This window comes from Tauraco erythrolophus, chromosome 8 (assembly GCF_009769465.1).
Source record: "Tauraco erythrolophus isolate bTauEry1 chromosome 8, bTauEry1.pri, whole genome shotgun sequence".
Lineage (NCBI taxonomy): Eukaryota > Metazoa > Chordata > Aves > Musophagiformes > Musophagidae > Tauraco > Tauraco erythrolophus.
The window spans coordinates 37,627,169-37,688,027 of NC_141472.1; the positions used below are offsets into that span (position 1 = coordinate 37,627,169).

At 38.4% G+C, this 60,859-nt stretch overlaps 1 protein-coding gene across 3 annotated transcripts; it reads left to right on the forward strand.

Moving 5' to 3' along the window:
• Positions 1 to 1,379: 1,379 nt before the first annotated feature.
• Positions 1,380 to 59,436, forward strand: R3HDM1 (R3H domain containing 1). 3 transcript variants are annotated; one of them, XM_086615486.1, is made up of 27 exons: positions 1,380 to 1,417; positions 2,303 to 2,513; positions 11,319 to 11,360; positions 11,807 to 11,896; positions 17,380 to 17,494; positions 19,976 to 20,054; positions 21,622 to 21,681; positions 21,763 to 21,903; positions 24,410 to 24,518; positions 24,615 to 24,710; positions 26,037 to 26,074; positions 26,157 to 26,207; positions 26,354 to 26,580; positions 29,337 to 29,591; positions 33,466 to 33,620; positions 35,089 to 35,190; positions 39,034 to 39,285; positions 40,142 to 40,262; positions 45,164 to 45,318; positions 45,887 to 46,035; positions 48,297 to 48,400; positions 49,008 to 49,175; positions 54,104 to 54,273; positions 54,492 to 54,642; positions 56,070 to 56,152; positions 56,986 to 57,070; positions 58,022 to 59,436. In XM_086615486.1, exons 2-27 carry the CDS (start codon positions 2,343 to 2,345, stop codon positions 58,384 to 58,386), a joined length of 3,534 nt encoding a protein of 1,177 aa, XP_086471612.1. In that variant the 5' UTR covers positions 1,380 to 1,417; positions 2,303 to 2,342; the 3' UTR covers positions 58,387 to 59,436. The 3 variants fall into 3 exon arrangements, with proteins under 3 accessions (XP_086471612.1, XP_086471613.1, XP_086471614.1); XM_086615487.1 differs by lacking the exons at positions 29,337 to 29,591; positions 35,089 to 35,190; XM_086615488.1 differs by lacking the exons at positions 11,319 to 11,360; positions 11,807 to 11,896; positions 29,337 to 29,591; positions 35,089 to 35,190.
• The last annotated feature ends 1,423 nt before the right edge of the window (positions 59,437 to 60,859 follow it).

Genomic DNA, 60,859 nt, shown 5'->3' on the forward strand with positions numbered 1-60,859 from the left:
TAAAAGTCTGGGCCCTGTCACAGCCTGGCCTTGTAATTTTGGTATTGTGTTCTACTGATCTCATACTGCAGAACGCTTAAATGCTTTCAAATTCTTTCAGCTAAGATGCAACCTGTTGGAGACACTAAGATCTTGCACAATTTGTTTTTCCATCCTTTTTTCTCCTGCATGTAGTGCAATTCTTTGTTTTGAAAGAGAAGAATCCAATGCAGGTTCTTCACCTACATTTATTAAAATCGTGTTTGTGATCATGGTGTAAATGTCAGTTGTTAATCTCACTTCAGACAATTCTGACGTTTTTCACTTGTTTGTTTGTTTTCCTGAAACAATTCTAATGATCATGTTACTCACATGGAAATCAAATAGCTCAACTGAGGTGACAGAAGGTGTTCTTGATGTTTATTATCATTTGTGCTGGTTTTAATAAGCTAGTCATGAGAAAACTGTTTGGGGAAGGCAATACAGAGATCCTTTTCAGCTATTTTATTTTAGTGTATCTTTCACGGATTCGAAAGATAGTTATTTGTATTCTCTGCTTTAGGATATTTTTGCTATGTTCATAGGTTACGTTTCGTTTGCTATCGGATATCTGTTATTGCCTACCGCTTCAAATGAATGCTTCTTTGTGGGTGGTGATATTGCTTACTTCTCAGAAAAGCAAATCTGAAAAATAGGGACGATGGAACCTTGTCAGTTTTGTAGAAATTTGTAAATCCTCATTCAAGGGCAATTTGTTGAATAGAATAAAAGTATCTTCTGTAATTCAAGTTGCCTAAATTATGGATTATGTGTTGTGCTTGTAGATCATTAACTATGACAAAGAGAAAAATGCTGTTATGCTAACAGGGATTTGTGAGCTTTCATGGCCTATTACACCCTCACACCTGCTGGGCTGCTTGTTTTTAAACTGTCTTTTCAGACTTTTCTGGAAGATACTCTTTCTATAAACAAGCAGGTTGTACTAGGAATGCCAGCGAAATGTTTATTATGACTACTTGTTGACTTTTTAATACAGAAGTATCTTGGAAGTATAATGAACAACACTATTACTGTTACATAAAGCAAGTAGAATGAATAGATGTGACACGCTGTTTTCTTCTGTGCTTTTTTTTCTTGGAATGACTATTTAAGTTTTTGGATGTCGTCATATTCCCTCTCCCCTCCTACCCCAAATAAAAGTATCATGTATTTCCTGTGTTGATTTTTAGGCATTCAAAAGGGATGTTCTTGCTGATTCAAGACAACGTAGTTCTGTCCAGAACTCTACACTGGGGATAAGGACATGGGACTCCTCCTGCCGGCTTCCAGATGGTTCATTACAACTGACATCTTGGTTGACAACTGTGAAAAGGAACTTTGGATTATTTTATTTTATTTTTGTGGGAGACCACAATCCCCAAACTGTAGGACATATCAGGTACTAAATCAGATACTTGCTTAGACTTTCCCATAATGTTATTTGATTATTATTTGTTTTCTGTTAAGGACTTTAGGCATGCAGATCTTATTCTTTGTTTCTTTTAAGAGATGGAAAATTTTGGGATTTACATCTTGCACTGCGGCTGAGTAATGACAAGAAGCTGTATTTCTTAGTGAAAATTGAGGTGGCTCTGTTATAGCATTAATCATTAGAGTTATCTTTATATACTATTTTAAATTATTATTATTAATTATAGTTACCAATAATGGTTTTTATTATCCTAATTACCAAAGCTGTCTCTTTCTTTTTTATTGCTTTTGAGAGTGCTTAATTTTATTAAGACTAGTTTTGCTACATTTAGTAGGTAAGATAGTTCTTGCGTTCAGAACTTGTCCAGTTGTTACCTGACAACTAGGAAACTTAAGAGTTTTAATGAAATTTATGAATGTTTGCAAACTTGGTACATTATGATTGATCTACTTACTTTCAACCCTTTTAAAATAAATCTGCATGTAATTCTCATTTCCTTTCGAATGAGAAAAGCTTCCCTTGCTTCTGTTGGAAGCTAATTTGACTTGGAGTACCTGAATGCTCAGGTGTTCACTTTAAAATACAGAAGGGAAAATCTGCAAGTGTTATCCTATAGTGTAGCTCTTAGTTCTTGTTTGTATAGGTGTCTGTTATTATAAGCCTCTTGATGAAAGTGGTTAAAAAGAAAATGATCACTCTCTCCCTCTGATATAAGACAGGGAAAAAAAGTCGTAACAGGAGAGAGAATCCTTTTTGCAGTAAAATCATGTTTGTTTTGAGTAGCTGTTTAGGTATATAATTTTTAAAAAATAATTTAAAATTACTCAGTGATCCACTTTTTCTGTCCTAAAGGTTCCATATTTCTTGTAGAATTTTAAAATAACCTTTTCTGATGAGGATGTCTGATATTCTTACTGTAAAAGATGAAGCTGATACAATGAAGGGTTCAGAAGCTGAATTTAAAGATACAGACCCGGTTGAAAACTTTATAAAATCAGGAAGTCAGGAGCAAATTCAAGCAGAAAAGGATGAAAACTGTCCTGATAGCAAAAACAGTATGCCGGTAAGAAGCTTTTAACTTTATTTTCACCAGTATGTCATGATAAATTAATCTGTCTTGTTCTTCTCCCTTCCTCATGATCCTCTTACACATTTCTTTGGTACAGATCAGGAAAACTTGATGGGTGTTAGGGAAGCAAGTAGGATGGTTATTGCTTCCTCTCTCCTCCTTTAACCCACTTCTCTGTTTATAGTCATTAAGTATGTGAGTCAGTAATTTTTAATCGCTTGAAGTAGATGAGCGATTTTCATAGGAACCAGACAATTGGTCCATATTTGTGTTTTCCTGAGTGCACATGTGAAGCTGAATCTTTTCCTGGTAGCAGAACAAGGGAAAAACTGGACACTCAAGCTGTCTTTTGCTGTTGCTGAATCCTGACTAAGTTTCAGAGACTGGGCTGTGTTAAGAATACATTATACAGTAATCGTGTGGTCTGATCACAACACTGCAATGTTGAGTGCTGCTTGTGTGAACAAAGCACTGCAGCACAGCTCAGCGTGTCTGCCTTGAGTAGAGGCGACCAATATAGGGCTCTTGCGTTATGCACGGCTCACAGGTGGCTCAGGTGTAACTTTTACAGCAGAGCTGTACAGCATAAGGCCAAAGTAATCGGATGGAGGTAATCCAAATCCCCAGATGTCAGAGGAATCAAGTCAGCAGAGCTCCTGAGGCCAGTAGGTCTGGGTCTTGCCCTTGCCACCAGCAGAAGGTCCAGCTTCTTTGTCCCTACATCAGCGGTGGAGTGAACTGGTGAGCTGTCATCCCATCCTGGCTGCTAGCCAGTACTGCCCGTGCCTTCCCTTTTCCTCCATTCTTCACTGTTTGACAGTTTTGATACGTGGTTTATTAGGTAGGAAAGCTTAGGCAGTCCTCATGCATATGCTGAAGAGCTGATGCCTATAAATGAATGGCCTTGGCAAGGTGGGAGATGTACCTATCAAGAGATTGTGGCATCAAATTTCAAGTGAGAAAGAGAGAAGGGAAATAGCATGAAAATATCTTTTGTTAAAGGAGAACACACCAATAAGGATGGGTTAAGAATTTATGGCAGCAGATTTAATACCTCTGAGGTTTAGTGCAGTTAGTGTCAATGCTCAAGAGTCCTCAAAGATGGGTCTCTCTCACATGGGACAAACTAGCTAACTCCTGGCTGAGGCTGCCGACTTGGTCACTGAAGACTGTGTCCTAGATGAGGTGAGGAGTCAAGGAAAGCAACTGAAATTTTCTGGCACAACCTAGAAAAGCAGGGCAAATTTCGAAGAGAAAACACAGGATCTTGTGTTTGGCAAACACTAGTTTTCTATAGGAATTTTGTGTCTGTGGGTTAGTAATAAACAATTTTCTGATAAAAATCGTGATTGCGATGTGGGATATGGCAGTATTCTCTTGTGGGTTGCAAAAACAGGACAGTAGCTTATTAGATTCATGTTATTGAGAATGGAGTAAAAGATTCTTTGGGGAGTAGTTTTGTTCAAGACTAACAATTCAGTATTCCACTGAGTGAAGTAAACTGTCTGCCATGTTAGATTGCTTCCAAATAAATCTTGTAGACCACTATAATAACAATACAGTTTTACACTTCAGTATCTGCTGGCTTTATTAAGGCTGGCATCAGTGAAAATAGATAATTTTATTGGAAAAATAAATCCTTAAAATGAAATACTTCTCCATAATATATGAGAAATAACTGCTACTGAAAAGCTGGTAGATGTTATAGCTGAGTGGTTTTTTTCTTTACTCAATGGAATATCCTGGTAGTAAGCCTTAAAAACTAATTCAAGGTTTGTTTATTTTCATACAGTTCAGTAACTTGGAAAAATCTCATTCACATGTTCTCATTCAACAAATCTCATTGAATAAATTGTAGTGTGGAAACTTGTGAGACTCGAGTGGTAAATCTGCCTTCCTGCAGCGGGTGTTGCTGTGTAGTCAGACCTAGTCGAGAGAAATGAATCTGTTGGTGCTGTCAGTGGCTGTGGGATTTGGCAGGGGTTGGTTGCTTAGTTTTGCTCTTACACAGGAGTAATAGCTGGTGGCTGAAATAATTATCCAGCACACGCACGATGACCTGAATAGCTGTGTCATGGAGGCTGTTTGATGGAGACAGCTTTACTGTTGTCTTCATTTGGTGTTGATGTGAGTGTTATGTCCAGGAGTCTCCCTCAGAATCAGAACATTTTACATGAGTGGTGTGACTAAAAACTGAGTTTGTAGGCTGAGGATGTTGTTTTCCAGAGTGGTAGGAAGGTGATTGATTACAAAGTGGAACCTTGATAACATAATCCCTTTGCAACAGTTGAAGTCAGGAAAGGTGAATGTCATTTGTACTGTGGTAGCTGCTAGTGCAAATATACATTGTATATTTGAGGGTTTTTCATTGAAAGCATGTCTTATGCTAAAATACGAAACAAGAATTTTGACCTTTCCATAGCAAACAAAACTTCTGGGAATGGTGGAGTAGTCAGCAAGCTTTTAATGAATGGATGATTAAATAGTTTGACCGGTGAAATTTCACCAGATGTACTACTTTTCATTAAGTGCAGATTGAATGTTACTGCAGTGGTACAAAAAAAAGAGCAAAGGATTTGCTGAGAAATGCTAGATAAGATTATCAGAAGTTTATTGGAATTTGTTGTGTTCTTTTGTTTACTAATTGAGTAATCAGAGGATGGGTTGAGGAGTGGGAGTTGTATAGGGTTTGGTTTTGGCTTTCCTAGCTAGTAGGGGTTTTGGCTTTCCTAGCTAGTAGCTAATTGCTTAAAAGATTTCACACCAAATGGCAAACTGAGCACAGTTATCACTTGATTCTAAGTTGCTGTTTAACTTCTTTACAGCCAAGTGAGGAATAGGCTATGATCTTTCGTCTCTCTAAACCTATCGTGGTTGAATTCAGGTGTGTTTCTGGATCTTGACAGTTCCAGAAACTGGTGATTATATTTTGAAATGTAACTTTGGCTCTAAATTCCAGATGATTTTGAGATATTGTGCATTAGTAACCTATTTGCTGTTGTGTGCATTGTTAGAGATATGATGTGAATGAGAAAACTGTCTTATTAGAGTACATGGCTAGCACTCCCAATTTCTTTAAGCAGTGCAAGAGTAGTATAATTGATATAGAGATTATTAGGGAAGATTTTTGAATTGTTGTATTTTGAAGTGACCATCATGCAACACTTAATTGGAACTGGAAATAAGAGGCACTCATGTGAAAAGTACTTTTACAGAAGAAATGTCAGTACTGTGCTAGTTCTTGTGATCAAAAAGATTTTAGTTCACCAGCCATTGCTGTCTCTGTCCTGTTAATCTTATCCAGATCAGGTGACAACATACTAATTCTGAATTAGCTAGAAAACGGGATCTGAAGTTTGCCTTTGTCACTGGGTGGTGGGACAGGCAATACTTCATCCACTATAAGCACTATTACAGAGTTAATGTGTTAGGAAATATTGACTAAAAACTAAATAAACAGCCTAGATTTGTCTTATAGGATAGTGCATTTTATTCACAATTAGGAAGATTTTTATTTTTCTAAAAAAAAATACCAACAGAAAAAACACAAAACCCACATTTGAAGTCTTCATAACAATTTACTTTGGTTTATGTATAATCCAGAAAAGGAGGTTTGTTCTTACTCTCCAATCCATGCATTATGGGGATTGAGAGGAAGAAAGTTAGTCTTACTGTCATCTCTGCACTGCAAAATAACCATTAATAAATAGACATAAGATCCTTGATGGGATGATGATTGCCAAGGCAGTAAAAGACTGAGAGAAAACAAGCTGCATGTCACTATGTATCAGGAAAAGCACTTGCAAGCTGTGGAGAGTAAAACTGAAATACCACCAACAAAAGAAACCTTGTGAAAGGATGGAGGCTGGTGCACAAATGCAGGAGTTGTATGCACCCACCATACGATATGGGCAAGGCAAATGTTGTATTAACTGAGTATCATTCTGTTTTGGATTTATGCTTATTAAGCAGATATTGCTGTCCATGGGAGGAATTAGATTAATTGTTTTACTTAGCAACTAGACATATCTCTTTCTACAAGTCTCTTCCCTCCTTACAAGCACAAACCTTTGTGTTCTCTCTGTTCCACAACTTGAGTTCTTTGAAGCCTTTCTTTCCCTCCTTCCCAGCTGTTCTGGTCTTGTCAGGATTTACCTGTCATTGTTTCCAAAATATGTGACTTAATACTATTTAATGGATAAATGATCAGGCAGATTCTGTTTGGTTACTTGTGAACTGTTGAAAATGTCTCTGTGTCCAATGGTGAACCTATTTTTCCATTGGTCATCCTCTACTGTGTCATGGAAAATTGATGTCACTACTCATGAATACAGGACAGCAAGTAACCATAGACCATACTGTTCTTTGTTTCAGAGCTATCTGTGATTGTTAGGACTAGCCCTTAAATGGATTTAAAACTGAGTCCTAATTTAGAAGAAAGGTGAAAAACTATGTCCTTAGAACTCTCTCTGTTCAGGTCTGTCATGTCATGCCTGTCCTCTGAAATGTCCAAATGGTGCTTCAGAAATACATATTGTACCTTCCCACAAAACTTTTCACACTTCCAAGTTTGCCATCTTGTGCCCGACCTGTTTTTATCCAACTCGTTTAGACAGAATAGTGATGATAGAGGAAGGCGTCTAACAGCTCCAGATCTTTACTGTGTATTTTATATACGTGATCTGTGGAGTTAATTAGGAAAAAACTAAAATAAACAAATACTCATACTGAAAGCCTGGATATATATGATCATTATATGTGTTTGGTAAATTCTATCTTAATTCCCTTTTTATTTGGTAGTTGGAAATGAAGCGTGCTATAGTTGGTCTTAAAAGTTGTATGTTTTGTGTTGGTTGTTTTTTTTAAAGACAAAACCCTAATTGTTATTTTCATTATGCAGTTGTTTGGAATACTTGCTTCTAAATGCTGTCTTGAAATCATGCCCGTAATGACTTTAAATGGGGTATACATTTATTTTTAATCTTGCTTTCATTAACACAGTGTTTTCTCAAGTCAGTAAAAGTCTTTGAGAGCTGCAAATATCAAGAAATTGCTCAATTTTCACTCACTAAGGATTACATATTCTAAAGTAGCTATAAATTGTTTTTCACAAATGGGAAACATAGAGATGCTCTGTAGGAGTGGAACTTTAGTAAATGCAGAGAAATTAGAACAGAAATGAAACTCACAGACCTGAAAAGAGAGAAAAAAGTGCATTAACAGCTACAACATGCATTGACTACCTATTGTCCTGGAATTCAGTGGAGATGTACTTATCCACAGTCGGTGTGCTTTTGCCTGAGGAAGGAATGGTGCCCAATTATCTTCAAGTTTTGTGCTTGCGGTTACTGTTGGTATCACAGGACTTTGACTTTTGTATTTCCAGGTGCAGACCTTACATCATGGGTCTCTTCTCACATTACTTGTCTCTGCAGTCCAGCCATACCAGTTTTATTCCAGTGCTGCTTACCTGTCAAATGTGTGGTGGTTTTTCCTCACAGTTACAGCTGGATGTGTGGGCTTATTTTTCAGGTTTTGACATCCTTGAAGTTATGCAGGAAAGCACACTTATCAAAGGATTGGTTTACAAGGCAGTTGTTTTTAGATAACAAGTCTTAATATGATGGGTGGGATGATACTTGTCTTGTGTAACTTGGAGGTTTGAGTCATTTCAGACGAGAGAATCTCCTTCCTACAGTGGCCCCCCAGCTCTCCCCAATGGTATTGGTATTGGTTTGATCCCTAAAAATTGTCAGGTGTTCATGAAACTGGGCACCATGATATTCAAATATCTTGGTTTAATACCCTGAATATCCTATATTGCTTTGATAGACTTATTCCTTCTAGGTTGCAAACACCTGTCTTTAAAAACCCAAATCTTTAAATGCAGTGGTGGTGTTTAATCCCGGCCGGCAGCTAAGCACCACGCAGCCACTCAGTCCCTCCTCGAGGGCAGGGGGGAGAGAATCAGATGAGTAAAAGTGAGAAAACTCATGGGGTGAGGTAAAGACAGGTTAACAGGTAAAGCAAAAGCTGCACACGCAAGCAAAGCAAATCAAGGAGTTCATTCACCACTTCCCATCGGCACGCACGTGTTCAGCCATCTCCAGGAAAGCAGGGCTCCATCAGGCGTAATGGTTACTTGGGAAATGTCCGAGTGTCCCCCCCTTCCTCCTCCTTCCCCAGCTTTATATGCTTAGCATGACCTCGTATGCTATGGAATATCCCTTAGGTCAGTTGGGATCAGCTGTCTTGGCTATGCTCCTTCTCATCTTCTTTTGCACCTGGTAGAGCATGGGAAGCTGAAAGTCCTAGACTGCTTAGTAACAACTGAAAACATTGGGGTAGTATCAGTATTTTTCTCATACTAAATCCAAAAACATAGCACTGTACCAGCTACTGTGAAGAAAATTGACTCTATCCCAGCCAAAACCAGCACATGCAGCATAACTGACAGTGTCAGTTGCGTTGGCTTTCCAACCTGGAAACACAAGTGTAATTCTGCAAGCAAAATGGAAGATGAGATACAACACACACAAAACACTTAAAGGAATGTACCGCCAAACTTGTCCTATTGTGATTGACATCCAAAAACCACATTAATTTTAAACATTCTTACAAAGAATTCAGGTTTGATACTAGATCATTTCAATATCACAAATTTTGAGGCATTTGTTTCACTTTATCTAGCATGAACAAACATACGTAAGTTTTGATTGCAATGAGTTCCTGAGACTTTACTGAGGTAAGGTGAGGAGAAAATACGTGCTTCGTACGGATCTTAATTAAATTTGATTATGATATGGTTCCTGCTTCCCAGCAACAAGCTCTTCTTTGTTGTTTTTTTCTTTTTTTAAATCACTCTTAAAAATAATTGAAATATGTATGTCTTAACTAATTAGTGAGCAGTAACTTGTGTAAAGATTTGGTTAACAGTATTAGAAATTGTTTGGCTAGTTTAAAATGTCTTAAGTCCTGTGTAACTAAGTTGATCATCTCTCTCCCTGCCACCTTCTCCCACCCCTCTCAGCCCCCAGTGGTGGGTCTGGAGCGTTTGCTTCCATATACTCTCTTCAATTATACTGGCTTCAAAGCTTCCAAAGTTCTGCAAAAGGTAAACAATTGCCCAAGTGTAGATTCTTTGCCTCTTGTTTTGGCAGTGAACTCGGTACTCCACTGGTAGTGCTGATTTGATTTTAAGTCTACACTACTTGATTTGAATCCACCTAAGATAGTTGATGCTGAAGTAATTGATAGGAGGCTGGGAATACATCCAGTTCTTGGAAGTTCAGTAGCTTGGTATAATAGAAACTTTGCCAGGGATATGCAGAGTACTAGCTTTTGATATGCAATGTATGCTGTCAGCATAGCTGATTGAAAGAAGAAAATATTTTGCAGGTAACAGCAAAACTGGAAGTCTGTATTGTGCTAGGTATGAGAACATTTGAACTGTCTTTGCTGCTCAAAATCTCAGCAAGCTTCCTTTAAAAAACTGATCATGTTAGTTTTCAGTGCTGCTATTTAAAATACTGTTATATAGTGAAATGAGCTTAAATGAGTTCCCCTTCTGCTCCTGTTCAGCTATACTGGAACAACATTCAAAAAAGACATTTGGGACTTGAGGAGAATGAGAGAAATAATGGTAGGACCCTTTAGTGTAGATTAGGTGTTCTTTTTAGCAACATGTATGTCCTGCTAAGGACATGAAGGCACTGGGTAGGTATCTGCTTCTATGAGCCTAGGGCGAGGAGGGTTGTCTTCATGTAGTTTTCAAATGGAGTTTTTGTTTAGTTTCCTTCTGATAGAGGGCATTTTTCACAAAGGAGGAAATGTTGTCCGTTAAACAACATTTGAAATTATATTACCCATGTTACTTTTTCCTTAGAAATATTAGGCCTGTGCCCAGTAAAACTGTTTCTCTTAAAGGCTTGTCTATTCATCAGTTTTAGTTCTGCAGTGAAACCAATACTTACATTACGTTACACCACTGTAGGTGCATCTATTTCTGTGTAACTGTCACAGAGGGTTTGGTTAGTCTTAACTATGCAGCTAAAAAATTGTTCAACACTTGTGTTGATTCAAATGTACCTTTCAGTTATGCATGCTGTTGTAAAATTCTGGTAATGCTTTGTTTTAAAAATAAATAGTGGTAATAGAAGAAGGGATTTGGGAGGAGAAAGAGCAAATTAATGCACCATAAGTTACTAAAATGGCTCTGGGAAGAGAAAGAGCATATTAATGCATAGTAAGTTACTAAATTAAAGAAAAAAAAAAAATTGACCAGTAGCCCCTTTTAAAGTCTGCTTTCATAGGTCCTAAGATGAAAGAAAAAACCCATATATTTTAACCTGCTTATGATAGGTCATTGTCTGTTCCCCTGGTAGAGGCAATGCTTCCCTCGCTCCCCATACCATTTTTCCAGGTAGATTTCAGGAATAGGAAGAAAATTTATAAAAACTGTGTCATGTTGCCAAGGAAATTAGGACAGTATAATTCAAAATGTAGGAGCTGGCTGAGAGAGGAAAATGCTTGGATCTCACTGAACAAAAATAATACTTGCTTCCTGTTAAATTCCTGTAATATCTATTGTTAATAAATGAAGAAGAGAAATCAAGGACAAACATGATGAAATTGGGAGAGCATATAATGCTTCAGCCAAAAGCACCTGCTGTTCCTTTCACAGATTTTACCATCGTGTCAGTAATAACTGTTAAAGCTTTCTCTTGTATAGAATTTTGCTTTAATAAAATTGTACTACTGAGTTTAATATAAACCTTTTCTGTTGTGCCTGTCATTCAGCGGCCAGTGCAGTCTTTTGGACAGACAGCAAAAAGGTCGAAGGTACGGTAGACTTGTGTGCTGGCATGCTAAGGAAGCCCCTCGTGCTTGATGAAGCTTTGTTACTTTGTGAACAGTGCCTTTAGTTTTATTTTTTGGCATCGAAGCTTTGTTTTATTCTGTTGGATTTTTGTCTTGCCTAGTTGTCTGCTTTTGTGGTTTGCCTTTATATTTTTGGTGGCTTTTTATTGTTGTGGAGAGAAACACTTTCCCAAAGATTTTATTTACTTTTCATTAGATGTGCTCTATTGTGCTGACAGTGCCTTCAAAAGCTGCAATTGCTTGGGTATTTTCTTCCTAAAGGAAATTATTTATTCTATTGAAAATACTAAAAATGCAGTTTTCAGCCATTTTGTTTTACATAAAATGAATGGGAAAATAACGGCTTATGGTATATTTATATAATTTTTTTATAAGCCATAGTTTTAATTTTACATACTTTCCTTTAGTCAAACACAAAGTTAAAGTTAGTTCGGAGCCTTGCTGTATGTGAAGAATATCCGCCACCTCCCACAGCTGAAATATCACAGGACCTCCAGGTAAAAATCACATTACTGAAGTTTCTGAAACGTTTTGAAGTAACTTATTGTCCAAAAGAAAATCTTTGAGTGTTCTTTCAATATGCAGACACCATATGATTTGAGTTTTTTTTTAATACATCTTTAATAGAGGTGGTAATATCAGATGAAGAATTTGCTGCTTTGTTTTTCTGAACTTAATGATTGATATCTGGGGAACAGGAAGAGGGGTTTTGTTCGTTGTTTTAACTTTCCAGTGTTACAGTGCACTTGAGGCAGTCTTAAACTCTGATATGTATGATCAGTAAGACAGAAAAATGATTAATATGTAGCATGATTTCTTGGCTTTTTATATTTAGAAAATTTAAACAGTTGTAAGTTCTGGTGTTTTAACTGAATTCCTGCACATTCGTCATAATTGCTGGTAGTTCTGTTAACACATGCCTGAGGTATGTCTGAAGGCTTATCTATTGAGATGACATAACATGCTTAAAGAAGTTCCTAAATGCTGGACAAAATATGTAAAAATATGTAGAGGATTTAAACCCAAATCTAACTTTTCTGACTTTAACTTCATACCAGTCTGTATTTTTAAAGCAAAACACTATTACTGGTTTTAGGTCTATGCATGAATGAGGGGCATCAAAATTCTTTTCTTGCTGCTCTTTTTTCAGTTCTGACAAAACTGTAATGATCCTTAGTGACTAACTCATAGAGCATGTTGATTTATTTTGCTGTTACCCGAAAAGCTTCTAAACTGTCTTTATGTGAAAAGTCTCACTTTTCTTAAAAAAGCAGAAGAACCAGTAGAATAGCATGGTGTGAGGGGGTGTTGCTGGGGGAGTGGTAATTCAGTTTGGGGGAGGGAAGGGGGTCGAGAACTCATGTTGGTATTTGTCAAGCTAATTAAAATTATGTAAGATTGAACCACAAAGTATTTAAATCGTTTGGGTTTTTTCTTGGGAAAATGAGAAAATAGTATTTTTCGTAGTCCTTCACTACAATACTGGTATTTGAAGAGTTAACTAGAAAAATTTTGAAACTGGGCCTGCTAATTTGATGAAAATCTAAGTCTTAGATTGGTATAGGCTTCAGGGTAAGAGATGAAAAGATAACAGAAAAGTTAATGCTTTTCACAATTATTTACAACCCTGTTGTGATGTTTTTACATAAGGTTAACAAAATTGACTGTGAGATCTAGTTCAGGCTTAACTGTTTAGTGTGAAGCAGCAGAGTTTAACTTTTTCAGTTATACAACACCACGTATTTAAAGGTTTAAAATCAAACATGCGTAGTAAGCATTCTCTGCAGGTGGCATTTGTTGCCGTGTCCCCTAGGGATTTATCTTTAGCTGTCTACTGCAAGGTTCTTCTCGAAAGGAATTATTGCAGTAGTAGAAGAGATGTAAAGGCCAGTTCTATGGAATTAATTTAATTGTGTGATAATCTAGGCTTGTACAAAAGGAACACCATAAACCAGATTGTATATTAAGAAACAAAATTAGATCTAGCTGTGAGTGTTCTTTAGAAATAGTCATCTAGAAAAAATGGCTTATGAATCCCAATAACTGTGCAAATGATTGAGAGAACAAATTTTAATCCTTCCCTGTAGAGTGGAGAAATGCATGTTGAAGAGAAGAGTTAGAAGTAGGAATTTGTTTCAAGTTCTGATGCTGGAGTGCACGTCCTATGAGGCACAGGTCTTCCGTGACCCTCTGTAATAACTCGTACAGGCAATTTCTTCACCCATTTTGCATTCTTTCCTGAAGAGTCTTTGGGAATGGCATGGAAGAGTTCTTCTCTAGGCACCAGTCAGCTGCTGGCTGCCTCAAGCCCTACACTTTGAAGCATGATGTCTGTGCATTAATTGTTATTGGGACATGTGGGACGTGCAGTGGCTAGGTGGAGTGAGAGACTGTCTTGCACAGCCCTCTCTGGCAGCACAAGGATAACCTCCGTGATTGCTTCCCCGCGCGGAAAGTCGCTGCTCTGTTGTGTCGGTGATTGCAACTGAAAAATGCCTTCGAGTTTTATGGTCGTATTTAAAATAGATTTGAAGAGTTAAGAAGAATAAAACTCAGGATAATGTTGCTGATAATACTTGAAGAATCCCAATTTTTAATTATTAGAAAGTGTTAGCCTTGACAGGCTGAAAAATATACTTACTCAACTAGGAACTGGTGTGAGTTTTGGGATAACTCCGTAGTCTTGCCCATGACTGTGCATCAGTCCCACATTCCGCACCAGTGCGTACAGCAGCTCTCAGCAAGGCAGAACTCCTAGGCACATGCAGGCGTAGGAGCCACTTAGCAAGTCACTGCTGGCTACTTCTCCTCAGAAGACTATAGTGAAAGATGCTGACAGACCAGAGGAATTGCCTCAAGCAGTTCCATTTATTCTCCGATGTACCTCTTTATATTTTCTTGAGCAATTGCAGTGAGAAAAAAGACGCTGTTCCTTACTGAGAAGCCTGGGTAAGACCTCACGAATTTTTAAGCCTTCCTTGTTAAAAAGCACTAGTAGCCCTTTACTAAATGGTGCTGTGCAAGTACAAGCTTATTGATTTGTTGCAGGAAGAACAACCCAACTGATTTATTTGTCTTTTATCTTTGTAAATACACTCACTCTTTATTCTCTTGCTGTCCTTTGCCTAAATATTAGGTACTGGGGTTGTTCTGATTCTGTATGCTCTAATACAAAGTAGGAACACTAGCAAAGGATGATCCGTTTCAACTCTTTTTAAGGAAGAGCTATTTTCATATGAATGACAGTTGTTATTATGTTTAATGAATGAATAAATCTTCAAAAGATTGAACTTTTTCTTCTTTAGGGAAATAAAACAACCCGAAGGAGGGGGAGTTGAGGAAAAAGACAGGAGTCTATGATGTTAGTTTATACTTGTGTAAATTCAGGTGGTTGTTTGTTTTAGAGATAGCTGGTAAAAAGCCAAGACCCCAGGACTTGTGCCTTTGAGTAGTGTTCTGTAATATTTCCTGACTCTTACCTTTTTTCTTAAGTATGTTAAGCTGGAGGAATTTATCGATTTTGATGTTTTTGAGGGGTTTGGCTTTTCGTTTGGCTTTTTCTTGTTTAATCAGGATTTGGTGACCATTTCTTCTGCTACAATGAGGACCTCAGATAGGTGACCTGAGTTACGGCAAGGAGTCTGTTAAATCAGTATGCCAGCAGAGAACCACTACAAACAGAGTGGGATTAAAAGAATTTTAGGGTAATAGAAGTTAAAAGATTTTTCTGCAGCTTTCCAGGCAAGTAGGTCATATTTAATTAGATGCTACATTTTTTTTTAGCATGAAATCACAAGAAAGTGCCCTTTAGTACACAGTTCTGTTGTATCACACTTTGAAGTGGAATTGATGGTGGTAGAAGAACTGGCTGTTCAGATGGCTGTTCCATTTTTAGCTCTCGTTGGGGAAAGAAGTATGAAAATGATTACTTGCTGAAATCCTTTGACTAAATTATTGTATGCTTTTACTTTGGATGAGTTTAGAATGTGTAGTCAATCAATTTTCTAGTGAAGGAAAAATCAGACTATGAAAGTTTCCTTAATTTACTGATAGTTTACATTGTAGAGTATTATTGTAAAATGGGGAATAACGTACTGGTGGATCCAAGTCAGAAATCATTTCAGTGAGGCATATATCATGTTTCTTTCTTCTTCAAATAACTGTAATGCAGCTACTAGGTGAACAGTAGGTGTAATGCACTTTGCAGTGACAGCTAAATTGTTCATTTGAATTATATTCAGGTTTATGAGGTGAGGAATGCAAAGATTTGTTTTGGACTCTTTAAAGTTTTTAGCTAAGTTCTAAGACTAGGAAAGGCTAAGGAAAGTTTGAAGACTAGGAAAGTTCTCAAGACTAGGAAAAAATTATACAAAGGAGTTCATAATCAGTGATTGGTAATGGTTTTTATCAGACTTGGTGTAGATAATCTCATAAAAGCTGAGAAGTCTTAACACTTGTAATGCTGTTTTGCAGGGTATATATGAATTAATAAGTTTAATTAGAACATTTGATGTTAAATTTAAATTTAATTATAATGAAAAAGAGAGCTGGCAAAACTACCAGCTTTTTTCTCATTTGAAAAAGTTGTTACTGCAAAAATGCATCTTGAAACTAGTTTTCAACCATAAGCTCATTAGTACAGGGTTCCCATTGCCCAGCTCTGAAGAGAGAGATCAGTTTGGTGTGCTGGGGCAGGGAGGAGCATTACTGCAGGTTGTGCCAGGATGTGTTTGCATGTGAAACAGCCTTTAGCCTGGGTGAATCCTGACTATATTTAACTCTCGCCAGCTTACGTGGGTGAGATGAAGACTGTGGAGTGACACATCGAGAAGGTTAGAGCAGGTGCCTGGATATGGGTAAGAATGGGTTTAAAGGAAGAGTGAGGACTTGCATGGGAAAGGATTAGGTGCAGAACAGAAGAGTGATAGGCAAGAATGTTGATGGGGCAGGTCCTTTGAGTTGGGAAGGATCAGATGTTCTCAGGTGGGGGTGGTGACAGCATCAACTCAGTTGGTATCTGAGGGAGTAAAATTGACATTTGAGGGAGTTAAAGATGAAAGGTAAAGAGGGAGCCTTGCTCTTACAGGACTTCGCCACCCCTCGTCTTGGAGTCATTCAGACACGTGGTATCTCCATTTCCCCCTACCTCCTCTGTTTTTGCTGTCTGACATATATTAGTCCTTCACTGCTAATCTTGTGAAAGAGTAGAGAGGCATGAAAAACAAATTACAGTTTTCCACTATTTAGGGGACCATTGTGTCACTATAATAGCAAAGGGAAACTCTTATTTTGCTGTATTTGGGAAACAAGTTTTGTGATAGTTCACCTGCTTGTATAAAACCACAGATTTTGAGACTGTTAAGCACAAAGCTACTGTATCAAAATACATGGGAAGTTAAGAATCTAAGCCTTGTGGACTGTAAGGCTTGCAGTTTCTACGTTGATATATCATACTGTAAATATTTCCCTTTTTTGTGCATCTGGGAATGCTGGTCTGTCTTAGATTGAAACATTTGTTTCATTTTTTTTAATCTTCTTTGTATAAACCAAATCGAAAGTTGAAACAAGCTTTTATAGTCAAGAACTGTGAAGAATAGGGGGTAAAAAAAAGCATCGTGAATGATGCATTACTTAAAAATTTAGAAGCTCTATAAAATCTATACATCTGGAAAAAAGGAATATTTTCTTATGTGTATCAAATAAGATACTTTGGATTCATTTTGAAATAGCATTCAGGGCCTGGAAGTGTGCATAAATTCTAAAATGCATATGGTACCATCTAAGTCTTCTCTACGGTTTTTGATTTGCTGATAAATAATTTTTTTGTGGTCACATAAAGTACATGTGGGATCAGAAAGAATATGAAGGCAATTATTTTCCTTGTTACGTCTTTATTTCGCAGGTAATATAGTATGAAACAGTTCTCCTGCAAGTGTTGTTTGAAATAACTTCCATGATGACTGATTTTTACTTTTGACAGGAGAAAATTCAGATCCAGTTGTCACAGTCCTTTGAAAAAGAAGAAAAGCCTGCAAAAGATGAAACAGAAAAGGAAAAATCCAGTGATAAACTGTCCAGAAAAATGTTATCAAGAGGTTTGCTATCTGTTGTTGTGCTTTTAAATGTACTGTGTAGATAGATAAAGAATGTTTAAAGAAAATGCTATTTGCTTCCAGGACATCATTGCATACACATTTACACTTTTTTTTTCTCTTTTTTTTTTTTTTTTTAGCAAATAGGCCAGACATCTTTGAGCTAGAGAAGGAATTGGTCCCAGAGGATATAGTGCTTTTGAGGCTTCTTCAAACACATGTACTCTAGCAAATGCTTTTCCTTTCTCACCTGCCTAGCTATGCAGATGAGCATAAGAGTAATTGTGTTGCCTCAGTTGTGCCCAAGTGTTCTTTGGAAAACTGACTTTACTCGTCAGTGGAAGCTGTTGTCTTTTTCTTACTTTGTTACAGGTTTTGTGAAACTTCAGTGAGGATGACAACTACCTTTGTACTTTTTCTGATCTTTATTCAACAGAAGTCAATGTTCTTTTTTTTTTTTTATTTTTTACTTTTGATAATATCTAGAATGTTTTTTATAAAGTTTTGGGGCAAGGGTGGAACTATGCAAGTGAAAAATGACAAGTCTTATGTTTTCACTTTAATACTCATTAAATGCATTTAATAATGCATTTTGAAGAGCTGTTCTATCTGCTGAAAATCTTTGGTTTTTATCCTGGAGTAGAACTGCAAAATTAATCATGTAAGCCTATTTCTGTCCATGTTTCCTAATGCTTCCCAAAGGTAGAAGGCTTTCTGCATTGAATTTGGCAAACCATTCTACAGCTCTTGCTTTAAATAAAGGGTCCATAATGTTTGCTGAAACATCTTAGATCAATCAGTGTGTAGGAAACATCTTTAAATCTAGGATTCTTTGAGACAGGAAGCACTTCTCCACCTTGTGTCCCTCAATTCCATAAGGCCTTCCTCATGTGGCATATCAGTGCATCCTGTCCCAGCTGGCAGCCTAGTATTTGTGAAATAAAAAGCATTGAGATGGAGAACTTAACTACATTTATAATTCTCAGTCTTTGAAATGATCCCTTTAAAAAAACTAGTTCTTTCAGACCTAACTTGCTTAACTGTTAAATTACATGCCCATCTTCTAAAATGAAAAATAAACCCTACAAACCCAAACCACTCCCTCAAAACATAAAAAAACAACCAAATGGTGGAAAAAAAAAAAAAAAACAACACACCAAAACCCCAAACAACAAAACCCAACATGTTAGGTAATGATGAGGAGTTGAGAGCAAAGTGACAAAATGCCTGAGGTAGAGGTAGCTGTTTTAAATTCACCCAGTATCTCCCCTGGAGGTTAATTTCTTCCCAGTTTAGAATGTGCCAAAATAGAAAATGATGGAATTTAAGCACCAGTCTTCCAGTAATTAAAACTAAATTAGTGCTCACTTGCGGATCAAGAAAATCAAAGTAAGTAAAAAAAAAATTCTTATAGTTGTTTTACCAGGCTTACCCTTTTTTTTTTTTCCACTTCCCCTCCTTGGATTCAAAAGTAATCCCAAACCAGGAATGCTCAGAGTTCCTTGGTTTCGTTTATGCTCTCTTAATAATATATGGGCACAACTGATAGCATAATGAGCACTGCTATAAAGGAACTCCACTGTCATTATTCTTTAGGGAACTAGAGGTTCCTTGCCCTCAGGTGGACTTGGATTCTCCCCATGAAAATCTTAGGTCTCATTTTTGACCACAAAACCACCTGGAACAACTAGGACAGAGGCATAAGTTTGAGCTATACCTAACTTGAGACTAGGTTGACACAGAAGTAGTTCTTGGAAGAAATGTAGTTTCAAAAACATTGTTGAAACACCTCTACCTTTTACTTCTAAGACCTGGAACTCTGGAAGGTGCTCATGTAAGGAAAGATTTGGTGTTCAATCATTTGTTTTAGGGACAGACTTTAAAGAACAAAATGTGACTTTTAATAATTGTTTCACTGAAACCAGAGAAAGGAGACAGAAAAGTTTCTTTTTGAAAACTTCCAAATATTATCTTGTGAAAACAAAGTCCAACAGAACAAGGATTTTTAATAATACAAAATAACATTTGTGAAGGTCAAACTGTTACATTCTGAAGGACAGTATTTCTTGTGGCAACATCCAGTAATTCTGTAGGTCAGGGGCTGGTCCACAGAAGCATATACAACAGTGCAGCTTAGTGTATTCGGAAATCAGGTGACTCAAAGTGATACACCGCTTCAAAATATATAGGAATTGGTTAACAGATTGTCAATAACTGGTTACTGAAGCTTTTGCTTCTGTGTTACACTTGAGTTAGGGGGATGGGGGAGGCGATGTTGGGTTTTCTGGTTGGTTTGTTTGTTTTTTTCCACTTGTGAGCCTTTTACCTGGAAACAGGAAGTGTTTAATTTTGGGGAATAACATGCCTGATGGTTATATAGTATTGATCCATAAATACCATGTTCAGCAATAACTGTTAAAAAAAAAAAAAAATAAAGATTGTTTTTTTCAAAGTGTAATTTTGCTTTCTTCCTCCCACCCTTAGATTCCAGTCAAGAATACACAGATTCCACTGGTATAGATCTTCATGAATTTTTAGTAAATACATTAAAAAACAATCCCAGGTAAGCATCAGCAATCTCAACTTTCTGTTTTTCTTTCTTGTCATTACCTGAGGTGTAACACCACCTGTTTTTTGGTTATGTCCTTCCCCCTTATGTGTCTAACGCTATATGTCAGTTATTTAGGATCAGATTTTGCTGCACAGGCTATCTGAAGCACCAGTTCACTGTAATTTGTGTGTTCTATAAGCAGGCACTCAGGACACAGAAATGGTTTAAAAGCTTTTAAAGATTAATAAGCAAATAATGAGTTCTGCCTGTGTGCATTTCTATCCCTGAAGGGACTCTCATACTATGTCTCTAAAACTTGTACTCTTTTAGCATCTGCTTGTTAGAGACTAAACTGCCTTCTCTTGCTTTAATCTGCCTTGCACTGAATTTTTAGACAAAGGAACTTCCGTTTAAGCTGTACCATATAGGCATAGCTACAGATAATACACAGCTTGACTCCACGCATCAGGAAACAGACCTGATCTAATTCAAGTCCATCGTTTGTTAGCAGCACAGTTGACGTGGTTTTCTTGCTTTGAGGTTTGCACTATGTTGCTGTCTGGTTTGTTCTTTTCCTCAGTGGGGTTTCGTACTAGGTCTGTGGCTCTAGGTTCAAGGCAAGAAACTAACTCAGTGGAATTGTGCTGCTGTCGCAAAAGCTATTCCACTACTGTCTCTTATTCATTAATATTATAGTTATGATTTCCAGTGTGATAATGTATTTGGATTCCCTTTTATGGGCAAAAATTGTAAAATGAGCTATAATAAAGCTCCAACACTGTTTTGTCCTATAAAGTAAAATTAGAAAGCACAGGCCTCTGCTAGACTCTTACTTTGTTCCTAACTGAAGTCATAAAGCATCTCAATGAAAATAAGAAATAGTAGGTGAAAGTCTGCTGTGGGTTTACATGCACAATAACTGGGAAGCTTAGTTATCTAATGTGCACAAATTATGAAAATTTCTTTACATGTTAATGATTTTTGGGAACTGGCATAAGCGTTTTTAAGACTTCTGGTTTATAGTGTTTCAGCTGATGTTCATTTCTATCACCTTGAGTTTTCCCTTTTTTGTCTTCTCTTAATGTCTTGTCACATTGCAATGCGTGCCAGCTTTTAACCACTGGGTTGTTGGTATGTTGTAGTAGTGCCTCCTGTTACCAGTACTCTGTCACTCTGTGTCTCAGTGATCCCAGGATGTGCTTCACAATCCAAGGGCCAGTTCAGGCCCCTGCAAATCTTACTACCCATACTAACCAACAAGAAACAACCCAGTCACTGCTTTTCCTTCTTCTGGAGACTGTACTTTCTGTTGAGCCTACTGGGCAGAGATTACTTGGAGGATCTCTGTATTCTGATTTCTGAGATGAGAACAACATGTTTCACTAGGCAGGTTCAATAAAATATACCTTAGTGAAAAATGAATGCTTTGTCCTAAAAATACTTCATTTGACACCTCGTGGTCCTATTTACAGTCTGCCATCATCCCTTGATCACAGATCTTATCTGTGTATTCTTAAGATGAATACAGCTGCAGTTACTGGAGTGTCTCATATATGAGTTGCTGTGTTTTTATTTTCAGGGACAGAATGATGCTGCTGAAATTAGAACAGGAAATTTTAGATTTCATTGGTAATAATGAGTAAGTACTGTACGCTTATAGGAAAAAAGAATTCAAGAGTGTTCCTGTTTATTTAATAAAGCTACTATTGCTTTCTTCCAGACTTCCAAGAAAAAAATTTCCCCCTATGACATCTTACCATAGAATGCTGTTGCACAGGGTAGCTGCTTACTTTGGATTAGAGCACAACGTGGACCAGAGTGGGAAGGCAGTCATAGTAAATAAAACTAGCAATACAAGAATGTAAGTGTAAAAGTCTCAAAAAAACTTTTTGATACATAGATTTAACACCTGGGATACATTATGCAATGATACTGCAGCTGTAGCAGCAGAGGTCTGCCTACTCATTGGGAACCATGCCTCAAGGAGAAGTAGTTGCAAGGTCTTTACTGCTTGTGTTCCAGTGGTGTATAATAACGTGATCTGTTTTATGTTTGAACTTTTTGGGGAAAAAAAGGATGTTTTCTGTAAATCAAGATTTTTTTGTTGCTTTTCTCACAAAGATGTATTGCTAACTTCGTTTCCATGAAATGCAAATTGTTATCAACTATTTACCTGTTAAAAGACTTATACAAAGTACATTCTTTGTTTCTTTTGGAAGGCAGAAGTAGCCCTTAACTTAGAACAGAGTGGTTTCTGATTTGCCGAAGGGAGGAGACAAGGCTTGCACAACTTTGGCTTTTGTACTGTAAAAATCTACTGGGAAAGTTCTGTCATTGAAATCTTTTATTGGAATAACGTTGCTTACAGATCTCCCGTGGCCTTACAAAATAAATATGGCAGGGAAGACAGAGTCCTCGTGAGCGGAAGTGTTAACCAGGTTAACGAGTCATGACATGCTACTTTACTGTGAGGGCTGGGAGTTCTTGAAGAAACCACTGGGCAAATCCATATTACAAAAAAGTAGTGTTAGGGCCACAGCAGCTCCAAAACCCACGTGCAGTTAACCTTTTCATCCAAAGGACCTGGCTGTTCTTTCTGTCCTCTGCACTTGCTCTGTCTCTTCATTCTCTCTCAGAAAGACAAAGGACTAATGTGTTGGTATGTTTATGCCACCTAGTTTTTAGTTTTAACCTAAAGCATTTGCCTGACACCATTTTTTTATTAAGTAGTCCATGATTTGAACATGAAAACAGGATTTTACAGCTCCCGCATCCTAATCCCAGTCTCTATGTACATTCACCATAGCTTTGGGAGAAAAAAAATCTAATTTTTCACGCTAATTTTAGAGTCAGTAGAACTGAAATAATATACTAAACTGAAATGTCACTTAAGCAAACCGTTTGCTCCTCACAAGTTTCTAGAAAAATATGTAGAGCCTAAATCTATGTTAAATAACTTTTGTATTCATGTATGTTTTTGCTTTGGCTATACATTCTCTATCCAAATTGACTTATAAATCTGTTGCCTTTGCTTCTACTAGCATCTCTAGACTGAAGCTTCTGTCTAGCACTTCAGGTGTGGAATATGAACTGTTAAAGGATGATTTCTTCATTTTTATTTATTATTTTTTTCTAGACCGTATTTAAATAGCTTATGGCCTCTGGAAGCCCCCTGTAGGTGTAGTTACTAATTAGCAGGCATTTCATCTAACCTGCAGACGTTAAGATTCTTAATGTTTTCAGTATTCTTATTTTAAATCACTTGGGATATAAAATAAGAATTTAGACAGAAAACCTTGGAGATCTGCTCCATGTTGAATAAAACCAAACTTACCTTTTCCTCATAGGCAGATTCCCGGCTCCATCGCTGATCAATGATGTTACTGACATCAACAACCCAGTGCATACTGGGACGTCTCAGTGGAGTGGGAAGTTGGTGATTGCAGGGCAGTAAATTCAGGGACCTTTAAAAGAAAGAGGTAAGACAGTCTAAAGGTTCTCTGAAATGCCTGCTAATTATGTTTGGGCATCCAGTAACTAATAGTTAGGCTTGGCTGTTCTATAGAAAAAGATCTCCTGACTTTATACATGTGTCCTGGGTGATGAATAGAGAATCAGAAATAGAGAACAGTATACATGTGTTTTGTCTGTTGTTAGGCAGATTTCTGCTGATTGTCTGAGAACTTCTCTTATGACAGTAGTAGTTTTATTGTCTAGGTATTCGATATCTACTTTTAATAACAAGACTTTGCAAAATATCTCCTTTTCTTTCCCAAAATAGATAAAATACCAAAACAATATATATAATCTGTTGCTTCATCCTCTTGCTATGATCTCGTGAAGCTCTTGCTTGCCTGCATTGTACTGTTCTTATCTTGCTTATTTCTACTTAATTTTGTTTTAGAAGTTTGTAAATTTCAATGCTTTCTCCTCTATCTTCTTATCTTCTGGTTTGCCTCAAAATGAATTCTGAGGTATTACAGCTCTAGCAGAAAGCACCTACCTCCACATCCATGCATGCCCAATATCCATTGCATGGCACCAGTCTGGATTCAAGAGCACTTCTGATTCCCCAAGGGCATGTGGTTTGCTTGCCACCTTAATTGGAAATTGAAGTAAAAGCTTTAAAGGAGGAAGAGACTTTAAAAGCAGGTTTGTTATGCCTCAGGAACAGGACTTGTCAGGGGTACACATCATCTTATGTTTTTGGTACCTTTTCCATTGCCTGGACAACCAAAATGTATTACTTCAGTTAGAATATTAAGTGTATTTAACATTCATCTTGAGTGTATTTCAGTTTGTTCCACTGTTTACATGTTCCAATGTTTACAAAACCATAAATCTTTTCTTTCTAATGACTTTAATAGACCTGACCAAAAGTTTTCTGAGCATATAAAGGATGAGAAGAGTGATGATTTCCAGAAGCGGTACATCCTTAAAAGAGATAACTCTAGTTTAGACAAAGATGACAACCAGGTAAAGAAATACAGGTTACTTCCTTCCACTTGCTGTGTTTGACTGTGTATATATACTATTTTCCTGTAGAAGTTGACACTGTATCACTTAATTTAGATGAGAATACGATTAAAAGATGACAGAAGAAGTAAATCCATAGAAGAACGTGAAGAAGAATATCAGAGAGCTAGAGAAAGAATATTTGCACAAGATGTATGTATCAAAGAAAATCTTACGGTGTTTTCTATGAATACTTCACACACGTACCTCCACGTGTGGTTTTTGTTAAAAGATACTTCTTTCCAGGAAACTTTCTGTATCTGAGAGGGACTGAACAGCTAAATCATTAGTGTGGCCTGAGTGAGTTTTAAGTTATATTGAAGTTACCAAGAAATTTTCCGTTTTCTCTAAACGCTACTGTATGAAACTCAAGCAACCTTCAAGAATTATTTTTGGTGCATTATCTAGAGTTAACTATTTCAATGCATTATTTTGCCCCTTGATGAAATTTAAGGTATACCCAAAACCAAAAGGTTGGGATTTTCTCACTTGTGTCTATATCAAACACATCTAATTACTAGTCACAGTAAAATGATTTGAATTCCCATACGTGAAATTTCAGTCAGAAATCTAGAAGTCTCGTCTCTTTTAACTGGAGTTGTCAAGCAGGACAGCATTGTGAACTGTAGTTCAATCACAAGTAGTGATTATATTTAATTATATTGAGTGAAACAGAACAAATATGCCTTCAAAAAGATGCCTTACTTCTAATAATCCTATTTTTCTGACATGTATCTGTAGCTCTTATGCATCCAAAACCAGATTCTTGTTCTGAAGAAAGAGTAATGAGCTCTGAGAGGCTCGTTTGCTATATCCAAATATTTTCCAAAAGCCTTCTTTTGTTTATCTTAGTTAAAAACAAAAAGAATGGACTTTTAGATATAAAACTACCTTTTCCTTCGGTGTACTCATTTACTGTGTATTGTACCTTTAGAAGCTTTGTACCAAGTGTTAGAAGTCACAGTCAAGGACAACATAAGTTAATAGTAGCCTTTTTGATTGTATATTCTGTCTGCTTTTTAGCATATGTGTACTTGTACCCAAGGAAGTTATTACAATCATTGCAGTAGCCAGTGTCATCACCTACTTCACACTTTGAAGCAGAAGACAAGGCAACTCAAGTGGTGTTAACAGACTTGGGAAGTCACACATCCGCTGGAAGCTACATAAGGCAGCAAGGCCCGATGGAAGAATTGTCATTTCAGAAAAATACTGATATAAACAAAATAGTCAACATTGTAACTGTTCTAATGCTAACTTCTCTTTCCTCAGATGGGCCTTTTTATATTGTCTTTTTTTGCCGTAACGTGGAAATTGTCCACCGCAGAGGTTTTGTTTTCAGGCAGTTTAATGTAAGAGGATGCTGTAAAAGTCCATGTGTAGCACAAAAGACTCAAATTACAGCATGTTTTGTTACTGCGCTGTAGTAGGGGTTCTAGATGCCATTCATATTAATTTCTACACTTCTTTGCCCCTCAGTCCCTGTGTTCCCAAGAGAATTATTTCACTGATAAAAGGTAAGAAACTTTGCAGTTTAATTCTGTTTCATTTTGCTATTTTCTTAATAAATATTAAGCTATCTTATTAAAATGTCAACAGAATCCAGGAGGAAGAAACTAATAGTACACAACAAAGACGACAGATACTTAGGTATTTGATGCTTTCTTTAAAAAAAAAAAAAAAAATCCCAAAGTATTCTGCATGCATTTCACCTTTTCTTTCTTTTTTTTTCTTTTTTTCTTTTCCCTTATTTTGTGATTGATGCTTATGCTAAAAGTTTAGTTTATAACTTACAGAATCAATAAGGAAACATCAGGGAGATCAGCCAACAGCCACCAGAGCAGTACTGAGAATGAGCTGAAGTATTGTGAACCCCGTCCCTGGAGCAGCACCGACTCTGATAGCTCCATCCGCAATCTGAAGCCAGCTGTAACGAAAGCCAGCAGCTTCAGTGGGATATCGGTTCTGACAAGAGGAGATAGCTCTGGAAGCAGCAAAAGCACAGGCAGGCTGTCTAAGACAGGTATAATACAATCTGTGTACATACATAGTTACATAGCAGTGATGTACCTGGTGGTTTGATACTTGATGCGTATTGCAGATGTGTACATATGTAGAGGCCTCAGCCTCGTAGGTGCTCCGTGCATGCAACTCCCTCTGGATGCAGTGGATGCTGCATACATGGGATGACCACAGACCTAGCCCTGGAGAGCATAACTGCCCTGGAGAGCTAGAATTCAGGTCACAAATGAAATAAGACTTTTGACTTTGGAACTAGAATTTTAAAGTGCATTATAGATGGCTTTAAGCTAAATGCATTTCACCTCATACAAGAGATTTGGAAACATTTATCAACATGAGTACTTTATTCAAAACAAAAATTTAGAGTTCAACTCTTTAGCTTTAGTATGGCAAAACTGCATTGTGCAGTGTTAGGAAACTGTGTGCTGCTATCCTACTCGCTAGGAAAAATTATGAGTTGTTAGTTAATGTTTGTTGTTTTATCTTTCAGTGCCATCCTTAACTTTAAATTAATATGACCAAAAAGCTTACTGAATTTTTAGATTTTTCAACAATCAGATCAGTGGAACAAAGTGTACTGTTTAATTTTAAGATTCAGAAATGCTGAGGGAAAACACTCATTTTATAGAATTCTGGGTTTCAAATGTGTGTTAACTTGTAATTAATGTCAAAATCTCAGAAAATATGGTTATAAATCTTCTGTGGGTCAAAAATGAAATTTAGTAAATATTCCAAATGCCAACGTAACTTGATCCAATATATATTATTGGTGGTGGAGAATGTTGAGGTTTGTAATACATGGGTGGGTTACAGATGCACGACTTCCTGATTTGAAGCAGAACTGTAAAAAAGGAGAGTATTATTGCTTGCCTGTATTATGCTTGGCTTTGATTTCATTTATAAAACTTGTTCCTAATAAGGATCTGTTTAAATTTTTTGCTTTCCCTTAAACCACCACTACCTTATAGGTATATCCCCACACTTCTATATCTTAATGCAGTAAAACGGTTAGAAATTTTGTGTACATTGTATACTTGTATAAAGAAATACATTCCAAGGTGCTTCTGCATGTACTGTAAAATTGTGCCATCACATGGAGTTATTTCATTTAGCAATGCAGTAATACTATTTGGCACAGTTTGGAAGGAAACTACAACCTGATATATAAAATACATTCTTAGAAATCTTTGTATTCTAAATTGCAAGAACATAAATAGATTCTTAAAATTTCACTGGGAACTTTATTTTGACATTTGGAGAGTTGGTAACTTTCAAATTTCAGAATGCCGATCTTGATGGTCGTTGCTTCACTGCAGTTACGGGTTGTGGTGATTTTGCATGTGTTGAGATTGTTTCTGTTTGTTCATATTGATCAAGGATGCAACTGGCTTTAATTACGATGGCTTCAGCCTAACCTCTCTACATAATCTAGAAGTGGATACACTTTTAAACAAGTCTAATCAAGGTAACTCTGGTCAGCTGAAGATGGTTTTACAGAGCTGGGATGTGCTATTTTGCCCAGTTTACAATTAATAGCTTATGTATTTCACTTCATCCGACACTAGAAAAAAGGCAAAGTCAGCATCAGCAAATGCTTCAAGCTATACTATCTTTTCAGACACACAAGTAAAAGGGTTACAATTAGAAATTTTTATGAAGGACTGCACAGTAACTTCAAACAGTAGAGAAATTTTGTCACAGCCCTTTTTGAGTCTTGCTTCCTCTTCTAGATTGTATAGAGGCTGCTAATAAAGAGTTCTTAAATTGAAAAAGCTATATACTGTCTCAAAGTACTGTAAGTATCATAGCAAAGACTTAATAAAAAATATGATAAACTGTATGTATACCTAGATCTCTAGGTATACAGTGATCTAGGAACAGTGTGGTTTCTACAGACCTCTCCCTATTGGACTTCTGGAATGTTGCTTTTAGCTGCATGCATTGGCTTTCAGAAAGCTCAGGGTCTGATTCTCCACTGCTTTGCAATGTTTAGTCATTCATATCTGTAAAACAATTATTGCTTTCAACCAGCTACTTCATACTCTTTTTGAACTTTGAATTGTTGTGTAAAACTAGGCTAAAGTTACCATATTACCACAATTTTTTCAGTCTGAATTCTTGGTTTCGGTCTGAAAATTGTCAGAGGAGGAAAAAATAGTTTTGAGGTTTTTTTAGTATTCTACAATTTAGTGTTCTACAATTTGTCCAGCATGTTTACTACTAGATGTCAGATCTTCTCTGACATCTAGTAGTAAACACGGTTGTTGCTTGCGTGCAGGCTGTGTCTGCAGGGCATGTGAATTTAGCGTATCCGCAGGGACGCGGGGCCCACTGCATCTGTTTCGCCACGGTCTGTACGGTGGTAGGCTGCGCGTTCATCACCTCGTGTACCCCGTCGATACGTGGGCACGTGTCCTTTTGGGCTAAGTGGGCGATCACTTAAACGAGTTGTGAATGAACCGAATGAACGTCAGCACATGTGCATGTGTACAGGCACATATTTTCTGTCCAGAAAAGCAGAGCTAGATATGAAAACCTCACTTTACAGTGCAAAGCAGTGCTGAATTGACCCTTGGTTCACAAAGGGAATCTTGTAATGGTATGCTAGGGAAAACGAAGGGGGAGTTCATTGAAAAGGCCGCTAATAATGTACTTAAATGCTGAACTTTAAGGGTGAGCATTTACAAGTATATATTTTAAGTGAGCATGATGTTTCTGTCTCTAGGTAAAAACAATTTCTCGTTACTCCTTTCCTAGGTTCAGAGTCTTCTAGTAGTGTAGGGTCATCCACGGGTTCTCTTTCTCACACCCAGCAGCCTCTTCCAGTGCCAGCTCTAAGCCAGCCTTCTCATGGCACACCTGCCGTCTATCCAACTGTCAGCACTAGTAACTCTCTTACCTTTGATGGTGGCATAAGCGGGCAAGTGGCACCTACTAGCACTAGCTTCTTTTTGCTTCCTTTGGAAGCGGCAGGCATACCGCCTGGCAGTGTTCTGATCAACCCTCAAACAGGTTGGTACACGCTTGTGGATGTGTTTGTGGAGAAAAATGCACGAGTGTTTACATAAGACTGAATGTCAGTATTGTCCTTTCTTTGTCTCTTTATTTTTTTTTGTGGTTGTGTTTGTTCAGTGCAATTAATTTAAAAACAAAGCATGACTCTAAGTTAAAAGGCATATGTAAACTCACTTGATTCTCTCTAGTAGAGTTTTAACTTAAATTTTTAATGAGTAAATTATATGTAAAATTTTAATGAATAATAATGAAAAATATTAAAATCCTGTGATATATTATCCAGAATGCAGAATAACTTAAATTGTGTTTGCTTTTTTGGGGAGAGGGAAAAGTCTTTCCCATTGCTACTATAAAGCAGTTTCAGTGAGGGGAGAGAGCCTGAAGAAGTATTCATATTGACTTGAAAGAATTTACCATCCTTCATTTGGCTTGTCGCAACATATTCTTGTCTTTCTGTACTCATGACACTGACTTAATACAAGTGGAAGAAAGAAGCATGAGATTACATGCCATTTCTAAACTCCTGTTTGTCAGTTTAAAACAGGATTAAATCAATGCTGGCGTAATTGGCCCATACTGATATTTTATTAAATAGTAGAAAATTAATACTTCATAGTGTAGATGCAAGGAGATGTGTAACTACTTGTCTGGATTAAATGACTCGTTAGCATTCTCTGGACAAACTTTTACTTTATTGTAGAAGTTAAGAATTCTTGAAAAATTTAATTTACCTTTTATGCAACACATCATAATCTTTGAAAAATTAGTATCTTTTTAGCTTTAAATATTTGATTTCCTTGTAGAAAAGGAAATACTTCAGGATATATTTCCCATCATTCTGTAGATGGACTTTATTTCAGCAACCCCAATCAGAATAAATTTAGTTTAAAACATCATGTGCAGTTATATTCAAACACAATAATCAGTTATAAAATTATTTATCTTCTATATCTAGAAGATTTAACACAAATAGAATCATAGAATAGTTAAGGTTGGAAGGGACCTTAAAGATCATAGAGTTCCAACCCCCCTGCCATGGGCAGGGACACCCTCCACTACACCAGGTTGCCCAAAGCTTCATCCAACCTGGCCTTGAACACTTCCAGGGATGGGGCATCCACAACTTCTCTGGGCAACCTGTTCCACTGCCTCACCACCCTCTGAGTGAAAAATATCTTCCTTATATCCAATCTAAATCTCCCCTCTTTCAGTTTAAATCCATTGCCCCTTGTCCTATCACTACATGCCCTTGTAAAAAGTCCCTCTCCAGCTTTCCTGTAGGCCCCCTTTAAGTACTGGAAGGCTGCAATAAGATCACCCCGGAGCCTTCTCTTCCCCAGGCTGAACAGCCCCAACTCTCTCAGCCTGTCTTCATAGCAGAGGTGCTCCAGCCCTCGGATCATCTTGGTGGCCCTGATAAATAGATAAAATTTCTCCTTTGCCTTAATATAAATCAATTGCTGTTGTATACAAAATGTGAGATTTTTTTTAAATTAATGATTCTGCATGTTGATAGGCTGCCTAAGGCTCTCTGAAATGCCTTACTGTATAAACAAATAGTTTAAGCCAACCTTGCCAAAAATTGGTTACAACCAATTTTTGTTGTAAATTTTTGCTGTAGTATCTAATTTTCATAGATAGCCATCGGATGTGGAGGAGGATGTATTTGCCACCTTACATCCAGGTTCTGGACAATAGCACTATTGGCTTAGTTTTTCTAGTTCTAATGTGATAGCTGTACATCTTAATCATGGATTTTCCATTGGGTGTGTTGACCATCTGAAGAGAAATATGATGGTTAGTGAACGAGGTTTGCTAGAAAAATAAGTGGGCTTAGTGTTTGTATGCACAAGAGTACTTTGTACTCTACATTAAATATGAAGAATAGTGGCTGTCATTTTTTGCATTGCAAGTTTACAATAAGCATGACCATGCTAAAATCTTTAGGGTTACTGTACAGCAAAACAGATTTTGCAGGTGCTGAAACGATACTATCAGCTTGGAAGTGATTTCATGTAAAACATGATACAGTTTTTTTCATTTGAAAAAGAGCGAGTTTTGAGTCATCTTCATTTCAGTTCTGTGCTTGTCCATGTTTTGCATGTGATTAGTTTCACTTTCTTCCTCCTGTACTGTTGATCATTTTCCCTGTTACATTGATGGGACTTCCACATAGCAACAGGGAAGGGCAGAGAAACGAATGTGATTGTGACAGTTTTTCATCTGAAAGCATCTTGTACTCGCACCCTCCTCAGAAAAGGCAGCAGAATTGTAGACGTGACGCTGATATTCATTAAAATTAGCTTGATTTTCAAATTATGATTCTTCCTATGTCTTATCTGATTTTTAATGTATTTAAACCAGTCATTAATAGTGTTTCATAATAGAAGATGATGTTAATATCTAAAGAGTGTCTTATGGAAGATAAAGTACACTTCCAGAACAAGGAATATCTAGGTTCAGATAAACTTTCGACTTACAGTGTACTCAAATCATCGTATTTTGTAATTGTTCATCTGGCTTTATTGTTCCAAATGACAGTCAGAGTTCAAAACCCATAGATTAGTTTCTCAAAATTTCTGACAGAGGATCTCGTGACCTTAGGTCAACAGAGTTGTCATTCTCAGTAGTTAAAGACAGTAATTAGCTCTTACTAAGCCAGTACAGGAAACAAGTTAAGCTCCAGTGATTACCAGAAAGTAGTAGAAGGAAATAAGAAAATCTGGCTCCCTATTTATGTGAACATTCCCAATTCTTGAGCATTAAAGAGAAATCCATTAAGCTAAATTGAATACAGCAAGTCTGTTCATGGTTCCTGACTGTCTCTTGCACTGATTGCCTCAGTCCTCTCTTCAGTAACTTGTATGCTTTTGTGGTGGCCAGTTGCATTTAAACATGATGGAATGAAGGTGTCGGAAGTAGCACTAGTCTACTTTGGCAGGGCCCTGGCCAGGGCGCCACGGCTTTAGTCTCAGTTTATTCCTTTCTGGAAAGAATCTCAGACAAGAAAGTATTTATGTTGGAGGAGAGAGAAATATCTGTCGGTATTGAGACCTTCAGCATGAAAACAAGCCAAGACATGACACATGTCATTAAGCAGCTAGACGCAGGTCCTTGCTAGCTGATATGTTCTTCCTCTCATTTGTTTTGGTTTTGCCAACCAGGCACCAAAATAAGCCACTGTTTGTTTATGATTTACTTTTAGGTAGTTCATTTTTTAATGCTTTTCATTAGTCCACTGCTGTAATTGCAAATTATTAAATAGGAGAATAATGCTACAAGATTTCATTTGAAAGCTAAAAGCCAATTCATCTATGAGTAGGGGAAGAGTCCTTTAACAGTAATCTCGTTAGCAGTTATGGGAGTACCATCGCAGCTACTGCTTTATATAGATTTTTTTAAATATTGGCCTTTAAGCTTCCCTGTGTTCTGACTGGTATTCAAAGTGATTAATTGAGATTCATTTAATTGCCTTTTAATATGTCCTTAAAATACTATTTTTAGTATGGTTTTCCTTTATTACTCCTGCCTTTTTCAATCCACTTAATTAAAAATGAGCTTTCAGACAAGTAGGATACAGCAAAAAATTTATCTGTGTTCACTAAGTAAAGACTGGGGTTATCTTTGCCGTAAATGTTTTGGTTTTTAACTGCATGTAGTTTGTCAGATGAGGCTGTTTAGTCGTTGCTGTTCTAAATGTAGTTGTGGGGATTTGGGTCTGCTGTAGAAAACAGTGTGACTTCACTTGTTTTAAAATTTTATCGTTTTATTCATTTTGTCTACTGTAAATACATTTATCTTTATTTTCTCCAAACAGAGATGATGCAGCTGGCTGTCATTTGGTTGTGTTTGTTCTCTTTCAACTTTTCAGGTCAGCCATTCCTTAATCCAGACGGCACTCCAGTTGTGTACAATCCTCCTATGCCTCAGCAACCTGTTAGGACCCAAGTGCCTGGACCTCCGCAACAGCCACCTCTTCCTGCACCACCTCAGCAACAGCCAGCAGCTAATCACATCCTCTCACAGGTGCACATGTCAAACACATGACGCTCGTAGTGATGGCTGATAATGTCAAACTGGTTTCTGATAACGAGGGATCAGTAGGTTTGTTCTGTTGAAGCATATGTTCAGAAGTAATAGCTACACAGGTGTGGGTAACTGGACTCTCCCCGTCCCCCAGTCCTCGGAACTGTCAGTTCTACTAAAAATTGAACATGGTAGGCAGCCTCTTCTTAAAAATACAGAAAATAATTTGGTTTTGAAATTTTACAGTATCAAGAATATACCAAGCCTAGATTGCTCTGGAAAAGAGGTTCTGGCTTCATCAGTAGTCGCACTGTGTGGTTACCCCGGCATTACCAGTGATATAGTCAGCAATCTGTGAGAGAGCTAATCCAACTGAAATCTTTTGTTTCCTTGTCTTAAGGTTGTTTTTCAGCCAGATGAGTTCTTGGGCTGTACCAAGTGCCACAAGTGGTACTGGTGGCACAAAAGAGAGAGCTTAGGACTGGTAGAGTACGAACACCTCTTCAGTAGCACTTTGGCTTACCCTGCTCACAAAACTGCATGCTGGAGAACAGGGTATACTTTACCCATCTCATCTTGTGTAAAAGGAATTTAGTAAAATAGGCCAGACTAAAGATTACCTCAGCCCTTGAAGAAGAAAAGAAAAGCAAAGAGTGTGTATGAGCAGGAGAAAGGAGGGTTCTACCTCTTTTTACAGCAGCTGTTTCAGGCACCAAGATACTGGCTATAGTCTTCTGTGATATTTTCAAATTGTTCTCAAATTTGATCAAAAAGTTATTTATAGAACTTCATGAAAACCTTTTTCCTGGTTCATTTTCCCTGGCTTAAATCTTCTGTTTAGGACACCTGCGTTAGCCACAGTAGAAACGGTCTGTTTTGAAAAAGGCTCATATTGTATTCTTTCTCCCTATCTAGTTTATGGAAGTGGGTAGGTGGTATTTGCAGTTTTCCTCACAAGTTCTTTACTGCTTCTGTGATTGCCTTCTCAATGAATACGGGAGTTGAACCTGCCTGATATTATCAGCAATGACACCTCTCTGATGTTCAAATAACCACAATCTAAAGAAAACACTTTATATTGTTGAATAAGTGAAAGTAATAGGTTTTAATCTGTGGTTAGTAGTGAACTCGTTCTGTCTTTAGATGCTTTGAAGCAACTTATATTTAGAATGCATGTGTAGTTTTTATTTTGTAATTTAAAAAAAATATCTCTAAGAGAAACAGTAAATGTTAAATGGAAGCAATTTGCTGACTTATAGCCAATGTAATGTATAACAAATAAAGCAAATATCTTTCTGCTGGTAGACTGAGATATTGAAAATTTACTTTTGTTGTAATTCTAGCCAGTCTTTAGCTTAAAAAAAGTATCCATTCTCTTTCTGATAATGGAGCCTCATTGCTTTTTGACTGTGTTTTCACTTCCTCTAGTCTGATGTTAACCATGTTTATAAACCTGTTATTTCTTCAGCCTATGCGGCCTCTGCAGCCTTCCTCCCAGCCTGTTCAGTACTCTGCAGTCTCTTATCCACCCCCGCTCCTGCCCGCCTCCTCTACACAGCAATATTCTGTGGTATTATATCTTCTGTTCATCTCCTCTCTGCATGGGTTAATCTGTGGTGGATACTGACCTTTGCTTGGTCGTTTAAGTGGTGTGTGATAGCAGCGTGATGACTGGCTAGGTGTTCAGTCGCAGTAAAATATTACCTGAGTGGGGGAAAATGGTTCCTGAGATTTTTATGGGTTTATTTCAAGTTCAGCAGAAATGTATACCGTTAAGGCTGTACCTATATATCTCTATATTTAGATATACAATATTTCCCTTTGTAAAGGAACAGCTTTTCAATCCTATTGTGTTGTTAGCCAGTCAGTACTTTGTTATGTCTCTGGATTAACCTCTTTCCATCCTTTCTTGTTGTTTCTTTCTGTCTGCTGAACCCTAGTACCTTTTGAGGGATCAGCTGTGCTGGTTTTTTGAGGTTACCTTTTTCTAGCCTCTTTGCCAGAACTCTTAACAGTCCTACTTCACTAGCATCCCTTGTTCAATAAAGAAGTGGGAAATGAAATATCCTAGTCCTTTGTGTTAAAAAGCAAAACAAACAAAGAAAACACCCCTGCAAATTGAAACTAAAACCTAGTAAAAGAGAAGATTAATCCACGGCAGAGTTTGAACTAGAGTCCAGGTGAAAAGTTGAGGTTTCCAAACTCCCCATACTGCTCTGATACTCCAATGAATATCTGTTTGTGTTGGGTTTGTGTGGCCTCATGTTGGACAGAGCCAATGTCAGGCAGCTCCAAGACTGACCCTGCACCAAGATCAGGAGGAGGAAAGGGAGGAGGTGCTCCAGGTGCTGGTGCAGAGATTCCCCTACAACCCATGTAGAAGACCATTGTGAAGCAGGTTCTCCCCCTGCAGCCCATGGAGGACCATGGTGGAGCAGATACCCACCCTGCAGCCCGTGTAGGATCCCACACCAGAGCAGGTGGAGATGCCCTGAAGGAAGCTGCTGCCCATGGAGGGCAGGAGCAGGCTCTTGGCAGCAGTTGTGGCCCAGGGAGAGGGGCCCATGCAAGAGCGGGTTTTCTGGCAGGACCTGTGACCCCATGGGGGACCCACACTGGAGCAGTCCATTCCTGGAGGACTGCAGCTTGTGGAAAGGGCCCATGCTGGAGCAGTTTATGAAGAACTGCAACCTGTGGGAAGGAGCCATGTTGGAGAGGTTTGTGAAGAACTGTATCCTGTGGGTGAGACTCCACGCTGGAGCAGTGGAAGAGTGTGAGGAGAAAGGAGTGACAGAGACGAAGCGCTATGAATCGATCACAACCCCATTCCACTATGACACAGGGGAGGAGGTAGAAGAGTTGGGAGTGAAGTTGAGCCTGGGAGTAAGCAGGGGGGTTGGGGGAAGCTGCTTATAGTTTTGGTTTTATTTCTCACTATCCTGCTCTGTTATTAATTGGCAATAAATTAAATTCATCTTCCCCAAGTCAGGTCTGTTTTACCTGTAGTGGTAACTGGTTGAGCGATCTCCCTGTCCTTTTCTTGACCCATGAGATTTTCGTCTTATTTTCTCCCCCCATATTGCTAAGGATGAGAGTGTGATAGAGCAGCTTGGTGGGCACCTGCCAGCCAGGCAAGGTTAACCCACCACAGTGTTGTACAATAGCTATTCTAGTTTTATATTGTTATTATTTTAGTATTATTTTTGATACTGTTTTCAACATTAATCAGAAATGTCTTCTAATAATAGATACAGATTTATCCAAATTCAATAGTCTGCATGTAATTAAAACTATATTGTAACCATTATCTGACTAAATTATCTAATTATTATTAATAAAATTCAATACAATTATGCCAAAGTGCAATGTGCACTGCATAGAAATAAAGGATGAATTTTGCTCTGACCTTTTTATTTCCTCATGAAGAAAGACCTGATAATAGTAATTCTTCTCAAGAGAAAAGATAAAGGTCATCACAAGCAAGTTCAACCGTGGATATGCACACAATAATTATAATGAAGAATAAAAGAAATTACAGGGAGATCCACTACTTTCAGAAACTCATTCTTCTCCCATTTTCATATTCACAGAAACTGTGTTTACAATTAAGGTCACTATTTCAGTGACTTTTCAAAAATCCAAAAGGAATTGCACTTCATGGAGGGTGTGTGGTGGGTTTTTTAGCAATATTGTTTCTCATGTTATTTTAGAGTTTGAATACAGGTGAACTGCAGTCAGTATAACTTACCTCCTTAATAATGAAATGAGAATGGTTAATTAGCAGATGTGAGCTTCCTCTGTGTTTAGCATATGCCTAAATTGCTGCCAGTAGCAGCCAGTTCAGGTGTGTCTGTGCCATGACTCACGATCACTGTCGGGCATGTGGTTGTTAAAGCAGAGAAAGAAACGCCTTCCAGGTTTAGAATAGTTTCAAAGCGTTTCGCATTCAGGAAACGGGTTCCAGTACTAAGTGCGCGGGCAGTTTCAGACATCTAGTCCAGCTGATGGTAACTTTGGTCACGTAGGGAAAAGGACTGATGGCCTTGGTTCATAATCTAAATGCAACACCTCTCTAGCTGGTACCAGGAAAGTTTCTTTATCCGTTTATTGGTAATACCGTGTTTCAGCCGTTAGTCGTGCTTGTACTGTACGTATCATTGTAGGACAAACTGACCAGATTGGAATTTACTGATAGTGTAACAGAAATAAATGTGTATTGCTTGAGTTTATCCTTTGGACATTTTTAGAGGCAATATTAATTCGTAATTAAATATCAGTATCTCCTCTCTAAGCTAGGTATTACGAAAAACAGAATGTAAAATCCAGTGTAGAAAAGCATCATAGTTGTGTTAACAGGCATCATTAAAGAATGAAACACCAAAGGTAAATTTAGCTTGTTGATCTAATGAAAATAGGGCTTTTTAAGCTGTAAAAGCATTCTAAATGAAGTTTTATGTGCAAATTCATATTTCCAGTGACATTAGTTCCCAGGCTAAAGATATTCTTATAAAATTTCATCGTTAAATGTGAATGTAGCTAACGGGTAAAAGACAGAGATTGCACTTAGTCTTTCTTGAGTAGCTCTTATCTTCTTTAGGATGATCTAAGAGAAGATCAGGTTGTCTTAATATATTTTTAATGTTCCTCCATGTTTGGAGAATCCACTTTTGAAGCATGAATGAAATCTTCTGTTTAGCAAAAAAAATACAATACTGCTGATCACTTCTGATTTCCAGGATGTTGATAATTTGATGCTTGTGAAGAAAAGGAGCTTTGGGTTACAGTAACAGAAGTTTCAAATTTCACAGGGTTCCTGTAGTGCTCAGTGCAATCAATATCATCGTTTCAGATGTTAATAAAACACAGATAGTAGGTAACCACTAGAGTATGTTTCTTGCAGCTGTACTTAATTTCAGGCTAAAAAAGATTAATCCTTGCATGTAGTATAATAGCAAGTTAGAGGAATTTACCTTGTTATTCAGGATTAGAGCCTTGTTAACTTAAGCTCTTAAAACCAGAAATTACTTTAGCAATACTAATACCTTCTGCCATTTTAACTGGGGTTAGAAGTTTTCAGTCAAGCTTTGGAGTCCAATCAGAAAATGTTAATGACGCAAATTCTGACTTTATTTTTGACAATTGAATTCTTAAAATAAGTAGATAGAGGCAGATGTAATCCAAAAATCGAATATTTGCAGTGAAACGAGTGAAGTTCTCTCCTCCTGTCTGCCCTGAAGATAATTTACCCCTGTGTTCCATCTTGTTCTTTCCTGTTGTTCTTTGGCTGATGTTGCTAATGCACAGTAATTTGAGACATGCATACCTGAAACTTACTGAGGTGTTTGGCTATTCTTTTTTTCTTGAATGTGCGTTTATAAATTTTTTTTTTTTTCCCCTTTTTGAACTATTACAGCAAGACAACCTAGGATCACAGTTTAGCCATATGAGTCTTGCCCGCCAGCCACCTGCTGATCCAGCTGAACCTCATACTGCTATGTTCCAGTCCACAGTAGTCCTCCAGCCCCCACAGCAGCCCGGTTATATCATCGCAGCTGCTCCACCATCTGGCCAACCGGTTTCTGCTCCAGGCTACTCGACATCTAGCCACCCTGTCAACCAGCAAGTACTCCAGCAGCAGGGATATATGCAGCAACCTGTGCCACAGGTACCATGGCTCTGTTTTCATCCTCCTGAAAACAGTATTTAAAAACTGATCATGCTGGTAGATTAATGAGCCTTTTATATGATGTGGAGCTCCCTGTTCCAGTTACAGCTGTGTGCATTTATTCTGGGGTTGGGGTTTCCTGGCTTATGTGTTTTGAAATAAATGACTGCAGTTGACCTCAGGAGGAATAATTGTTCAGGTTTTCCTATTTACCTGTAGCTGGTAAAACTCATGTTCTCCATAGTCTTCTAGTGTCTCAGGCGTTTCTTTGTGGAAATTGGGAATTGTTACTTCTGCAGTGAAAGTAGAAGAAAGCGGATGTTAAAGAGGGAATAAAGAGAGAAAAGGAGGCTCAGGGGAGACCGTATCGCTCTCTACAACTACCTGAAACGAGGTGGTTCGTCTCTTCTCCCAAGTGACAAGTGATAGGACAAGAGGAAACAGCCTCAAGTTGTGCCAGGGGAGGTTTAGATTGGATATTAGGAAAAATGTCTTCCCCGAAAGGGTTGTCAAGCACTGGAACAGGAATGGCAGCAGTTGAGTAATCATCCCTGGAGATATTTAAAAGACGTGTAGATGTGACACTTGGGGACATGGTTTAGTGGTGAGCTTGGCAGTGCTAGGATAATGGTTGGACTTGATCTTAAAAGTCTTTTCCAACCCAACTGATTCTATGATTCTATGATTTTATGAATTTATGTAGCCTAAGTATTTTTTTAATTGCTAAACCATTTAACATTACTTGCACTTTTAATAAGCTTTGCATCCTTCTTTTATCGTGTGATTCTTTTTGCATTTAGAGGTCTGCCTTCTATAAACCTGCAGATAGTGAATCTCTTTAACTGTTCATTTCTAGATGCCAGCTTGTTATTGCACCCCCAGTCAGTATCCGCACTCCAGTCAACAATATCGGCCTGTTTCTGTCCATTACAACACACAGCAAAACCAACCATTGGCACAGCCTGGACAGCAGACAGGTTGGTTGAACTTCTTCAGTGTTTCATTAGAACACCTTGTGTGCCTTTTCTCCTGGTTTTGCTTTTTAAACTTGCTTTGCTGTATCATTTCAAGTAAAGTAGTTCACATAGGGATACAAAGTGAAACTAACCTATGGTGGAAACATTTGAGTTAATTGTTCATGAAACTTGAGATTTGAGCCGCTACTATGAGTGACTCATGCTGCATTTTTGATTATAGGGTAATATATATTTTTTTTTTTAAGTCAGGAACTGAAGAATTTAAAAAAACTTGTAGCTTAGCTTAGTTACTAACTTTTTAGTAACTTGTGAAGTAAGATGAATTACTACCTTAGAATGATGTAACATTGCAGAGATGTACCTTAACTGAAAGTTCTAAACAAAAGATACTAATTTTAGATGTTGTGGCATGAAAAGACTGCTATGCAGAAGATAATCATAGGACAGAAAGACAAATTAAAACAGTATCACCATTAAAGTATCCAGGTATTGAATAGAATATATAATGAGACTTAAGTGGTTAGAATAAGTTTTCTGCTCCTCCTATTTTTAGTGAAGACTTTTTCTACTCTTTCAGTTACCTCTCTTATCAACATTATCAAGCTGTATTTCTGTCTCCGTTCTTTCTTAGTCTTTTTTTTCCTTAAAAATTTTAACTGTAACTACTATTGTTCTGATAATCTGTACTTAAAAATATTGTTATGACTTCTTCAGTAATATTTGGATTCCTGAACAAATTTACTTCTGGTTAATATCTTGACTCACAGTCAAAACTTTAAGAAGTAACCAGTGACGTTTGGAGGCAGAGATGCTTTAAAATCAGGCTTTTATACAACGTCTTAGTTGAATACGTTGGATGTGGTGTCCTTTTGAGCTTCCTTCAGGAAGAAGGAAAAAAATTCCTCCCCTTGCCCCCAACTATGTGTTGCTCTACAGCAATAGGATGAAAGATCAGCTTTTACAAATATTAACCGGCCTTCTTTGTAGCTGTTCTGTGAAGTAGCCTGTAAGAGGGATGACTCCTCCTCCTGCACTTCTAGGAAGTGGTCCAGCAGCAACACTTGAAGTTGTTATTCAGAGTTCAGTCCACAAATTTAGGCGGGATTATTTCATTGCAGAATCATCAAGCTGTAATGCCCATTTCTGGTAGGGCTGTCAGATGATTTTGTGATACTGTTAGTACCTGCTTACTGCAAAATACATCACCATTTTTCACTCTTCAGAAGTGAAAGTATGTTGACTTTTTTCAAAGGAAAACAAATCACTCGTTTTTGCAGCTTGTTTGATCCATGGGTGTTGAAGATGTGTTATCCAACTGTATTACACAACCTGCTTTCCTTCCTCAGAATTTTCAATGCCTACACTACTTAAAAGCAAAAAGTCTGAGGCTCAGCTGGGGTTGCTTCCCCATTTACGGGGGCACCCTATATGAACAGCACACACTCTAAATTGGAGAGAGCCCAGTGGGTGTGTGTAGCTAAACAAAACAATCTGAATTTGAAAGCATGAGGTGACGGTGCATCAGCACCAAGATGCAAAGGGAGGAATCTGTTGCTATTAGGTAAGTAAGTTTCTCTTGTATGTTTTTAGCTCTTTACTTTTTAACTGAATTCCACTGCCTATAATGTGGACAGGGCGAAAAGCATCAGCAGCTAAAATTTCCCTCTGTGTCCTAGAAGAAATAAAACAAGAAAGCTGTGCGGACAGCTGCTTTACTACTCTGAGAACATCCATTGTACCTGTAACCTTGACATCAAAAGATGGTATTTAAGTAGTGAAGGGGTGGTCTAGCCAATAATTCCACTCAATCCTGTTTGGTTACTTGCTCTTCACTAGCACTAATGGTAGAGAGAAGTATTTTACCAGCAACTGCATCATCAGTGTTTAACTCCAAATCTCCAAATTGCTACCTAGCTATTGCTGGCTCTCAGGACAAATTTGAATCAGCAGTGTAGAGATGGAAGGTTCCACATCATGTGGATGTTCTGTAAACCATGTTCTGTAAACTGCTCATGAGATGGTGTATTTTGAAATTATCTCCTGTAGATTTATATTTAAACCTTAAATATTTGTATCAGGTTGACACAAAGCTACATCCAAAATGGTTGATGCTTATTAGCAGTGGCTGTTTTTGAGACAAAAGGCAGTATGTTACTTGGCTGATATAGCATGTGTCTGGTCTAAAATGAGAATTAACAAATCTTGTATTGAATGAAAGCTGTGGGTTTTATTCACTTTAGAAAGTGGTTACTAACTAGGAAATAACTTTCCAAACACAAATTTAGGTAAAAAATGACAGCTTCTGAGTGCGTGGCAACTGAAGCCACTTTTGGTTTAACGTTACGGCGTGGCCTGACTTTATTTATGAGCTGTTGGATTCGGGGCCGTAACACTGTCTGAGAGGTTTATATTTCTCACAGTGAACCGGTCTCTTTTTCAGCTGCTTCCTGGCTTCCTTTTTGAAGGGGTTTCAGGGTGAAATATTTGGGGGTTCACTTTAATAAAAATGCTTTGGTTGCCCGAAAGATGTTGGGAGAAGAAAACTGTCTTTAAGAAAAAGGCATTTCCAATTGCTATGATAACGAGGGCCCAGTTACCACAAAACCTAACTACAGGTTGATTAAAAATCTTATCTGAACTACAGTTACTGTAGGAACATCGGTTAAAGTTGAACTAGCTTCTGCTGCACAATGGCCAGCGATAAAACTATTAAAGTTGTAATAATCGCTGTAGTCGTAATCAAGCTGTGCTCCTAGTTCGTTACCAAGTGATTGTACTTGTCTTTCTGTTCTCGCGTGAAGGCTGCCTCTCGCTCCTCATGTGTTAGTCAGAAAATGTATTTCTGTATTCTGTAAGTTAACTTTTCTTACATTAACAGTGATTCTTTTTCATTATGTAAATATCAAGAAACGTGCTTTTTTTTATCTACTGTTTCAGAGTATTTCTGTGTAATGAGACAATCTGCTGTGGCAGGTGGGGTTTTCTGCTGAGAGCTGCGTTTCTGTCAGCCCACTCTCTATGCAGAGGTGAAACTGTGCAGCTAAAAATAGAGCATTCTTTGGAACGCTGTGGGGAACCTTCTTGGCAGTCAATTTATATTGTTCCAGTTCTCTCTGCTTGCACAATTATGTCTGTCTCTGGAAATGCCAGAAAAAGCTGAAAAATATTCATGGCTACACTGAAATTTCTGGGAAGTGAGGGGTTTGGATTGCAGATGTATTGGTCATATCTGTCACATACTGCAGCTTTGCATTCTACTGCTTTTTAAGTGCCATAGATCATTCTGTAATGAAGTACATTTAAGCATTTTGTTTATTACAGATATGGGATAGGTTTTTTGTGTACAGTTCAAATTTAAGAGTTACTGAAAATTCTAATTACTAATCCTGATTCAAGCATGCATGGTGCTGAAGTTTTGTATAGTACTTTGGAAATGTTTAGTGTGTTGTGTTTCTAATGAATAGCTCTCTTGGTTTTAACAAACTGAATCTTCTTCCCTTTAATTTTCTGAAGTAATATTTGACTGTATTAACAGTCTTTTTTTTAGTCTTCATTGTTTCAATTTCTATAGAGACAGTCAGCTGAGACTGTTAACTCTCAATGTTCATTGTACCCTGTATGTATGTGGTCAATGAACATCGGTGGGTTTTACAAAGAGTTTTGGGTTAACTGAATAATTATTTTCAAAATAGACCATGCAACTTTTTAAACACATTTTGAAAGATATCCAAGTGAGATTTTGCAGCTATATTTGCTTTATGATAGTTCCATACCAAGGTAGGGAGCATGGGGAATGTCAAGGTCAGTGGAATGCGAACGTGTCTAAGTTAAATACAGACTCTTCTTGCCGTCAGTGCGTCTTGACAAGCCCAGTTTTGTTGTTCGGGAGTGATAACTGGCTTTGTCTCAAACACTGGTAGTTACGTTTTTTTGCTGATGTGGTAAGTAGCACATACCTGTACAACAGAATACGACAAGAACAACTTTACTTGTGTTCTGCATGTGTGTTGATCATGGTAGCAGTCACCTATTATATGCTTCTAAAAAGGAAAAAAAACCTCAGGAGTTAAGGTTGGACCTAATAAATGCACAGACTTCCTGTTTGGCACTCATGCTTGGTTCTTTTGGGGTTTTGGGTTTTTAGCATTTAGGAGGTGTTTAGGCCATTTTTGAAAGATAGCAGAGGATACCAGTTTAAGCAGCAAGAGTTGTAGAGGCACTGTAGAGGGGTGAATATGAACATCTTTCTTTTTTTTCCCCCCAAGATAACTTTGAATATAAAATGTCTTCCACTGTGTATGAACATGACTTTTACTTGGAAGATTTTTCTCCATTTCCAGTTGGTTTTACCATTATAGATTTCAGTAGAAATTGCCATTTTTAAAAAGCTTTGCACACATGCCTTAGACAGATTTTTCTTGAAGTATGGTTCAGTTTTGAATCATAATCAAGACACTCTCATCCGTAGGGCACCTGAGGTGCTAGTAGAATTTAGCATAGCTAGAATTTCAAAAGTAAAGTACCTAGAATGGCCTTGTTCATAATAATAGGCAATTAATTGGTTTTGGTATTATCTAGCATGCTTTGTTCAAATGCTTTCAGCTTTCACCTGTCAGGTCAAGGTGTTCATGCATGTAACTCACTAGAGTGTGAATAAATATTGCAAGCATGCGAGAACAGCATTGCAAACAGTATGTATGGTATTTCATGCTAGATCCAAGTGAATAAATCTGTTAATTTTAATTGTGGCTTCTTTTTATACGCATGATAAGTTAACTCTTTTATGAAGTTGCCAGATTTAAAAAGCCATTGGAAAATGCTACACATAGATTTTTAACATAGGCAACTGTGTATAAAATGTGTTCATTATTTTAAAATCAGATTTAAATGTATAATTTCAGGTTACCAGGTTTTGCCTAACCAGCAGCAAAACTACCAGGGTTTAGTTGGAGTTCAGCAGTCTCAGAATCAAAATCTAGTCAGTGGCCAACACAACAACGTTGGGAATCAAATTCAAGGTGTGATTGTTCCATATCCTTCAGTGCCATCTTATCAGGTGAGTAATTTGTTCATAACTTGCCAATAATTCTGTGTGTGGAGGAGGATGATGATTATTATTGTTAATAATAAAGTGCATTGCTTCGTAAATGGTAGAAAGCTGCAAGCAGGTGTCAAAGGTGACTTTTGGGACAGAAGTTTAAAAACAAACGAACAAAAAAAACCCTGCAATTGAAGTGAGAAGAAAATCTGTCACAAGTGCACAAGTCCTAGTCCTGTGGAATGCCAAGTACTGTGTTAATTACAACTCAGAGAGTGGGGAAGAAGGAGCTCGTAAGATTTCCCTCCTCACTGCCCAGCTTTCTGCTGTAGGGAAAATCGCCTTTTGTAATTTATGGAGTCCCTTGGAACCAACATTTCTGTTTTGGGGAAACAAGATAAAAAGGGTTTTTAATAAAGCTCTATTATTTCAACTACTGTTATCACTAGTTTTCTGGATTTAGACAACTTCAGCAGATCTTTCAGTTTCTGTTTATTAAAAAAATTCTTATATAAACTAGGTGATGGTCAAGAGGCAGAAAGAAACATTGTCTGCAGGAGAAAGTCTTACTGTGTCTCAATTTTAGGTTTCGGTGCCTCAAGGTTCCCAAGCAGTGCCCCAGCAGACATATCAGCAGCCTGTTATAATTCCCAGTCAGTCAAATCAAGGATTGCCTGCAACAGGAATGCCCGTTTACTACAGTGTCATTCCATCAGGTCAACAGAATAATTTAAGGTGAGTTTAACTCAGTTATTTGATTTCTCAGCAGCTAGGCTTAATGGCCTTGTAGTAACTGACAGGATCTGCTGTAGTACTGCACATATTAAGATGTATTTTAAAGGCAGACTTACAGATGCGTTATTATCTTACGTTATTTTTGCTCTTATGCAAGTAACGATAACGACAAGTACTGCTTTAATCGTGACATGCTTGTTAGACTGGAAAACATTGTTTCCGTATCACTTTCAGCAATACTTTACCACAGTTCCACCTCTTAGGTTTTCTGTATTCCTTTTCCTATACATGAAACACCAGTGTGTTCAGTAGCAATGCCTTCCCGCAGTAATATTTAGGATTACTATCCATATTCACTGGTTTTGTCAAAGGTATTACTTTAATAAGGTTAGAGAAAAGAGATTTGAATCCCAGAAAAAGACTGACTTTGTTTTTCGGAGCTCTGTCTGGAAGGAACTTAGCTTACTTTTGTGTTGCTAACGAGGCCTGCTTGCACAAAACTGGCTATGAAATCGAGTATAGGAACTTTTTCCTATGCTTGGCTTTCGATGAATGACTTTTTTTTAACCTGCCTTGGTAACAGCAAATTGGTCTGTCCTGTACAGACCTCCCTGTGAAAACATCTGTGTTCCCAACACTGTTTGAGTGTTTGTGAGCGAACAGGTAAGCAGACACCTAAAAGAATTCATTAGGATTAATGCTTGTAACAAATTTTTCTTTCCCTGTTTTTTTTTGAGCTTACAAACATGCCTCATTTAAAAATACCTTGCTTGCAGCTTTTAAAGAAGCAGCAACAGTGTGAAGCTTGCTTCATCCTTTTGTGACTGCAGAGACTTAAATAGTATCTGTGTCATCATTGCATGGCTTCATCTACTTAAATCTGAATTCTTGTTCTTTGTGTCTGAAGGTTCATTTTATCCCTTTCTTCTGTAGCTGTATTTGAGGTTCAGTGAAGTCATAGATAGACATAATCCCAGACTTTTTTTGAAGTAAGCTTTGTTGTTTGATCTTTTGCATCATTTAGAATGCCCCTCCCTTTTGAACAGGGAACATTTGTTAGGAATTCAGAGCAGACTAGCAACTAATGATAGCATCTTGCTTTTATCAAAATAGTTATGTTGCAGCACTTTGACAAAGAAAGCAGAATACTGTTCTGCAGGAACTGGACAGTCCGAAGCCTGCAGGTCACTACTGAAAGCTATAATTGGTGGACAGATGAGAAGCTGTGTGAGAGCACACATCCCATGCAGATATAAAACCCTGTTTTCGCTGAGTTTTGTCTGCTTTAAAAGAAGGAAATCTTTTAATTAAAAATTATGTATTTGAACTGTGGGACAAAGGATGGAACAAACTTCTTGTGACAACATAGGTAAAAACGGTAAATCCGACAGGATTACACCTACTTTTTCCACAATTTGAAGTAATTTTTTTTTTTTGGCATTCCCTCAGAACACTTACTTTATCAGTACAGAAATGAAGTACAAGATTCTATAGGCACCGTTCTGACTACGGCCCACAGACCTGATATTCTGGCGCTGCCGGCATGATCAGTCAGTGGTGTGACAGAATTTGCCGATGTCTGTTTTTCTCCTGAATGCTCTGAAAAATTCCTGGCGTAAATCAACTTTTAAAGTTATCCTTTTCCTACGTTTTACAAACTAATGAAAGGTTGTTTATCTCCTTGAGTCATCTTCCATGACTAGCTATTTTTCCTTTTCCCCACACCGTTTGGTAAAGCCATGGAGAGGCCATCATCTCTCTAAGCTCTGTTGCTTTACGCTGCAGCAGATGTGTGCTCGGTTGGTGTGCTGTGAGGTGTCCCTCACCCTTCCAGCTGAGGGACCGGATCTGAGATCCTCATCACGGGTTCTGTGGTGATCGTTTAACTGAAACCTAATTCTGGGTAACTGAGCAAGACAACAAATTGTCTCTTTATTATTATTCCACGTGTCTTTATTTAGCACTATTGACACAAAAAAGCGTATCAAAATAGGTGAGTTAGTACAGCTTCTTAATGTATGCTGGGCAGCTTCTTAAGGTGTGCAGGGCATAAATTTTTGCCAAGGAAGAGATGCGAAACTTCAGTCATTCTGAAGAATGAGTAGATTCCAGGGTAGGTGGGAATATTATTGATTTTAAAATTAACAAAATCTCAGTGATTTGCAGTATGCATAGGCAGCAAATGCAGCAGCCATGATTAAATAAATGAGTGTAGCATGAATGCCTGTTAGTCATGTTTTTTATTATTATTCCTGTTGCAGTTCATCTGTAGGATATTTGCCGCCTCCTGGATCAGAGCAGCTACAGTTTCCTAGAACATCATCACCATGCAACTCTCAGCAGCTTCAAGGACAGCAGTGTGCAGGTTGGGGGAATAAAGTTTTTACTGAAAGACTTCAAAAATGTCTGGCTATTATTATGCTGATTGGATATTTGCTATTAAGGGTTGGATTTAGAATTAACTACTGTATTGCATTTTCTTCTGTATTCCATTTTGAAGTTACATTGGAGGCTGATTAACTTGATCTCTGAATTTGTTTATCATTGAAAGCTCTCAAGTTACTGTCTTAGAATTCAGTGACAAACATCATAATGCCATCACATCTGCTTGTGAGTTGAGACAGACATGGGAACTGTATGTTCTCAGCAGAATTACTTTTGTCCTTTCCTGAATAGCTACATGGATCTGAAAAATTTGAGAATTGGGTTTACATTGGACAGAACACGAGTAAGGTACATTTTGGAAGCAGTATACTTGGCTCTTCTAATCAAAAAGCATTCCAGGTTTCACTGAATGGAGTAGTGATTTCCTTAAGTTCCTGAGAAGAGGGAGAAAACTGTGAGGCATTCTGGGTTTGAATAGAGAGAAGTAGCAGCTTTTTGACCTGCTGAAAAGCTAAATTAAATACTCTGAAGCTGTGTGTGGTGTTTTGGTTTTATGGTAGCCTTATTTACTGCTTTTACTTTCATAGTTTATAGCAACCATTCAAGTCAGAAGCTCTCACCTCCTACATTATTGCCACCTTCATCAAAGTCAAAGCCACAACAGGCTCCTTCCATTGTGCACTACAGCATAGTGTCTCCACCCTCATCATGTAAAAGCTCGCCCACTGGTCTTTCCATCATGCAGCCAATAAAAGGTATATTTTATTGGGATTTTCATCTAAGCCATTCTGTCTAGAAATCTGTTGTAAATTATCGGATTGATTTCATGGCTAACTGCTAGAACAACTGCAACTTGAGTTCAACCTCTGCAAATACTTTTTTTTGTAATTTTTCATCTGAATTGCTATTATTGTAACTTTTACAATGACAACTTTGAACTGAAGTGAAACAATAGCCAACTTCTTGGGGGCAGCTTGGAGGCAGCAGATAAGAGTGCCAGCAGAAGCACTTCAGTCAGGTTCAGGATGTTTTGAGCTACAAAATATTTAGGTAATTTTTAAAAGGTATATAAGTAGCAGCCTTAATGGCGTGTGAAAACAGAAGTGACATAAAGCTTGTCATATCCATGAAATGTTTATAAATTTTAATATTCAAACACTTCAAAACTCTGAATTTTGAACCGTAAAATTGATGGACTGGTCAGGAAGATCAGAGCACCGGGGTTAGCCTCTGAACAAGAGGTTTTAGAACAGTCCTCTGATCGCAGCAGTACTGCCCTTATTTTACCAGTAGGGAATTTGATACATTAGAGGTTTAGCTGGCCAAAAAGGGGTAATCTCAAATATTGATATTTCACTATTTTGTAAGCAAGCAATAGATTAAACAACCCTAGGTCAATGACCTAGATTCCACTGTAGATGTGGAGTTTTTCCCAAACATTTATCTGTTAAGATCATTTTAGAGCCAGTTTATTAGTAAATAGATAACATGCAGTTATGTGGCAGGATAGCTGAATTAGTAGTGGATTTCAGTCCGTGTGCAGGTTTGGTTTTGTTTCCGTTTTGCTTCTAGTTTGTTTGGCTTTAGTTCTGGAAGACTGTCATTTCAGGATGTCTAAAATCGATCTTGCACTGGTTTGTTCTTCCACTCTCCTAATCTATCCTGGTAGTGCTGGTTTTATGCAGTTCTGAAGGCCTGATTGATTTAAACAAGTTTGGAGAAGGGGGAAGCCCTCTATGACGTAGGCAGAACAAATTTTGAGAGAATAAAGAAAAGCATGCTTTTCAGTAAGTGATACTGGGATGATGAATCAAGGCGACTGAGGTAAGCGCAATGAGGACATATGCAGACAAGCTGCAAGTCTGAGTTTCTTTTCATTCGAAAAAGTTAGAGGACCAGACTGCAAATCTGGGAGCCTTTCAAGGATTTCTTATGAGTTTCCCTTCTCATGGGTTTTGACAGGTGATAAAGCGTCTGCAAACAGACGTACACATTCTATGACCCTTCATTTCGCCAGCATGCTTGTTTAGGAAAAGAATTCCATTTATTTTCATTAAGAGAAATGCTGTGGAACTGGAAGTCTTTCTGGATGTACAGAGTTTTCTTTTGCAGTTTAAATACCATCTTCAGATTGTGATGCTGTTTATTTAGAAATGGTGCTATAGATGGTTTTGAAAGACAAGTATGGTTTTTTGGAGTGTTCAGTTCTCACAGAACAGACATGAGTGAAGAGGCGTATGCTGAGTGCCGCGGAAGAAAACGCTATAGTATTATAACACAGTAAGATGTAGATAAGTGTAATTTATAGTATGTATAGTGTGTGCGTAAAATACTAAAATGAAACCAATTTTGTTCTCACCAATAAGGAGGGGCTGGTGAGGAATGTGAAGCTCAAGGGCAGCCCTGGCTGCAGTGACCATGAAACAGTGGAGTTCAAGATCCTTAGGGCGGTGAGGAGGGTGCTCAGCAAGCTCACTAGCCTGGACTTCAGGAGAGCAGACCTCAGTCTCCTCAGGGATCTGCTTGGTAGAGTACCATGGGATAAAGCCCCGGAGGGAAGAGAACCCCAAGAAAGCTGGTTAATATTCAAGGACCACCTCCTCCAAGCTCAGGAACTGTGCATCCCAACAAAGAAGAAGCTGGGCAAAACTGCCAGGAGGCCGGCCTGCATGGATGAACAAGGAGCTCCTGGACCAACTCGGACACAAAAGAGGCCTACAGAGGGCAGAAGCAAGGACAGGTAGCCTAGGAAGAATACAGAGCAATTCTCTGAGCAACCAGAGATCAGGTTAGGAAAGCTAAAGCCCTGATAGAGTTAAATCTGGCCAAGGACATGAAGGGTGACAAGAAAAGCCTCTATAGGCATGTCAGTGATAACAGGAGAACTAGGAAAATGTGGGCCCTCTCTGGAAGGAAACGGGGGACCTGGCTACCCAGGATATGGAGAAAGCTGAGGTTCTGAATGAATTTTTGCCTCAGTCTTCACTGGAAAGAGCTCCAGCTGCACAGCCCAAGTCACAGAAGGCAAAGGCAGAGACTGGGAGAATGAAGAAATGCCCACTGTAGGAGATCAGGTTCGAGACCATCTAAAGAACCTGAAGGTGGACAAGTCCATGGGACCTGAAGAGGTGCATCCGTGGGTCCTGAGAGAACTGGCAGATGAGGTTGCTAAGCCACTATCCATCATATTTCAGAAGTCGTGGCAATCTGCTGAAGTTCCCACTGACTGGAAAAGGGGAAGCATAGCCTCAAGTTGTCCAAGTGGAGGCCTGTGACGAGTGGTGTTCCTCAGGGGTCAGTACTGGGACCAGTGCTATTTAACATCTTTGTTGGTGACATGGACAGTGGGATCGAGTGCACCCTCAGCAAGTTTGCAGATGACACCAAGCTGTGTGGTGTTGTGGACACGCTGGAGGGAAGGGATGCTGTCCAGAGGCATCTTGACAGGCTGGAGAGGTGGGCCTGTGAGAACCTCATGAAGTTCAACAAGGACAAGTGCAAGGTCCTGCACGTGGGTCGGGGCAACCCCAAGCACAAGTACAGGCTGGGTGGAGAATGGATTGAGAGCAGCCCTGAGGAAAAGGACTTGGGAGTGCTGGTGGGTGAGAAGCTCACCATGAGCCGGCAACGTGTGCTGGCAGCCCAGAAGGCCAGCCGTATCCTGGGCTGCATCAAAAGGAGCGTGGCCAGCAGGTCGAGGGAGGTGATTTTGCCCCTCTACTCTGCTCTTGTGAGACCCCACCTGGAATACTGTGTTCAGCTCTGGAGTCCCCAACACAACACGGACATGGAGCTGCTGGAACGGGTCCAGAGGAGGGCCATGAAGATGATCCGAGGGCTGGAGCACCTCTCCTATGAAGACAGGCTGAGAGAGTTGGGGCTGTTCAGCCTGGAGAAGAGAAGGCTCCAGGGTGATCTTATAGCAGCCTTCCAGTACTTAAAGGGGGCCTAGAGGAAAGCTGGAGAGGGACTTTTTACAAGGGCATGTAGTGATAGGACAAGGGGAAATGGCTTTAAACTGAAAGAGGGGAGATTTAGATTAGATCTAAGGAAGAAATTTTTCACTCAGAGGGTGGTGAGGCACTGGAACAGGTTGCCCAGAGAAGTTGTAGATGCCCCATCCCTGGAAGCGTTCAAGGCCAGGTTGGATGAGGCTTTGGGCAACCTGGTGTAGTGGAGGGTTTCCCTGCCCATGGCAGGGGAGTTGGAACTAGATGATCTTTGAGGTCCCTTCCAGCCCAAACCATTCTATGATTCTATGTTTGTCTGGTACATCTTGGGTTTACATATAGGAATTACATAAGCTTATGGCCTTACCACTTTGAAACTGTTGTTATACATTATCCTGATTGTGTAGCAGATATACATAAACAGGTACATTTTATTTTGCTGTGCAACAGACCAGCAATATTCACAATGTGGCTCTTACAGGGACAGAGTAGGGACTCTTAAAATTTATATCCTCTGCTGGAGTGAGCCAGATATCTGATGCTTCCATTTCAGTCTGTAACATGTGGGTAGAACTTTTTAGATGTGAAAACATTACTAGTATTTCTTCATGTATTTTTATAAATATCGATATAGGAAATATTTCAGAATACAGTTTACAAAAGCTAATAGTGTTTTAATACTATGAGTTCATTACTCTCCATCGTTTGATTTGCTTTTTGAAGGAGACTTTCTCTTTGTGGAGCCCAGGGGCAGTGAAAGCAATAGCCCCTTTTAAAAACTCCCAGATGAATGCATTTTTTGATCCGTATCTGACTGTTCCTAGCTGATGCTATGACGTAGGCAGTAAACTGAGAAGATTGCAGACTCCTCCTTTAAAGGTGGATGATTAAATGATGTTTAAACCGCGTGTTTTAATTGTGGTTTCTGAGAAACACTGCGAACAGCGGGTAGAGCAGAGAAGGAAGTCGCAAACAACTCTTTAAGAGTAAACAGGACGTGATATGAAAGACCTGGGGCAGAGCGGGCAGACAGCTTCTCTCTCGGGCAGCCTCTCCTCACCGCCCCCCATGCAGCACACAGCATTGGCTGTTCAGCTGTTCTCCCCCGACGTTGGCATTTCTGGAGCTGCTACAGCAGCTGGGTGGTGCAGGATGTGGGCATCCATTTGCCATCTGTCTAGGAAAATGTTCATACATAAAACTTGGGAATGAGGATAATTGTGCCTCAGACTAAAGATTGTCTTTCTGATGTATGGCATCGTATCTGAAAAACGCTTTGAGTCTGTGTCGCTGCATACCATGTAGAACTGGTTAGGTAACCTCTGTTTTTGAAGAAAGCATGGTTTTGCTTAATATTGCATGGTTTTCAGCACATTGCTCTGACAGTAACTACAGTGAATGTTGAATACTTTCAACTGCTATTAAATAAAGTATTTCTTTCAAAAGTATTCTCAATAATGAGTTTCAGTGGTTCCACTTAACTTTTCTAGTTCTGGGAAGCCCTCTCAAAGTAAACTATTACAGATTTATTCGATAGTGGGAATATAATTGTACACAATTTTTCAGAATTCAGCAGCTTATTTAGCAAAACATTCATAGATTCATATGATTCATTATGTTATTTCCCTGTTTTGTCGTGTGTTGGGTTTTTTTTAATTCATGTCTGTTCTACTAAAATGAAAATTGAAACTTAGGATGAGCTAACTGCATCCTGCTGGTTTCTTGTCTTGTAGCGGTAGCACCACCACCAGGTGGAGGAGTAGTAATGATGCAGCTAAACATACCCAACAATCCTCAGCCTCGGAACCATTCCCCTCCACAATGGAAACAGAATAAATATTACTGTGATCATCAAAGGGGGCAGAAGTCCATAGAACTTAGCACTTTAGACGGTGCTGCGCAGGTATGAGTTTATTGTTTTGTCTTCCAGGATGACTGCTAATTTACATAAAATGCATCTTTGCTTGGTTTTTCAAAAGTTCTTTTAGCGGAATAAAAATCTGCTCTGGCAATACTTCATATAGCTATTTTAACTTTCCTTCAGTCTCTGAATGCTGTAGGAGGTGTTCAGCTTGTTCAACTAGGTGCTTTATTAAAACACTAACTTGTTGGTTGTTCCAGTTGCAGCATAGTCCTCAACTAGGTAGTCCTGTCACCTCGCCGGCCCAGTCACCAGCACCAGCTCAGCTATCAAACATGAAGAACATCCGTCCCACGTTAACACCTCTTTCTGTTGTGTCCCAGTTTTCTAGACCTTTTGTCCCCGGACAAGGTATAATTTTAGTTAACTAAAATGTGTGTATGTTTTTATTTTAATGTTTAAAAACACAAGTTACATGAGGATTTTCTGATGAGCTGTGGCTCACTTCAGTAGTAATACTGTTGGAGCAGGATCATCAAAACTATCCACTCAAGCACCATGGAAAATTTCACCTTGTCTCTCGGCACTGATACCAGCCCTTGTATTCTCAAACGCTTTCGATCGTGTTATTGTGAGAGCTTCTGTAACACCCGAGCTTTCTCACATGCGAAATTCCCCATTTCAGCATTGGAAATGTTAATAAAATGTTTGATATACTTTACCTTCCAGTTTTAGCTATAAATCAAGAACTTGACACACACTGTCACAAAGGATGTAACTTTAGAGCTACAAAGATAAAATAAATAATGTGGGCCTAGCTGATTGTAATACATTAGGTAGGCATATTGTCTTTTGGGGGAAATCACAGGGAAGTGCGATGTTGAGATGAATGTTCTGCCGAACTCACTTAGAGTTGATGATGCACTGAACCAAACACTGCCTAAGCGAGAATTCCTCATCCTTTGTAGAAAAATTAGCGTGATGGGACTAGAGCCCCTAGCTCATGCTGTTGCTGCTTCAGTTAGTGTTTCAGATAGTACCACCCAAAGACAAAGTTCCTTCTAGAAGAATGCTGCCATGTTAACAGAATATAAGGAGTTTTCACTGATATGTGACAACTGATAATGTTTAAAAAACAAATGATAAAAACCCCTTTTTCAGTGAGCGAAGACGTCCTGGTATAGTTCCCAAACTCAGAATTAATGGGTCTATTTTACAGAAAGATTTCCTTTAAAGCAAAACTTAAATAAAATTATGTATGTCTTCCTTATTGATAAAGAAAACCTTATTTTCTTGTTTGTCTTATTTTCTGCATAATCTTTGTCATTGCTTTGTATTCTGATGTTGTAAAAATTCCAGGTTGCCTCTTGAAAAAGTATACCTCTCAACTTTCCTAATCTTCTGTGATTACTAAAAACTTCTGTTTTACTGTCCTTCTGGATCCTTGGAGCCAATAGGAACGTGAAGACGTACCTGGCACTAATCAGGGTTATACCCATGAAAATGATGAAATTAGCACACTGAGAGGAGCTTTGGCCTTAGTAAGCTCACTTTGAAATGAAAGGATTTAGATCAGACTGCAACGAAGAAAAACTTCTAGTGTGTTTTCAGTGTAATCCTTAACTGCACAAAAGCTTGTACCATTTCACCTGTGATCAGTACGTGACTGACTGACATTTATTTAATCATGCCAAATTTCATTTTCTTAGCCTAGCCAAATACACGGCTGCTTTGTGCAGTTATTCTGCCTTCTCTTGTATAAGATATACATCATAAGAGGAACTGGGAGGAAGATTTCATATAACAGAAAAACCCTTCTAATTGCCTTTCTCTTTAAGGAGATGCCAGATACCCATTGCTTGGCCAACCCCTGCAATACAATCCACCAACTTTATTACGTGGACAAGTAACAAGCCAACAGGTATTAAAGACAACAATCTCCTGGGAACACTAAAACAAACAAACAAACCACACAAAAAAAAAAAAAACAATTCAAGGCTATCATTATATCCATGACGAACACGTAATTGCATTAGAAAAGTAATTGAGTTGGAAGGTGCTTGCTTTCCAATAACCGTTTTATTCTGTGTTGATACTTCCCATTATTCTTGTTTGTATTAAAGAAAAAAAAAGTGAGAAACATTTTCCTGAAATACAGCTTAGGCACAGTATAGATCATGGATTTCTAATTATCTTTTTTTAAGCAATTTGCCAGCAGTTCCACAAATCACAGAGAACGCTTGCTAAAAGGATTTTCTTTTATTTGAATAACAATTTAAAACAAAATAGAAAATACATATGAGTATTTCTAAACCAAGAGTGGGTTTATTTCTTATAAGAAAGACAAAACCAAAATATTAGTGGTAGCAAAGCTAAAAAGTTTTGCCATCTATTTAATTTTGGGGACGGACACACAGACCCCCTACCTCAAACTTGTTCAGTTTTACCCGAGATCAGCCAGAAGACGTGATGTACTGGGAGGGGTTGGGGCACAGGGTGTTCTTCCAAGAAGATTTAAGGTGATTTTTTTCCATCATTTCCTCTCTCTCCTCTGAAGCCAAGGATTGAATGTGCCTGACTGCAGGATTGCTAAACTCCGAAATTAAAATCAGACATGAAAATGTTTTCCGTACCGTAGTAGTGTGGGTTATTTTCCAGACATTCCTCTGCACCGTTTTTCACTGAGCTAACCTAGAAATGTTAAGATACTGGTGCCTTGTCATTAAAGTATATCACTTATGTCAATCTTTCCAGTGTCAGCCTGGAAACAGACATGGAAACAGGGGAAAGAAACCAGCAAAGAAGGCTGCTTCAGCTGATCTCGGTGCAGGAGAACCAGGTATCGAATTGCTGATTGGCACAGTCCTCCAGCAAAATGAGCTATGGGGATGGGCTGGGGATGGGACAAGAAAAGCGCAGGTGAGAAAAGGGCCAGAGCGAAGAGTCATTGGACAGAAATGGACATGGCAAACACTGGAAACGTAAGGATGGCGAGGAAGGCTTGACTTGGAGAGTGGGGAAGGGGAAGGTTAAAGGGGAAAGGTGCAGTTTTGAAGGCTAGAGAAAAGGCCAGAGAAGATCAAGATTGGACAGCATTGAAAGGAAAAGTAAGTTCGTCAGTTTACTGGGTGTAAGTTCTATTATATTGTTACGCTAAATATTGTTATATTACATATATACCCCCTGCTTGTTTTTACTTGCATGAAATGTCAAATCAAACATAAACCACAAACTAGTTGCTTGGGTTTTTTTCTCTTCCAATTAAATAAGTACATGGATTTGTGTGACATATAGGAGAGATCTACAGATTAGCCCCTGTGGAGTTGCTAAAGATGTCATCCAAATGAATTGTGACATCATCCATCCTTCCTATCTTTACTGGAAATAATTTTTGTTGCAAGTGTTACCTACTATCAGCTATTTGCAGAAAGCTACAGATTAATCAGCTTTTCTGACAATTTATTGGATAGGATTTTTTGAGAGAAGACGTGGTGTGTGAGGAGCTAACAGGCAAAGCCAGTGAGATGCAAGAGCGAGTTCTCAGACTCAGCAAAATTAGGTGTTGATTGTAGGGCCCTTTTTGTATTCTCAGCTTCTATTTGCACGCTCGTTAGCTGTAAGCAGCGCTAAATAGGAAAGCAAAAGGCTCTCTAGAAAACCAGAAATGCAATGCCTGTGTATTTGGTATCAGCCAACTGCAGACAGGAGCATGAAATAACTAATTTTCCATTGTGTTTGTTGTAGCATTACATACAATACCAATTTTGATTCAATGTTTTTCTTGTTCCAGTTGTGGGAAAAGTTCTAGAAATTACTGAACTGCCAGAAGGCATAACTCGTATGGAAGCAGAAAAACTATTTGGAGAACTTTTAAAAGTTGGTGCCAAGATTCGGTGGCTAAGGGATTCGCAGTGTCTACCAACACAGCAGCAGCACCACCGTCGTTACTGTGGCAGCGGAGATAGTGTGAACACTGAGCCACCCAAACCTAGTGACTTGGCCTCCACTTACACGGTTCTAGCCACGTTCCCGACCATGTCAGCTGCTCAGAACGCGTTGAAGAAGCAAAGCAGTACCTCAGTGAACAAGTTCAGGCTGAGAACAAGCAAGAAGCACTACGACTTTCATGTTCTGGAAAGGGCAAGTTCTCAGTAGCAGTTACATCAGCGGACGCGCAGCCTTTACTACTTCCACGTCCTCCTTTCCTTGATTGGCTTGATGTTTTGGGGTTTCTGTTCCTTTCATAGAGACTCCTGGGATGTTTTGTCATATGACATTAGCCATTGAAGAATAAATAACCCAGTGACCCACCAAGATGAAGAAAAAAAAAATACAGAGTTAATCCCAGACAATAGCAAGGAATCATCTTTGAGACAGGCAGCTTTCCACAAGGAATGCTGTGGAAATGCCCCCTACTTTTATAGTAGTTTTGTTTTATATTTTTGAATTCTTGTATCAGATCCAAAGTTCTATTGTACAGCAAACGTTCATAAAAATCCATATTCAGATTTGTATTTTATAGTCCCTTTTCACAGCCAGCACACAGCTGTCCATTCCAAGGCAGGAACCTGAGGATTGGTGGAGGGGAAAAGAGAACCATTTTCAAGGAATTACATTCATTTTCTAGCAAACTATGCCAAATTAACCTGTTCTTTGTCCCTTGTGTTTTTCTTTTCTTTTCTTTTTTTAAGGGGAAAAAAAATATAATTGTACTAACTAACCCTTTAGATGGTCACTTTCTTTTGAGATTCATGCAAGCAATGTCAAAAGAATTACAGGTAGGTTGTACCCTTGAAGGATTTGCTTCTGATCCAACAAGTTTAATAATTATTTAAAGGGGAATATGAATAGGTTACAAAGAATGTTCACTGAATCACATTTTAGCATTTCTTCTTTTTAGCGGAAGTGTGAAGAAACTAAAATGTATCTTCACAAGTGACAAAATGTTTGCACTTTAATTGTGTTCCCACCAGTATGGATCTCTTCATCTTCCTTTTCCACGCTAAGATAATTACGTTTGATAAGTGCTGGAAACCTTTTTAATGGTTTAAGTTTTCATCATTTGCAGATGCTCACTGGACATTAAAGATTCATTGCACATAAATGAAACAAACTTTTTTCAATTTGTGTAATTTGCAAGGCTGTACAATGTGTGCTGATGCAAGCCTTTTTCAGTTCAAGAAAATAAATGTTTACAAACACAAACTTTTCCAGTGCACTTGTTTAAACTTCTAGTCGTCTTCTGAAACCTGGATGAACACATATGAATGGTTTGAATCCCTTCAAATGTGAGAGAACTTAAAAATAACACAAAATACTAGACCTTATCAAAGAACCACTATCGCTGTTCCTCTTCTTCAAGAATTTATTTACGTTATCCTGCCCTTCATCATTTTTAAATGTTTCCCTATGTAAGTAAAAAGAGAGAAAGCTGATGAGAGGCCATAAGGGTCTGCTTTTGTTTTTTATTTTTAGTACAGGCACTGATTTGCTGTGTAGAACAGGCAACTACTCCTTCCCTTCTTAAGGCTATTGCTTTGTAAAAGATGCGTTTGTAACTTCTGTAAGTGGAAACTCATGGTAAACATTATGTTTAAAAACATTTTATAGAGGAAAAGTAAAGAATTTAGGTACCTAAACCAGCATTTATATTCATCTTGTATACAAAAAAACCCACCCCAAACATAAACACGTGAAGTGGCAAGAACAGTCCTATGCATGTTCAGTTCTTAAATTCTTCATGTGAGGAATCAGAGCACTTGGAAGGAAACTGACCTGTCTGGGAATAATGTAGCCTAATAAATTAGGTATATGGGACTTGATTTTGCAAAATGCTGTAGTGACAGATATTTATGTAACTAAAGGAAAACTTGCACTCAGATGCTCCCCTAAAACAGAGGGGAAAATGTTCAGCTTCGAGCCCCTAGCCAAAAGACAGATCTACTTCTCTCTGCTTTTCTAGAAGGAGGGTAGGTCTTGGCATTCAAGCTCTTACGCTACTACGTGAACGAGGGGATGTGTTTCTTCCTCCTCAGGTTGGATTGCTGCAGTTTACTGCACCCAAAGCAAGATGGCGAGAACCCCCCCTTACACAAATTGCAGTGTTCCCTTCCTCTGACCAGCACAGAGAGAACGGGACTAACCAAGGGTTCTGTCACTGCCCCTTGCTGCCTTCCAGCACTAACATTTAAGATTGTGGTTTTAGTCTTGTAAAGTAGTTAACAGATTAAAGGTCTGCAGTGACAGGTGGCACGACTCAGAGGGGCAGCTGCCTCCTGTGGCTAACATGTTCCAGGACAAGAGCAGTCAATAGCCGAGAGCTTCCATCTGTTCTGAACAACCTAAGAACTAGATCCAATCACACCAAATCAAACCATCTCCAAAGGATGCTGCACGACTTGCTTCACTACTATCCTTCCTCATAATAACCAAAGAGAAGAAAATGTCATGAGAGAGGTAAGCATGGAGAACACAAGCAATCCAAACAAGGAGAGGAGGGACACACTGATTAGACACAAGACCCAGCAAATACTAAATTCTTATCAAGTAAGTTGTAAACTTGAGTGAAAATTGCCTTGGAAGGAAAAATTAGAACATTTAATAAGCAGTTATATTCTACTCCTGAATC

Bases quoted from the DNA above. Each gene is read 5' to 3' on its own strand.
- R3HDM1 (XM_086615486.1), top strand. From the start codon at position 2,343: ATGAGGATGTCTGATATTCTTACTGTAAAAGATGAAGCTGATACAATG. The intron at 21,682-21,762 runs GTAAGTACTGTA...GCTTTCTTCCAG, and splicing joins GATTTCATTGGTAATAATGA to ACTTCCAAGAAAAAAATTTC. The intron at 21,904-24,409 runs GTAAGTGTAAAA...TGACTTTAATAG, and splicing joins AAAACTAGCAATACAAGAAT to ACCTGACCAAAAGTTTTCTG.